We start from the raw sequence: 60,221 nt of genomic DNA on the forward strand, positions 1-60,221 counted from the left end.
CCATATGTCTACTGCCATGGGTATTTTGGACATTGTCAGTCAATCATAGTGTGGAGACATTTGTTCATGTTCCAGCTGTTCACAAAGGATATCCTTGGCAGCAATGACTGGATAGAAGGAATTCTTGTTGCACCCAACACATCTATATAAATTCTTTCTGATTATAAAAGACTTAAGTTGCAAACAACGTATCTATGCAACCCTAACACACTATTTTCTGGGGTTCTGTGTTGAAATCTGGTGAGATCCACTTACCGTAAGAACTTGGTATTGATGTGGGTACAAAAATTCACTACTAGGTAGTAAATTAGCTTCCTATGTATTTGAGAAACTAATGAATGTCCGTCTGATGATTCAAGTTAAATTACATTTAATTGGAAGAAGACCAATGATTCCATGTTTTTTATTGTAAACAATCTATATATTCCCAATAAATTTATAGTAAAATAAGCTTTAAAAAAGCCAATGTCAAAAAAGGAAAAAAAAACAGTAACTACAGCAAAATATGTAATGAGGTTAATAACATATATGCTTGGCCTTAGAGAATTCTTACAAACTCAGTTGATTAAAACATTCTATATTAATGCTGTACATTTTTACAAAAAAAAAAAGTTTCCAAAAGAAAAGTAAGAATTAAACATTTATGGGACTTCCCTGGAGGTCCAGTGGTTAAGACTTCACCTTACAATGCAGGGGGCATGGGTTAGATCTCTGTTCAGGGAGCTAAGATCCCACATGCCTCAAGGCCAAAAAACCAAAACATGCAACAGAAGCAATGTTGTAACAAATTCAATAAAACACTTTAAAAATGGTCCACATTGAAAAAAAAAATCTTAAAGAATTAAACATTTATGACTGGAGTTAGTTGTAGTAAGGAATTGGACGTGGGTGTTTGACTGCTCTTTGTGCCTCCAAAATTCTGCAGAAAATTCTGTCTTCTTTTTAGTCCATCCAAAATGACTGAGTTATTAGATGCCAGACTCTGTGTCCTAAAGATATTAAAAATAACAGAATTATTGCCTTCAAAAGGGCCTGGATTTCTAACCAAGGCAAAATACCTTCATTTGTTACTTTGAAGGAGTACATTTACTAACAGGAACTAACTTATCAAATAAGTTAACCTTTAAAAATCTAAAGTGCTCTTTACATTTTAAAGGATTCCCAATAGCAACTCAATTATTTGACAGCTGCTTTCTAAGAAGTTCATATTCTCTGAACATCTGTTCTCGATCCAATATCAAGTATATTCTAGGCAGAAACAATAAGCTCCATGAAAAACTCTTCTATACAACTAAAATGACCAATATCTTCTTGTATAATTTGTTTCTTTTTTGAGTAAGCATATGGAAAGAAAAAGCCAACTGTAATATTTTTCATATTGACTAGCGTTCCTTTCTTAGGAGCTGTAAGCGATGTTAGTCCCTTATCCAACACATCTGCCTTGCTTCAGCCAACTCACATTACTGGTTGGGCATTTTGTTTTTGACATTCCCCTTCTCCCACCTTGCCTCCTCTCCCTCACCTGTCCATTACATCAAGAGATGTCTCAAAAATGTGTCCTCCATAAATCTTTCCCACACAGCCCATCACTCTTCATAACTGCCAAAGAGATGTGGAATTAAGAGTTTATGCTTTGTTGTTGAGTTCAATTTGTTTATTGTTTGTTGGTCTCCTCAACTAAACTAAGCTAAATTGTAAGCTTCCTATAGGTAGCAACAACACCTTGTTCATCTCTGTCTCCCTAATCCTAATCCAATTATGGCACATAGTTGATGTCCAAATGTTATCTCCCCTCCCTTTTCCTATAAATGTCTTTAATGATTATAGTTATAAATCTTTCAAGAAAACCATATTATAAGCAATTTTTAAAAATTAAATTTCTCAAGATTTCTCAAATTTAAATTCTCAATTCATGTCAATTTCTCTTATCTGTTTTGGGTTTGTTTTTGGTTTTATTTTTGTTTTTGCCAGAGAGGAAAAAAAGGGAACCCATGGCTTATTGGTTTACACTGTTGTTTACCTCAAAGACAACATGTTTTGATACTTCAATGACTTAATATGAATTAAACTATTGTTTCAGGCAAAAAAATCTTGTTCCCCAATAAAGTAGATGTGTTTAAAAAAATGCAAACTTCCAGGAATTTAGCCTAAGTTATAAATAATTAGGAATGTCCACAAACATTTAGTAATAACAATTCACTGCAGATTGATTTATTATAGCAAAAAAACTGGGAACAATCTAAATGTCAAAGCAAGGAAAATAATGGTTATGTAAATAACAGGGTCCACATAATGGAATACTAAGCAGCCATTTCAAAAAATAAGGGACTTCCCTGGCGGTCCAGTTGTTAAGACTCCATGCTTCCACTGCAGGGGGCACGGGTTCGATCCCTAGTCAGGGAACTAAGATCCCACATGCATGCTGCGTGGCACAGCAAAAAAAAAAAACAAAACAATGAGCTGGAGGGAATTCCCTGGTGGTCCAGTGGTTAGGACTCTTGAGCTTTCACTGCTGAGGACCCAGGTTCAATCCCCGGTCGGGGAACAAAGATCCTGCAAGCTGCACAGCACAGTGCCCCCCCAAAAAGCAGGATATATATGTATTGATTGCAGGATATCCATGATAAATTAGGTGAAAAAGAAAGCCACAGCTCTGTATGCTCTGTTGTTAGAAATTAATTATATTTATAAGTGCAAGGGAAAAAGTCTGAAAGAATATACGCCAAACTGTTAACAATATTTAGGTCACCTCTACGGAATAGGAATGGAAAAGGCTAGGGAATGGAGACTACCAGTTTTACTTTTTACATTTCTATATTACTGTTTAAAAAAGAGGTACACAATAATTTTATATAATAAAAAAACTAATGAAGATATATGCCAAATTTTAAGATGACTTTTTAGAAAACTATTTAATAACATGGGGGAATGTTCATTATATTCTACTGAAAAAAGCAACATGCAAAATAGTAACTACAGTATGAGCTCAACAGACAAAATATATAGATTCAATATGTTCAGACCAAACTATAAATACACCAAATATAAAAAGATTTTTAAAAATATCTAGATGGTAGGGTGATTATAGATGTTTTTAAAAAACTATTTTTCAGTACTTTAAATGTTCTATTATGACCAAATTACTTTTATATGCTGAACAATGTTATTTAAACAAACTGGCATGGAAAATATTAGTGGAAAGTAGCCACATCTCTATCTCAACCTGTGTAGAACCAGGAATATAAGTGAAAACTTTCCAACCTTCAGTTCAGGAAGTGCTTGGTTTATGGTAGTCCCTTCCTATTTTTAGAAATAATTCAAGATTTAGTAGTAGTGGAACAGTCAAATCTTGGTTCACATTAAAAATGAACTCTATCCTATTATATAAGAGGTTTCATTGTAACTTCATACAACTTATTCAGTAAAGGCTGGTAGACTTGTATCATTATAAAAAATTTATTCAGGAGTCTCCCACAAGGTAACTCAATATGCCCTTGATTTTAATAATTCCTGTGGGATAGTGGCCAATCACTTCTATGTGCACTTACCGTGGAGAATCTATTCCACTATCTCCTGCCATGCTCTGATTTTCGGTTCCTTCCAAGTGACTATGTTCAGGTTGGACGTCCTGAGCCAACACTGGCATATGCGAAGTGTTGAACAGTTCTAACTTGTGTGTGAACTGTTTTCTCATTTCCTGATTCTGAGCACTCTGACTCCAGGTGGCTGGTTTCTTTCCTGTGTCACCAACAGGGTCTTGTAGGGTTTCAGCCTCTGAAGCACTTTTCCTTGTGCCGTAGTAATCAAATATACTTCCATCAGCAGGTGCTGAGGCCTGTACACATTTAGCTACACTGGGTTCCTTTTCATAGTCAAAACCAGACTGGATCCCTAAATTGAGGACACAGTTTTCAGCAGAGAGATTAGGTTTTTGGCTTTCACCGGGATTAGTAAGCAACCCAGTGGGCTTGTAATGTTCATTTCCTTTGAGCACCAGAGGCTCAAACCTCTGTATGTTGCTATTGTACTCAGTCAGAGACCTTTCGGTCACCTTTCGTTTTCCTAAATGATTCCACTTGTTTCCCCCTGGAAAGGAAACTTGAATGTGGCCAGGCAGCATTTGAATTAAGTCGTCATTCTCAGAAAAGTCATCCTCATCTAGATACAATGAACTGCAGGCCCCATCCTCATCATCTGCTTCATTCTGATACAAGGCCTGGTCGTCATCAGAAAGTCCTTCATTTTCTAGACTCACAGTCTCTGCTTCCTGGATAAATGCCTTTCTCATCAGAGTTTCCTCTGAGTCTCTGTCTTGTCTCTCAGGTTGTCTCAAATGGTTTGCACCAACTGGGTAATCCAAAAGACCAAGATTTTGGAACTGGTGTATTGTTTCATCAACTGATCTACGAGCAGAGGATGCTTGGTCTAAAGAAGAGGAACCTTGCGATGGCAGGACATGCTGTGTTTCTTTTGTCTCTTCTAATGTGTCAAAATGAGAGTAGCTTTTCCTCGAGACTTCAGGGATTGCCTCATTTTCTCCACCATACACATCACGTCTCAACGTGCTTTTCCTGAAGGAACAGCATTTACTATCATTTTGCAAAACACCACACTGAGAGTAATTGAAGAGGTAATCTCTAAAGTCATCACTGATAGGTTTGACAGTAGAGTGATTCACATAAATGGATTCTGCTCTCAGTTTATCATTACATTGTTCACTGTATGACTGTTTGGCTTCACTCTCAAAGATTCTTGAGGAATCCAAAGACCTCGCCCTTTGGAAAGGCTTTCCCTTTGGTCCAATCTGACTGGGTTTCAGATCACCGATCTTCTGGATGTTGTGCTCTTTGGTTATTGGGCTCCTTCGGTGAGAGAAACCCTGGAAAGGATTACTGATCCGCTTTTTGTAAATCAAATGGGAACCTAGCACTGATGGATTCTCACCAAGTGGTTTCTGAAGCTCTACTTCATTAGGGCTTTCAATTTCGGGGGTGGGCTGTGTAGCAGGGAGCTTGGGGTGTTTCTCCAGCCTAATGCTTCCTGGCTGAGGCCCACTTCCCTGACTCCTGGCTTTGTCTCTATCTCTATGTGAATGGCCCCGCCTTCGAGGCTTTACAGACCGGCCCTGACTTTTCTTAACTCCCACTTTTGAAGGATACTTATGCCTGAGTGTCAGCATATAAGTGGAAGTGCCCTGGCTATTATATTTTTTCTGTTCTTCGTATTTTTGCATTATGACAGTATGTTTGATTAAGTTGTCAACAGTTAAAATGGGATTAATTCGTTTGATTATCTCATGTTCAATGTCTCGAGGGATATTGTCCAAGTTATCTTCATCTCGGACGGGCCATTCTTCTGGTGGGAACTGGGCAGAGAAACTGCTGTGCTCTGTTCTGGACTTCTCCTTTCTGGATATACTGCGCCAGAAGAGGCTAAAGCCAAATTTCTTGGCTTTTTCTCTGTCTTTTGTGAATGGTAAAGGTTTGGCGCTGTCACAGACGCGATTCTCCTCAGACACTGAAACTGTTCGATTCTGTACCAAAGGTTTGGATTCCCCAAGACCTTTCTGGCATTTTCTAGTCACTTCTGCAGCAGCTGGTGGTTCCTGTATATACTGAGTGCACACATCATGGAAACACTGGCAAGAATGACAATGGGATATGGGGGCCGCATTTTCTTTGGCTAGGTCTGCACAGCTTTCCACGTTCACCAGGTATGTAATGGAAGTTGGCATCCGGGGACTTTCATCTGATAGGACTCTCTTATTTTCTTGGGGGTTTGTATTTGTAATGAAGTAAGTCTGAGGAGTAACTATGAAGTATCCTTCTCCAGTGTGATAAATCTTCCTTTCTTTAATGAGAGTTCCCAGAGTGGTATAGAGAATATCTTGAGATGGAATTGCAATGCCTAAAACAAATAAGCACTTTACACTGATACGTTCTGAATAAGAAACATTTTAATGAGTGAAATCAGTAACTCAGAAATGACCACACATTTGCTTGATGAACCCAGAGCTAACTGTAACACAATTAATATATATAATTAAAATGTCAAAGAAGCATTAACAATAATCATAATTAAACTGAGTAACAGAAATATAATTTCATCTACACAAAGACATATGGCTAGGTTACCGGTTAAGCAAAGAAAAAAATCTGTTCACTCAAACACAAACACCAAGTTATACAACCTCATTATAAATTTAAATTGTGACTAAGGAAAGCCTTCTTGAGAGCAAACATGGAAGTTTTTGAAAACCAGTCTCATAGCTTAAACCTCAGTAAGAATCTAAAGAGAAAATGAAAATCAGTCTGTGCTTGGGTGAGGGCAAACTACCTAACATCTGGATTATGGTGGTTTTTCAAACTGAGAAGGTAACAATTTTAAAAGAAATTCCTTTTCTGAACAGCAGAGTTCAAAATTATATTCATATTATGAAAACAATGTTAAAAATGTGAAAAAAAGGGCTTCCCTGGTGGCGCAGTGGTTGAGAGTCCGCCTGCCGATGCAGGGGACATGGGTTCGTGCCCCGGTCCGGGAAGATCCCACGTGCCGCGGAGTGGCTGGGCTCGTGAGCTATGGCCGCTGAGCCTGCGCGTCCGGAGCCTGTGCTCCGCAACGGGAGAAGCCACAACAGTGAGAGGCCCGCGTACCGCGCAAAAAAAAAAAAAAAAAAAGTGACAAAAAATGTGTAACACAAAGAAAATATATCAATATGTTAATATTGGTTTCCTTTGAGTAGAGGTACTATAAGTGATTACTTTTCTATATTTTCTGGATTTCTCTACAATAAGCATATCTTATAATGGGAAAAATAAAAAAATACTCTTCTACATTCATGCACTGGGATATCATGCACCTATGAAAAGAATGAGATAGATCGATATATGCTTATACGGAAAGATCTCAAAAACATGTCTTTAAGTTAAAAAAGGAAAGGTCCAGAGAGAATGTATAGAATGATCCAACTTATTTAAAAAGGATACATATATTCAAATACAACTTATGAAAGTGTCCATGAGAAACTATAAACGGCAGAAGATGTCACCTCTGGGAAGTAGCAATTTAAGAATAGGAGGCACGGCAGGGAGATCAGCTCAGTGCTTTGTGACCACCTGGAGGGGTGGGATAGGGAGGGTGGGAGGGAGGGAGACGCAAGAGGGAAGAGACATGGGAACATATGTATATGTATAACTGATTCACTTTGTTATAAAGCAGAAACTAACACACCATTGTAAAGCAATTATACTCCAATAAAGATGAAAAAAAAAAAAAAGAATAGGAGGCACGGGCTTCCCTGGTGGCACAGTGGTTGAGAGTCTGCCTGCCGATGCAGAGGACACGGGTTCGTGTCCCGGTCCGGGAGGATCCCACATGCCGCGGAGCGTCTGGGCCCGTGAGCCATGGCCGCTGAGCCTGCGCGTCCGGAGCCTGTGTTCCGCAACGGGAGAGGCCACAACAGTGAGAGGCCCGCGTACCGCAAAAAACAACAAAAAAAAAGAATAGGAGGCAGGGACTTCCCTGGTGGTCCAGTGGTTAAGACTCGCGCGCACGTTTCCACTGCAGGGGGCACGGGTTTAATCCCTCGTTGGGGAGCTAAGATCCCACATGCCGAGGGGCACGGTCAAAAAAAAAGGAGGCGGGGGAGAAATTGAATCTTCATTTTTTCCTTTGCACTCCTTTCTACAGAGTCTGACTTAATTATTACCATAAACATAATTTTGAAAAAGTTCATCTGGAAAATAAAAGAAATACTCATAAACTTGCTGATGCAGACCTTTTTCCACCGGGGCTCTAATACAAGGTTCTATAATAGAAAAAAAATTAGATATTGCCCAGTTTATGTGTTTAAGATGATTTATAAATAGAAACCAAACACATACAATGAACTAATAGAGAAAAACTTGTTACTCTACCTGGGTAATGTTTCACCAAATGTTCCAATAGTGATTCCTGTGTTACTACAATCTGAGCGGCATTCATATCAGATACAGCACAGCAAAGAACTTCAGCCAAAGGTATAAACTGAGATTGAGCTATTGGATTCATTTGCACTGGAAAGACATCACCTAAATTGGAGATTTAAAAAAAAAAAAAGGGTGATAAATTTGATATAGTATAAAATATCTGGAATTAGTGAATCAAGAATAAAGACTATCAGGTGGAATTGCTTTTCTTTCATCAGGTCTTTACTCAATCCGTTAACATTATATGCACAATGATAGAAACTACAGAAGAAAAAGGCTTAGTTTATGATCTCTACTTTTAAGAAGTCTAATTGTCACTACTTTATAAGCAAGAGATAATAAGTTTCTATATGAAAGGCTCAAAGTGCTATTGGAGTTCAAGTCAGACAATGCTTATATGGCAATTCACATCTTTCAAAGCATTTTTTCATATTAGCTACCTGAGATAGGCACAGATAGGATTATTATTTCTTCATTTAAAATATATATAGCCATAGAAAGTTCAAGTAATTGTCCCAATCCTAAAAGAAAGTAAAGTGACAGAAATAGATCTTCTGACTCCTAATCCAGTATTTTTGTCATTCCACACTTTCCTGATTGAAATGATTAGGAAGATCTGAAGAAGGAAAAGGCAGAAGTGATTTACAGTTTTCAAGAATAGATGGAACAGGGGCTTCCCTGGTGGCGCAGTGGTTGGGAGTCCGCCTGCCGATGCAGGGGACGCGGGTTCGTGCCCCGGTTCGGGAAGATCCCACATGCCACGGAGTGGCTGGGCCCGTGAGCCATGGCCGCTGAGCCTGCGCGTCCGGAGCCTGTGCTCCGCAGCGGGAGAGGCCGCAGCGGTGAGAGGCCCGCGTACCACAAAACAAAACAAAAAAACAAACAAAAAATACTACATTTAAGAATACATGGAACAAAATCATGGAAGGAGGGAATCACAAGTTATATAAGAGCATGGAGAGAGTTATCCTGGTTGGGTAGAGTTTAAGGGTTATATCAGACCAAAATAGAAGATAAGACTGGAAATAGAAGGTAGACTGTATTATCTTTCCTCTTTGCCAACATATAAAATTGTTCTTCTTAACCTGCCATTAATCAGGTTGAGTTTTAGATTCTGCTGGGTATCCAAGGGAACCCCTCAATTAATTGGAAATGAAGGACTAGGACTCAGGAAAGTGATTTGGGAATCAACCAATAAAGATGAGAGCTGAAGATAAGGAGTGAAATTAGGTAATTCCATGGTAGTCCAGTGGTTACGACTCCGTGCTCTCACTGCCGAGGGTCCAGGTTCAATCCCTGGTCGGAGAACTAAGATCACAAGCTGCATAGCACAGGCAAAAAATAAAAAAAGGAGTGAAATTCTTTTATTAGAAGAGTAAAGAAGAGAGCCAAGGAACACTTAACTGAGAGACTACCTACGTTTAAGATGTAGTAGAAATAGGAACCCACAAAAGAGAGAAGGCACAATGATGAGGGTAGGAGGGAGAGAAGCAAGATTATGAGGAAAAGACTTCAAAATGAATAGCAGGGATTTCCCTGGTGGTCCAGTGGTTAAGACTCTGTGGTCCCAATGCAGGGGGCCCGGGTTTGATCCTTGGTCAGGGAACTAGATCCCACATGCATGTCTCAGCAAAGAGTTTGCATGCTACAACTAAAGACCCCACATGCTGCAGCGAAGATCCCACGTGCCACAACTAGGAGCCAGTGCAGCCAAATAAATAATAAAAAATATTTTTAAAAATGAAGAGCAAATTAACAGTGTCAAATGCTTGAAAGAGATCAAAAAGGTTGAGGGGAGGAGAAGAGGCAATTGGATTACTTGATTGGAACAAGGTGACCATTGGTGACTTTCAAGAGAACTGTTTTCATGGGAAGGAACAGAAATTAAACATCAGATTGGGGAATTCCCTGGCAGTCCAGTGGTTAGGACTCTGTGCTTTCACTGCCGAGGGTGCGGGTTCAATCCCTGGTTGGGGAACAAGCCACGTGGTGTGCAGTCAAAAAAAAAAAAAAAAAACCAGACTGAAGGGAAGGGAGTTGGTGAGAAGAAAGTGAAGTTAATGGGTCTTCCTTCTAGAGCAGGGTTTGTCATCTTTGGCACTTTGGACGTTTGGGGCCAGATACAGGGTGACCAACCATCCCAGTATGCCCAGGAATGAGGGGTTTCCTGGGACACAGGATTTTCAGTGCTATAACCAGAAAGCTGAAGGCAAACCAGGATGGTTGGTCACCATAGCCAGAGAATTATTTGTTGTGAGGGCTGTCTTGTGCACTGCACGATGTTCAGTAGCATCCTTGGCCTCCAGATGCCAGGAACATCTCCCACAGCTGCAGCAACCAAAAATGTCTCCAGATACTGCCAAATGTCCCTGAAAGGAAGGGGTTGGGGGTCAAAATTGCCCCAACTGTAAACCATGGCTCTAGACCATTTGTTGGAAAAATCTGATTGTGAAAGAGGAGAAACAGAACACAAACCAGAAAAAAAGTAGGATCAAGTGAATGTAAAATGTGTATGCTGTGATTTTCTTAAAAGAACATGTTTGCACATTTGGATACAAAAAGGAAGGGTTTAGTGGAGACGATGAAAATAATTCTGTGAGAAAGAAGACCAGTAAGACAGCAAGATCCTAAAGGAAGGGAAAAGGAAAGTGTATAAAAGGAACAGGTAGGGACTTTCCTGGTGGCGCAGTGGTTAAGGATCTGCCTGCCAATGCAGGGGACACGGGTTCGAGCCCTGGGCCAGGAAGATCCTACATGCTGCGGAGGAACTAAGCCCGTGCGCCACAACTACTGAGCCCGCGTGCCTAGAGCCCGTGCTCCGCAACAAGAGAAGCCACCGCAATGAGAAGCCCGTGCACTGCAACAAAGAGTAGCCCCTGCTCCGCTCGCCGCAACTAGAGAAAGCCCGAGTGCAGCAACGAAGACCCAACTCAGCCAAAAATTAATTAATTAAAAAATAAATAAAAGGCACTGGTAAAAGAACTATTGTTAGAAATGAGAAGGATATTACTTCATCTGAAACTTGAGAAAATAGAGGGTGGCAGAAGACCAGAAATATATTGAGGCATAGAAGGAAAAAAATATTAGCACAGCAAAGTCATCTGATCTCTGTAAAGTTAGGGAGAAACAAAATAGCAATGGGAGGAGAAAAAATGGGAATGAGGAGGTGAAGAGGAGAAAGGGAATTTGAGGGGTCATTCTCAGAGTACCCTAGGAAATTTTAAAATGAACACAAAGATTATGAAGGAGCCCTGAGTCTCAAGGTCACTTAAGTGTGGTTTCTGGCAGATGAAGCAATCTGGAATCGAGAAGATGGGAGTCAGGGAGGCCAAAAGGGCTAAAACTTTAATGTGCATGTGAGAATCATCCGGCAATTGTGGTAGTGTGTAGAATCTGACTCAGAAGATCTGAAAATAAGCCTATGATCCTGCATTTCTAACAACCTCCCAGTTGATGTTCATGCTGCAGGTCTGAGGACCGCTCTTTGGAGACGTTAGGGTGTTAATGACAGCAGTGTCAAAGTAGCTAACCACTGAACAATAAATATGGTCCTGGGGCTGCATGGGAGTCAACTGTGGCCAGAGGCAAGCCAAAGAATTTAGAAAACTTGGCTATACCCTGCATTTGACTCTCCAGTGACAGTGAGGAAACCAATACATTGCACTGGTTGTTAAGGAGGAAGGAAAGTGACAGGACTGGCCAGGGGTAAAGGGTTGTAGCCAAAGCTGGTAAGTGGCTCACAGTACTTCGTGTATCTTCATGAAAGATAAAGGACTGCCATCAGGGAAGTGATAAGCAGTTTGCTGTTAAAGATCACATTGGTCTGTTCCCTTGTTTACCTAAGCTTCTCTATTTGGCAGGCTGGGGCATTTTTGACCTTGGACAGTCACAACACAGGGCAGAATTGCTGCCTGCTTTGTCAGCCAAGGGAAGGATCTCCTCTTGGCCTGCTTGCTGCTGTCCCATTGGGTGATGCTAAGATACCTACGGCATTCTGAGAAACTAGCATGAATGACTAATCAATCAGCATTTCAAAGGGCGGTGATAAGAGATGATGCTATGAAACTTAATGTCCAAGAGGAACGTTAACTGACCTAAAACTCAAAATCCTCCTAGAAACTCCACCTCTGAACTAAGGGTAATAAGCCTTTCTCCCTATCTTCATTCCCTTTGCTTTTCTTTTTACCCTCCGCATCTGAGATTTATTTTCTTCTCTTTCATCTCCCTCCTCAACCTGACAAAATATAGAATTAAAGTACAATCTCACATATTTTTATGCTTCTTAAACATAACTCTATGTGCTTAATTTATAACAAACTTATATAACTCTCTTCCCCATCTTCCAAGACAGTCTAAGTGACTTTTTTCTTGTATGTGATCTTAAATTGATTACCTGCCCCATTTCATATGGACTTAGAAGTCCTTAATTCAAAAAGGAGGGAAAAGTTCTTCTCTCCTAGAAAGATAAAGGCTAGAGTACTGGAGAAGTAGAGAGCAAAACCTAAAAAGGATTTGCTCAACCACACAATACACACTCAAGCCTCACTGCATCCCTGGCCTAAACCCAGTCACTTTGATCTTTGAACTTTGAGATTGGCGTGTAGTGCAGGGGGGAGGACCAGAGACATTAAAATAAAGAGATGAGTGGCTAGAAAGTCAGTACATGTCTGATGTCCCTGCTGTGCCCCCTGCCAGTGGCTGCCCATTTCTGTGCAAATGAAACAAGGAAGCTGTACTAAGGTCCAGTAAGGGGTCTCCACTATGCCTTTGGGTCAGACCTAAAACAGCCCATTTTCTAGTTCAATCCTTAAGCTTAGCAGCAGGCTCAGTAGCTGTGGCGCACGGGCTTAGCTGCTCCGCGGCATGTGGGATCTTCTTAGACCAGGGCTCAAACCCGTGTCCCCTGCACTGGCAGGTGGATTCTTAACCACTGCGCCACCAGGGAAGTCCCTGCCTTTTTCTTTTTAAAACTAATACAATTATATGTCAACTGCCTTGTAGAGAACATGTTAAATAGCATGTAACCTCTGCTTTGGAGCTCCCTCTAGACAAAGGCTAGAGAAAGTTTCTCAGTACATTTCCCCTTCACAGCCGTTGCTAAGATACGTCTTCAGGTGCATAAATCATCAAGAGTTTTTTGTGCAGGAAAGCAGAGTGAACCCTGACACAGGAACATTGGTGACAGATGCAGGAATCATTTTCCAGCTGCAGCCATAGTTTGCTTCACTTACTCTTGCACTTGGGTTTCTGGAATGCAATGACTCTTACAGAGTTTTCCACCAAAAATTAACTTCCTGTGCAGAAGACCCCTCTTATAAATGTAATTAGATTTCACAATAAGAGAAGGCCAGACCTTTGGCTTTATCCTCAACTACCTCAGAGGAACTGAAGGCACCCTTAAGTCCAGGCCTGCTGTGGACCTCTGACCCTTGAGCTGGAGCAGGGTGGGCCAGAGTAAACAGTTCACAAAAATGTTCTCTCAGTTCACACAGTCTTGTACTCTTGGGTGCTACGGAAATGGGAGAAGTGTTTAGCCAAAAGGCTGGTTTCACAAAAAATAACCAACAAAGTAGAATCATACAGATTAGCACCTGCTACATTTAATGCTACCTTTTCTGCAAAGGACATTTTTATTGCTACCTTGTTGTATTCCCAAAGGATTTAGTTGGTATATAAATTTTTTTAAAAATTCCAAGTTATAATAATGAGGCAAATTATATGAGTTTGAAAACAATTATTCTTTAAGAGTCCACTTTTTTAGGGAAGAAAAAAATGCAAGGCAAATTAAATGTATGTAGCATGTAGATAAAATGAAAATATGGAGCTCTCCACTATCAAAAGCAGATGACATCCAGTAAAGTCTGGAGCAGGCTCCTCATGGCTTGGGATTCTAAAACTGTGACTAGAATCACCTTCCTGTGTGATGGACATAAATTCATATAGCCCCAGGCAATCAATTCCTGCTCCCTGGTGCCTAATGACAGTGGTCTAGAAAGCCCCTGGCCATTAGGAGCAGAACCCTGGGAGTGTGGCTTGTTCCCGGAGCTGGTGACAATAGCTCAGCAATAATCCGCTGCAATGAAAAACCTCATCAAAATTCTGAGGAAAAGGAGGTGGTTTCTTTATGTCAGGACACAAAGGCCTCCACCATATGCCTCAGGTTGAAGGCCTCTAGAATACCCTAACCTGGCTGTTTTCTAACAGCAAAGAGAAGTGGCTGAAAGAGCTATTTCCTGGACAATTCATGAGGCATGAATACTCATGCCCCAGTGTAAAAACAGCAAGAGGTACACTCATGACAAATATGGACACAGCAAGATTGCCTTTCACCAGACCCAGATAAGGCAGCTGGAGTAGAACAAGCAAACCCTCCCCAGGAGCTATGGTACTGGAGAACTCTTCAACCAGGAACCCAGGACTCCTAAATCTGCCAGTTACAGATAATCAGTTGGAAGTTTTACTAAAGTTAAAACAAGCCTAAACATTGCACTTTCCAAGTGAGAAAGGCAGAACCAAAATCAAGATACAAGCTGCTGGTCCCAAACCTGCATTTGCTTTGTTCACTGAAAAAAATCTCTGAAGTAAAAGCATCTTTATCAAAATTGAATGTTTATTTTGATATCTGAATGCTCTAGTTAAAGTTTAGGGACAAAATTAGTTTTCCATAAACACTTTATCTTTAGGGGAAAAAAATTAACTACCATGCAGTATTTACATTTATCTTATGCTTTGAATTAAGGCACCTAAACAAATTCCAAGAGGGCCTCCTCATGGAATCTAAACTCTGACATTTTAATTTGGGGTGCTTGAATTTGATTTTAAGGTCCATAAGAAACCGTGCTACCAAATATGCAAAAGAGAGGAAATACTTCTTTGGAAATCTGGAAAGGATTCACGTCAGAACTCTTCTGTGTCACACTAAAACATGAATCTGCCATAAAATTAAATTCTAGGCAAAACTAATCCTAACGTTATTTCATATTTAAAACACAAAATAAACATGTTTAGTCCTTATACAAGTGTGTTTATGGGCTCTTCTAGGCAGTCTGCCAGAAATTCATGCATTATTGACCTTCAAACGGTTTAACTGAGCCGCTCAAACTCAGCTAATTACCCAGACACATGAAATCTGAGAGCATCTTTTTGGGCGCCTGTATTGAATCACACTGTGGGAAAAGCATCTTCTACGTGCTTTAGAGATGACAATAGAGCGTGAATAAAACAGCCTGCAGATACAGTCAAGTTTAATAAAAAAGGATGTTTTGTCCTAAGTAATCCAAGAAGCTTCCCTGATTTTAAACTGCACTTTTATCCAGTACAGAATTTCCAAATTTCTTTAACATTAAAATTAATCCTGAGCTTTTAAAAAATGAAAAGTACTCTGTAACAATGTGTCTCATCCGAGATTAGACGCTGTGCAAAAATTTCCATGACTTTAAATAATTAGATCTGTTGTGTTAAAACCTTAAATAGGTTCAGAAAATCAAACAAGATGGGAACAAAAAGAAGAAAGGTTTCAGGCCAGCAAAGCCGAGCCCCTCTCCATGTCTCCCTTTTATTTTAGTAAAATAAAAGAATGCAAACACTTTCCTCCACATTTAGAAACAAAAGAGTACCAAGACTCAGAAACTGGCTGTAGATCTAAGGGTAGTCGGGTTATCTACCATGGAAGCTGAAATTCCTTCTCCGGCATGGTGATGTTTATTTTGGAGCCCCAGACAAACGGCTCCCCTTCTGGGAAATGCCCTCTGTTGAAAAGCTACAGGCTTCCCAGAGAAGCCTGGGCTGCTCACCAGCAGGAGCCCTTAGTGCTATCTTTAATAACAGCACTTCAACCTGTCAGGATTAGTAAATGAGAGGCCCCTTTATTTCAAGTGATATATCCACTAACATTGGCCAGCAGTTGAGTTGCAAAGGTCTTGGGCCATTTATGAAGGAGACCTCAGAATCTGGTTGTCACAGCGCACAGATATGCTTGAAAAGACACGTACTTGGCCCTGTCAGGGAGCCCTTTGAGCCTCCAGCAGCCTTTCCCCATAGAGATACAGGGATGCCTGGCTGGGAGGGAAGGATGTGAATGACTCAAATCAACTGATCTTTTTAAAAAATGCTAAAAACTAATTCACACACAGCCCCAAAGCCCTCAGCCCAGTGGTGCCCCTTCCTAACCTCTATTCCCTTCACAGCTTCCACTTTGGATATGTTAATGACTTAGGTGTGTTAGTTTCCTAAGGCTGTCAAAATAAACAAGCGGCTTAAAACAACACAAATTTATTATCTCACAGCCTAGAAGTCAGAAGTCTGATGGGCTCCACTGGTTCCTCTGCTCCGGGACTCAGGGTCTAGGCTCTGATTGGAGGGGAGACTCTGCTTCCATGCTTATTCATGTTTTTGGCAGAATTCAGTTCCTTGTGGTTGTAGGACTGAGGACTGGGGTCCCTGTTCCTTTGATGGCGCCTCTCTCAGCAACTTAAAGCCACCGGCATTTCTTGTCATGTTGCCCCCTTCATCTTCAAGACAGCATGGAGTCTTTTTCATACTTCATCTCTCTCTGGCTTGCCCTTCTGTTGTTTTGCTTCTGCTTCCAGCCAGAGAAAGTTCTCTGCTTTTAAGGGCTCATGTGATTAGATTGGGCCTACCCACATAATCCAGGATAATCTCCCTAAAGTCCATAACCTAATTACATCTGCAAAGTCCCTTTTGCCATATTAGGTAACATATTCATATGTTCCAGGGATTAGGATGTGGACATCTTTGGGGGCCCATTCTGCCTACCACAGCAGGCTGGGGACAAGAAAAGGCTGAGGAGAGAAGCACAAGTTGTAAACTTCTGCAGTCCCTGTATCCCCTTAAAAATGGCTGTACAGAAAAAGCATCTTTTCTTTGCCCTCCAGGCAAACATGGGGCTGATTTAAGACAAACCTTCCCAAGATTCTGGAGGCTGCACAGGCAATGACAGCAGCTCTCATCTCTGCTCAGCATCATGGTGATGAATATAAAATACCACTGTACAAAACTGGGGGAAATTTTAGCACCAAGGTTGTTGTCTGAATAACAGATAAATAAAAGTTCCCTGTAAGGAAGAAGCTGTCCTTTATAAACACATAGTCTTCACATTACAAACGAGCACTATACTGGAGGTCAAGTGATCTGATCTGGGTTCTAATCCAAGTTCTGCTATGTGGCTCTGAATAAGCCACCTCTCTTCTCCGGGTCTCAGTTTCCTTGTCTATAAATGTGGAGCTGAACTAGATCAACATTTCGCAAAATGCATTCTGTGGAAAATTCATTCCATGAAATGCTCTGCAAGAAAAGGGCCCCAAAGGCCAAATGTTTGAGAAATGAGGCTTGGAGTCACAGGAGCATTGTTAAAGGCTCTGAGAATTGTAACAGAAAACCTAGCTTATTTAACCCAATGTTTCCCAATCATATTTGGCAACAATCCCTTTTCTCCCATACCTACTATTACCCTTCAGCTGTGACTTCTCTCCATTCAGGTTGGCCTCTCCCTGAATAGTCTGTACTTTCCCATCTCTACGACCTTGTCCCCACTTCCTCCACCTAAAGCACTCTTCCCCAAGCCTCAGTGTTTCAAACTCCTGTCACAAAGACAGGCTCAACGCTGACTGACTCTCCCATGAATTGTTCTCTAAACCTGTCAGTTGGAGATACAGTCTCCTTCCTACATGGACCACTTAAGAAAAATTTAACGAGTGGCTACCACAGTGTAGCATCAGGCACTCATAATACAGATATTGTAATAGCACAGTCCTTCAATCATTGCTTATCCAGCAAATATTTATTGAGCACCTACTCTATGCCAGTTAGGTTGGGATACGACAGTGAACATGACACAGTCCTCGCCCTCAGGGGGGCTCCTGTTCTAGAGGAAGAGCAGTGGTTGGAGGCAATCATAACCCACTATGAGGGTTATAACTGGTAGGACTGGGACTCAGTATTCCTGGTCCCACTCAGAAGTTCGTGGATGCCTGGGCACCACCATCATAAGGAAGATGAACCAGAGTTGTCCCTGTGGGGCCTCAGGGTACCTAAGGCCGCATGGGATAAGAAAGAGAGTCCTGGAATTGGTCGGGCAGGCCTGGGCTCAAATCCTCCACTTCCACTTACTGTGTGCCCTCTTCGAGTATTCATTAGTGACTGTTCAACATGAACAACAGTATTTGGTTCAAACGTTACTGTGGGAAAACATCCATAAGTACCTGGAATAATATTTGACACACATCAGTCCTACCGATATTAGCACTCTTTAACATCTCTTCCCAAATTAGGGATATTAAACTTGACTGTCCCTCGTTCCATCATTATTAGTACTTGGAGGGCTTCTTGTAGGGCGCTAGTTCTGCACATGGATGGATTTCTTAGCCAATCCTGACTCTTCTTTTCCCAACTTCCATAGCCTATTTGGTCAGACACCAGTCCTGACCATGACCTTCTCCCCACCTGGGAGAAAACAATTTATGTAGGTAAGGCCTACTGCTAGCCCTGTTTTCTTCCATTCAGTAGTACTTTACTGTGACCCCTTGTGGCAGAAATTGTAGGTTGGCACATTCAACCCACCTTCCCAGTCATCTTTTTCTTTGCCTTCCTCTAGTGCGGAGGCAGGAAAGCATATTACTTAATTTCCCAGCCTCACTTAAAACTAGTGGGCATGTGACATCACCATGGTGGTCAACGAGATACAGGCAGCCAGCTACCAGTGCCAGAAGAAGAGGCCTCACGAAGAAAAGGCCCTTCCCTCATATTTTCCCTTTTCATTCTTGACTCTTTCTTCCAGCCTGGATCCCGAAGAGATTGCAGCCACCTTGTGACCATGAGGTGACAAAGCATGATGTCAAAAGACCACCCACTAAGGAAGTCAAAGCAGAAAGAAAGAAAGAGCCCTGGTGTCTGACAGCCTTGCTGAGCGACTGTGCTGGCCCCCGGGGGCTGCCTACCTCCAAACTTCTTGTGATGATGCAAATCTACCCCTTATTTGTTCATGCCATTTCTAGAGGGTTTTCTATAATCTGCAACACATGTCTAACCAATATACTTAGTCAAGTATTGAGAGAGACATTCATCTCCTCCTCCTATTTTCTGCTGTGTGCAAAATGTTTGTCTTGCCGAGGGCCTGATTAAGCTTCTGGATTTTATACCAGCCGGATGCTTTTATGTCAACAGCTTAACTGCTGTGAAGCTAGAATATCACACTGATGGATATTTACAGAAAAGGTGTCAGGGCCCCTGCTGCTTTTCCCTTATCACGTCAAGTCGGGGACATGCCATGAGAAGAAAGAGATGCAGAAGCTTTAGCTAGTTTTGCTAATTTTTAACTGGGGAAATCTGTACTAAAAAGGTTACAGTGGCACTCTCCTCTAGATGAGAAAAGATATCCTTATTGCATGTAGAAATCACAGAGAGGAAGATAAGAACTGTCACAGCTCGATCTCAAAATGGGTATCTACAGTCATAGCCCTAGGAACGGGATGCCTTTCAATCTCTCCTGAAAGGAAGTCTTGTGAAATAGAGCCAGTAAGTCAATATCACCGTTAACATCAATGTAAGATTAACTCAAGATTTAAAGAGGCAAATAATGAATAACCCCCACTTATATTTGAGGGGTGAGTAATCCCTGTCATTTGTTGAAGAAAGTTGTCTTCGGTCCTGAAAGTGCCTGGACCCACCCAGGTCCCAGGTCTCTGCGGCTGGGTCTGCGTGGTGGTGGGTTAAGCCCAGCAGAGGCCTCCCGCTCCAAAGAGGACTGGGTTCTGTGGTGTGAAGGGAGCTGGGACAGGGCTCTACTTTGCAACATGAGATAAACACACACAATGCTACCTCTTACCCCCCACACACACTTTACAAAAAAGCATCACAAACATCACAGCCTTACCTGCTCCTCTCCTACTGAAGGAGGTGAGGGTTGGGTGACTCAGAAAAATGAACAGGATCTGCCCAGAATCCAGGGAGGCTTATCAGTGTCCACAGGTGCTTCGCCAGGCCCCCCAGCAGGCTGCTCTGCCTGGGTCAGCCACCCTCTCTCCCACCAAATCTGGAAAGCATCATTGAGTTTCTGCATCAACACTCTCTTTCACTTCTCCCAGACTGTCTGCTATGCTCCGCCTGCTTTCAAGTTGACTACAGACTATCTTTTGGACCCCTGAAATATTAACTTTTAAAAGATAAAAGCCACTCCGGGGATACAACTCACATAAATGTATTTTACTAAGAAGCACTTCTAGGCTGTTAGAAACTTTAAAAGACATAAACTTTTTGATTTTAAGATTGTGAATTTCCTTTTCTTCAGCACAGGAAGCTTCATCTTACATCGGGGCAGATGTGACTACTTCAGCGGGACTTTAACATATTTCTACAAGGTCACGGCCTTAGGAATGAAATGTGAAGGTCACCACCCTGAGAAATCTTAAAAGAGGCCGTAGGTCCTGATCACTATGATCTTTACATGTGAGGGTCATCTGGTCACTGCTTCTAGGAGCTGACCACCTACTTCTCACTAAGCCATCCATTACTGCACCTTTGACCCAAGGCAGCCAGACGGTTTCTCAGATTATGTTCTGGGAGAAAAAGTGTGGCCTCGTGCACATCGTGTGGTGAGGCTGTCCAGGCAGAAGCCGCTAGGGTCCATCTGCATAGGTTACCTGACCCCCGCTTTGCCTTCCATACAGACATGGCCCCCTAACCCCAAGCAGAACAAATGCACATGCTCCTTCTTCAGCGCTCTCTTGGGTTTCAGCCCAAAAAAGGGGCTCCACCATCTTTTTTTAAATTTTTTTATTTATTTATTTTTGTGTGTGTGTGCCCGGCCCCCAGCCCTGGAAGCCCCACCCCTCCGCAAACCATTGGCCAGGGATCCAGGACCTCACTCCAGCAAAGACCGCAGTCAGGAGGCTCCTGGCAACTTTCAGGACCTCTGGACCCTTTGGTCTTTCTGATCAGAGGGGGAGGAGACTGAGGGTGGGAGGGGGACAGGAGGCAGCCAGAGCTCAGCCCGTTACCAGCAGTAGCACATGCCACCTCGAGCCCGGGTCCCCCTGGGTTCCCCTGGGCCCCTGGGAGAGGCAGGGGTCCTGGGGGATGGTATTTGTAGCTCCTGGCATCAGGCCGGCCCCTCCCTCCCCAGCCTCGGGAAGGAACAGACTCTTCCTCCCTCCTCTCTCCAGAGGAAGTGGCTTTTATCAATATACCTTTTAAATACAATTGCTTCCTAGCTTATTGCTTCCCCAGCCCCCTCATCTTCCTTTTTAGGAATCTAACACTGATGTTCTCTGTTTACTCAAGAAATATCCTCTCCTCCGAGCACTGCACACAAAGTACTCCCACTACCCACAGGCGGAAGGTTTCCTCAACGCCTATTCACTCACCGACCCTCTTGCCCAAGCTGCCTCCTCCCTTTCTCGCTGCTGCCTCACGCTTTAGCCTGGCAGCCCAAGGCGTGGTGCTGAAGCTCACATGGCAGGAGAGCAAAGCCAGTTCTCGTGGAATTACCTGGGGCAGCACAAACTGCTGGGTCTTGGGAGTGGTGCCTCCGTCCTGCTCCCAACGTGGCCCAGTGGAGCAAACTGTTAGCAAGAGAAGCTAAATCTCTGACTTTGAAGAGTTGAGGTTTTCTGGATAAAGGATGCTGAAAACTTGGGATCCTCAGCAAGGTTAACTTACAACTGTATAGTGAGATGACTCTAGAGAGATTTACCTAACTCAGGATGGTGTGTTTACATTTCAAGCGAAAATGAGGCCCAAGACCTTGGAGTCAGCTCTAAGTCATAAAAACTGGAGCCACCAGGGTTGTTCTGGCTCCTGCAGAGATGTATTTATGTTCCAGAAGGTCAGAGGAAGAACCCGGGATCCTTCCATCCTGTCTCCATGCAACAAAGGTTTTTCTCCCTCTTTCTGGGAGAGAAGGAAGCAGGTGCCTCTTTCTCCTACACATAAGCAAAGAAAATTCACTTTTCTCCACCCCTCACCTATGGAGTGCCTGACACCCCTGCTGGAGATTTTCCCATCTGGCTTTCATCGCATCGCCCAGGTAAGCACTGGGGCAAGGGGTACTGATGCAGTTATAATTACTTACGTAATATTATTATTTTTAAATTATTGCATAAATAATAACTAACCTGTCTGATCTAGAATATCTATGTGCATTGAGAATGAAATTAATAAAGATGAATAGTAAAGGCCCAACAATTCTGGTAGCAAGGATGACGGGATTCTGTGTGTCTCATGGTTTACTGGGAGAGACAGATGAGAGCCCTGAGGCTGGTTAGCAGGATGTGAAGAAGATCCATGGGAACCAGAAGCAGGTCTGTTGAAAGGATTAGGAAGTTTGTTAGCTGGGTGTTAGGAGATAGGCTTGAAACACAGCAGCCTAATGGCACTTTGGGATTTTGCTCTCTCCTCTGACTGGACCCTGAAATTCTTAAAGGTGGACTCTAGGTGGGACAAGAGAAGCTTAGGCTGCTCTCTCCCACAGGGGAGAGGAGGGAGGTAATTAGCTCCACAGCCAGAGCAAGTCTAGGAGGACCACACAGCTAAGCTGCCCAGTACCGCAGGGACAGAATCTGGATTGCTATCCTGAAGACACTTCTCTGCTCCCCACTGATCCTTAGCTCCTTTTCTACCCCAGCTGATCTTCCTGTTTCAGAAGGCACTACATGAGTCCCTTTACACAGGGGGAAATGGGAGTGGATGGGGGACTGGAATATTGAGAGCTCCATTGGATACCAGCACCATGTAGCCACGTGGGGAGGGGACACGGGATGAATGGAGATACTGAGGAATACAGAGCGAAACCTCAGTGAGTGAGCAGAAAAGTCCTGGAGCCTTCTCACATAGGTCAAGGGGGCAAAAGGAGAGCGCTGCTCTAAAATGCCACCCTGGGACTTCCCTGGTGGTCCAGTGGTTAAGAATCTGCCTTCCAATGCAGGGGACACGGGTTCGAGCCCTGGTCGGGGAACTAAGATCCCACATGCCACAGAGCAACTAAGCCCGTGCGCCACAACTAGAGAGCGCACGCGCTAGAGAGAAGCCCGCACACCGCAACGAAGAGCCTGCGTGCCGTAACTAAGACCCCATGCAGCCAAATAAATAAATAAATAAAATGCCACCCTGCAGCCTGCAGTTTGCCTCCCTTCCACATTCCCCACTAGCTGTGAGGAAACAGCTTCTCCCTGCAGCTGTGACTTTTATCCCTGTAAATGCTGACTTTAACGGCTAGGAGTTTGTGCAAAACTTTGCAGTGGGGAAAAAAGAGTTTCAACATGGCTTTGCATTGGTTTCTGTGCTGCTGCATCTGAATGTATGGCAGAAATTGATCTGGATGTTATATGCTTGTCGTAAGTGCGAGAGGGATCACCTCCTCTCAATCAGAGAAAGATGCAAAAAGAAGTGGTAATGGAATTCCCTTGTTTTTTTGCCATCTGTAGCTGAAACAGATGCCTCTTAACCCAGAGGTTCTGGCAGTGAGGAGAAAGCTGCTGGCTTCTTACCATCAAATTGGAGGTCTGAAATCTTAATGGACTCTAGGTATGGCAGACAGAACAAGTCCCTGTACTGGATTTTGGCTACGACGTTTGCTTTAGGAAAGGTAGTATGCCAAGAGAGTAGGAGAAGGGAGACAGTTTCCAGATTAAGGTACACTTAATGGTTCCTAGATACATGCCTTTTTGAAAAGTGGCTTTTAAGCTTGCCCATGAGCTCTTGAGGAAATCAGATCACCCATTTGTGTATCATGAAGCTGTGGGTCAACTCTGTGACTGACAGGTGAAAGGAGCTTTAAAAAAAAGTCCTTGCAAGAAAAGCCCTGCTAGCCAAGCAGCGTTTTAGCTTTGTACAAGAAAGGGGCAGCTATCCCCTCTGCCGCCCCAAGCAAGGAAAAGCTGCTGGTTTGGGGAGGGGTCGGGAGAATCATGGATTCACAAGGTTTCCCTCAATTGCCTGGGCCAGGCTCACTGAATGAAGCCTGTTGTGGTTTCAAGCTCTGCTAAGCTGAAAACAAGTGTGGTCTCCCTGCTCCGTGAGCACAACTCGGACTCTGAAACTGTTGGAAGACACCCTCTTGTGGGGCTGTGAGCTGTGGAAATGGACCATGAATGCTGGTGGACCTGTCTGCACAGCAGAAGCCTATGGAAAGGCCTGTCCTCTGAAGAGGTCGCTGCCGATCAGGAAAGCCTGACTCTCCTGGTGGGACTCCTAGGGAAGCTGCAAGACAAGGAAGGTCAAATCACAAGAAGCGGGGCCCATCCACCCCCTTGGGAAGATCTCACTGCTGTTGGCTTTTTGGGTTCGGTCTTTCTGATTTTTGCTGTCAGGGTGATTTGTGCCTTTTCTGGTTCGGGCAGAGGTCACTACCAATCAGCTGCTGGTCTGACTCACCTTTCACCTTACACCTCAGTAAGGCAGCTTGACTCTTCACTTCAGCGTTCACCAGGGAAGGCTGACCCTCTCTCTAAGGGCAGGGGCCGTATAGATCGGTTTCAAAAAATGTTTTTAATTCAAAACTCTGCCCCGACCATTCTTCTGGACATAATGTATCTTCCTCTCTGTTCCCTAACAATAACCCCAGATCAGCTTGCCTGAAAAGGCTCTTAGGAGATTTCGATTTAATAATTAAGTCTGTTTGAATTGTGTGAAAACGTTCTGTGAGAAGGCTTTCTGCCTCTCTTGCACCCACCCTCCTGGAGGAAAGATCTGGGTGAGAGAGGAGGAGGATGGAAGAAACCTGTGAAATTACAGTAATGAGACACACTGATTTTGTAACAATGGAAGGGGAAAAAAAAAAGCAAGGGAAGGGAAAACTTTAGACCCGGGGGGATGCGGGGTGGGGGCAGGGATTACCAACCTCTGTTTTTCAGAATCTGCTCCTGGAGCCCTCCTCCCAGAAGGAGGCCACCCCTCGCTGCTCTCACGACCAGCTGCCCTGCGCCCCCTTTCCTACCCACCCTCCTTGCTGCTATGAACACTCCCAAATTCCAGCTGACTGCTGCCTGACACTGACCAGACAGGAGGGGACGGGCCCGGCTCCTGTGCTTACATGAAGAACACCTCCAGATGTCACCTGCACTGCAGGGACAGATGAACTGGTGGCAGGAGCAAGCAGGACTGCTTGAAACTGCACTGAAAACTGAACTGACCTGAATTATTTGGGCTGAAGTGCAGAGTGCCCAAACTTATCCACTGGTGGGAGGTCGGAGGCCCCAGTAGGCATCCTGCCCACTTGTGCGGCCTAACTGATGTATAGTCTCACTTGGGGGCCCTAATAATTGTAAACTCTTTGTTTCCAGGGGTGCCATGTGTGCCCTCTGGGGCTGTATGCGTGAAATGCAGGCATTAACTTACCTCTGGTAAAAACACTGACTTACATTTGGAGACGGTTATCAGAAACTTTCAAGGGTTTAAGGAAATACCCCAGGGACTTCCCTGGAGGTCCAGTGGTTAAGACTCCTCGTTTCCATTGCAGCGGGGCGTGGGTTTGATCCCTGTTGGCGGAACTAAGATCCCACATGCCACGTGGCCAAAAAAAAAAAAAAAAAGATGCTCTTTAAGGAAATACCCCAGGTAGACCAAGTAGCCCTCAGACATGTACTCTGCGGGAAGCTTACCTACAATGTGAGCTGTTCCATTAGAAAACTGGTATGAAATTTATCCTCACTTTAGCTGATGTGATTCATGACCCTGCCTCAGCCTCAAAGGCATTCAGGGCAGCTGCAACTCACTGGGGCCAGTTATATGGATGATAGAATTCTTGCAGGTCATGGCAAAGTCTGTGCAAAGCATTAATAAATACAGCTCTACCTGGGTGTCTGCCTCGGGCCCGGTAGGGAACGTTAGTACAGAAACCTGAGGAAGCCACCACACATTCTAAGGTAGACCTTTATGGTAAATGAGATGCATTCAACTGACTAAAACCAGGAGGAGCCTTGGAGGCTGAGACTAAGACCAATACAATGGGACTGACCGCATTCTGCCCTTGGGAGTCCTGCTGGGTAAGTGCTGTTTAAGACGAACCCAGGGACTTCCCCGGTGGTGCAGTGGTTAAGAATCCGCCTGCCAATGCAAGGGACACGGGTTCGAGCCCTGGTCTGGGAAGATCTCAGGTGCCGCGGAGCAACTAAGCCCGTGCACCACAACTACTGAGCCTGTGCTCTAGAGCCCACGAGCCACAACTACTGAAGCCTGTGCACCTAGAGCCTGTGCTCTGCAACAAGAGAAGCCACCGCGATGAGAAGCCCGCGCACTGCAACGAAGAGTAGCCCCCGCTCACTGCAACTAGAGAAAGCCTGCGTGCAGCAACGAAGACCAAACACAGCCAAAAATAAAGTTATATGAGACAAACCCAATGGATTTAGTCCTAGCTCCCACTGGTCAGATTAAAACAAAATGACCAATGGAGTGGCATGTTATGGGACAATTTACCAGTAGCCAACTATGGAGAAACACAAGAGGTGGAAACGTGGGGTAGAGAGAAAATAGTTTTGTGTTTCTGCAGACCTGGGGTTTTTTAAATAAATTTTCTGAAAACTTGGGATGCTGGGCTAAGAGCAAGTCTTACAAAATTAATTTGCAACTATACAGACAGTGAACTCCATAGAGTCACCCAACTCTGGAGGTATGTGTTTATATTTCAAGGGAAAATGAGGCCCAGGACCTTAGAGACATCTCCAGTCAAAAAACTGGAGCTTATCTGACTGCTGGAAAGATGTGTTTACATTGCAAAAAGTTAGAGAACCCAGAGTGCTTTCCATCCTGTCTCCAAAGAGCAAAGGTTTTTCTCCTTTCAGGAAGGAAAGGAGGGGCAATTAACTTCTTTGTATAAGCAGGGAAAATCAATTTTTCTCACTCCCACACCTATGGAATGTGCAGCCACTTGTGTGGGAGGTTTTTCCAACTGCTTCTCATGGAGCTGCCCCAGGACTGATGTAGTTGTTATATAAGTAATAATTAACCTGGTTCCACTTGGGGATGTCAGTGTGAAGAACTCCATGGACCACTGCCTAGCAAAACAAAGCTGGTGGAAACCATAAAACACTACTCAAAGTCTCTGGAAATTCTTCTAAGGGCATGCACCAAACAAGGAAACATTCATTCAAGAAAACCTAGTAAAACCTGGTAAGAGAATTGAGAGTCTGTGGCAATTGGACCACCACCTTCTCCCTCCCCCACTCCAGCTCAGTTTGATGAAAGTCCCACTTCACGCAAATACAGCCAAGAAGTCAGGGCTCCCTCTCCTCAGCTCCCAGCCAAGGTTTACTACAACTCGCCGAAAGGGGTAAGCTGCCAGCATTTTCCATCCCCTCCAACTCCAAGCCAAAGAGGCTTAATTTAAATTCCTGGTGAGTGTGGCTGAGAGATTTCGGGTTCCCTTCCTCTACCCAGTCTGTACCCACCCAGTCCTGACTCTATCCCAGGAACAGCAGCCCAAGAATTCTGGGACTCCAATCACCTTCACGCCAGCTCACTCACAGGGCATAGGTTCCACCCTGGGAAAGCAAGCTGCTCTTCTCCTTGTGCCCAGCGCCCAGAGCAGTGGGTCATTTTGTCCAGGGGGGAGAGGCAGTCCATAAGAAAGTTTCAAAGCACTTCCCAAAGGAATGGACCTTATTTGAAAAGTGTGTAGGAAAGTTCAGGCCTAAAGGCACTCCTAAAGACAGCTCCTCTTAAGAATAATGAGCTAGGGGACTTCCCTGGTGGTGCAGTGATTAAGAATTCACCTGCCAATTCAGGGGACACGGGTTCGAGCCCTGGGCCGGGAAGATACCACATGCCGCGAAGCAACTAACCTCGTGCACCACGACTACTGAGCCTGCGCTCTAGAGCCCGCGAGCCACAACTACTGAGCCCTCGTGCCGCAACTACCAAAGCCTACGCGCCTAGAGCCCATGCTCCGCAGCAAGAGAAGCCACCGCAATAAGCCCGCGCACCGCAACGAAGAGTAGCCCCCGCTTGCTACAACTAGAGAAAGCCCACACGCAGCAACAAAGACCCAACGCAGCCAAAAATTAATTAATTTTAAAAGTACAATAATCAAAATTTTAAATTCATTAGAGGAGCTCAATAGTAGATTTGAACTGGCAGAAGAATCAGTGAACCTGAGGTTAGATCAATAGAGATTACATAAACATTCCTAAAACAGAAAACAAAATGAAGAAAAATGAACAGAGCCTCAGAGAAATGTAAGACCCCTTTAAAGGCATCAGTCTATGTGTAAGGAGGAATGCTAGAAGGACAGGAGAAAAAGAAAGGGGCAAAAAATATATATTTGAATAGTAGTAAAATCTTCCCAAATTTGCTGAGAAATAATCGATACATCCAAGAAGCTCAAAGAACTTCAAGTAGGATAATCCTACACATAGACACATCAGAAAGAAAACACTGAAAGCCAAAGACAAAAAATCATGAAAGCAACGAGAAAAAAAAATCCATCACATACAAGGGAGCCCCAAATAGATTAACAGTTGACTTCTCACCAGAAACAATATAGGCCAGAAAGCAGTGTGATAACATATTTAAAGTGATGAAAGAATAATCTGTCTTTGACCCAGAATACCACATGTGTGCATTCTAGATAAAATTATTAAAGATGGATATTAAAAAACCAACAATGCTCTAATCAAAAGATTTTAAAATTTAATGACTTTTTACTGCCACAGTTGGAGGACAATTACATTAGAAAGTGAGTTAAGACCCACATGATTAAGTTTACTAATGGCGCAGTCAAAGGTCCTAGAATGTTGAGGCTCCCTCTTCCATCCTTTTTGCAAGGACGGAGTTGCGTCTGACTTCGTGTGGAAACCTGTTCCCCCTTATCGTATCACAGAAAGATATTTGGTCTTTGTCCCCAGTTCCTGGCACAGAGCTCCTAAAACCTGTGGAACTTCCTGAGTGATAAAGGTAATTGGCAGGCCACTAGAGAGCCTCAGGATGGAGGTCGGCTGCCAGAAAGACCATGCCCTGATTAGAAGCCTGGAACTTTCAGCCCCCCTCCCCAACCTCTGGGGGTGGGTAAAGAGCTGGAGACTGCATTGATCACCAATGGCCAATAATTTCACAAATCATGTCTATGTAATGAAACCTCCATAAAAACTCCTACACAACAGAGTTAAGAGAGCTTCTGGGTGGGTGCTCTAGAGGTCATGAAGCTCTGAACCCCTCTCCTATACCTCTTATGCAACTCTTCCATTTGGCTGTTCCTGAGTTGTGTCCTTTATAATAAACTGGTAACAGTAAGTAAAGCACTTTCCTGAGTTCTAAGTTGTTCTAGCAAATTACTGAACCTGGGGAGGGTGCTGGTAGGAACTCTTGACTTTGTAGCCAAGTTGGACAGAAGTGCTGGTAACCTGGGGACCTAATACTTTCAACTGGCGTCTGAAGTGGGGACAGTCTTGTGGGACTGAACACTGAAACCTGTGGAATCTGACAGTAACTACCCAGAGCTAATTGCACAACACCCAGTTGGCATCTGCAAAGAATCCGAGAATTAGTAGGTGTCAGAAGGAAAAAACACCTCTCACCCTTCCTGCTTTCCCCTCATTCTCTATGCCTCCAACCTGTGTAACTGGAAAAACAACATAAAAGTCTAAGTATAAATAAACCAGATGTCATGGAATCTCAGCTACTGATAAAGTGTCAACTTTAAAATGAGTGTGTAACACAGAATTGAACTCCAAGGGAACTTTTGCAACACAAAACCCACGAGGGGTTTCCCTACAGTTTAGTGAAGTTGAAAAGTTAGTGTTGGGACCTCCCTGGTGGTGCAGTGGTTAAGAATCCGCCTGCCAATGCAGGGGACGCAGGGTCGATCCCTGGTCCGGGAGGATTCCACATGCCACGGAGCAACTAAGCCCGTGTGCCACAACTACTGAGCCCGTGTGCCACAACTACTGAAGCCCGCATGCCTAGAGCCCATGCTCTGCAACAACAGAAGCCACCACAAGGCAATGAAGAGTGGCCCCCACTCGCCACAGCTAGAGAAAGCCCACGCGCAGCAACGAAGACCCAACACAGCTAAAAATTAATTAATTTTAAAAAAGAAAAGTTAAGTGTCTTAGAAACCCTAGTGTCCATTGTTTCCTAAAGATAAATCATTTGGGTCCCCTTTGAGATTTGGGACCTATCCATATATATAATATTTATCTCCAAATCAACTGTATTACTATAATTACTGGGGAAACTTTATGTTCCTACTTTAAGTAGAAAATCGGTGTCATTTGTTAAGCAGAAGGTATGCCTTAGTTCATTAAAAAAATTGTTTAATGTTTAAATGTCTAAATCAAATTCTGTTACCACCACCAGTGCTATACATGCCACACTTGGAAAACAATGCCCTAAAATAATGCCCTAATCCACTGTGTGGTATGAAAGGGTAAGACCACAAACAGAAGGCACCATCTGTGAAGTGCCCTGGGTTCGAGAACCAGGCTTCCTTCTAAAAAGACTGTTTTCAACTTTCTTTATAAAGGCACAAGTAACCACTAATCTCTACAGCGCTTTGATTCAGTTATAACAGAATACTAAAAAAAAAGTTCTTTTTATTACCAGGGCTTTCAACCAGTTAATGTAACTATGGGCAACTGCAGGGCTAGACAATTAAGCTCAGTTTTAAGGACAAAACACAGCCCTGGGATTTCTGAAAAGCACCATCACCAAATGCTATTGCTCTCCAGAGATGGACCATTTTATGTGACACACAATTACCATTGAAAGGGCACACCATTTCTTTATTCTCTTTTCTTAGCATTGTGGAGAGTCAGATGACGGAAAGTTTAAGAGAAACAGATTCTGGCGAAGGCTGTGACAAATAAAAAAACAAACATACAAAATAAAGCAAACGGGCTTCCCTGGTGGCGCGGTGGTTAAGAGTCTGCCTGCCGATGCAGGGGACACGGGTTCGTGCCCCGGTCTGGGAAGATCCCACATGCCGCGGAGCGGCTGGGCCCGTGATCTATGGCCACTGAGCCTGTGCGTCCGGAGCCTGTGCTCCGCAACGGGAGAGGCCACAACAGTGAGAGGCCCGCGTACCGCAAAAAAAAACCAAAAACCAAACATCAAAACTTCTCCTTGCTGGTAATTTTTTTTCAACCTGTATTCCAGTAGGAATCAAAATCTGGAGAACAGGAATGAAAAAACAATCATGAAACAAATTCTAGGGACAAACATACCTACCTCATCCTGCTAAGCTTCCACCCTAATTAGCTTTCTGTTTCTGTGTACAGCCCAATCAGATGGGACAGGCCTCACACACCCAAAAACAAGGTGGGGACATGCCTTGAGTGCCCTGGTTCTCTTCAGTCTGATCCTTTTACTTGGTCTTAGGTGAAAGTGGCAGTAAAGCTGGGTTGTGCCTGACCTGGCTTAAGTCTGGCTGGAATTAGCACCTTTCAGTTATGCTCGATTAGTAGGGACTAGGGGCCGGCTCCTTGCCTCTGCCCTGCAGGAGATATGAGTAGAAAAATGACAGACGGGACTTCCCTGGTGGTCCAGTGGTTAAGACTCTGCGCTTCAAATGCAGGGGGTGCAGGTTTCACCGCTGGTCAGTGAACTCAGATCCTGCATGCTGCGTGGCCAAAAATTTTGTTTTCAAACTTTTTTTTTTTTTAATTTGGTTGCACTGGGTCTTTAGTTGCAGCAGACAGGCTGCTTAGTTGCGGCTCACAGCCTCCTTAGTTGTGGCATGCAAACTCTTGGTTGCGGCATGCATGTGGGATCTATTTCCCTGACCAGGGATCGAACCCGGGCCCCCTGCATTGGGAGCATGAAGTCTTAACCACTGCGCCACCAGGGAACAGATAAAACAAAATAAAATTCTCAAAAAAAAAAAGAAAAATGACAGATATCTTTTCCAGTACAGGAAATGCTGCTCAGCCTATGCTCCTGGGGCAAGGAGACTCATCACCCTTCACTGTGCCCTGCCTGGCACCCAGGTCAGAGCTGGCCTAGCATGGTCCTTGATTAACAACTAAAGGAAAGGTCTTGATCAATTCCAGGGAGGATACAGGCAGAGGAAAAGAAGACTTGAGAATATGTCTACCCTCCAATCCCCAAACCCACTCCAGACCTGACACAACAAACTCCCCAACAACCCAAGCCACCCAACAAACATGTATCTGCTTATGCTCTTAAATGTTAAACTGGGGTCATCTTTTTTTTTTTTTTTTTTTTTCCGGTACGCAGGCCTCTCACTGTTGCTCCTGTGGCCGGAGCAACAGGCTCCGGACGCGCAGGCTCAGCGGCCATGGCTCACGGGCGCAGCCGCTCCGCAGCATGTGGGATCTTCCCGGACCGGGGCACGAACCCGCGACCCCTGCATCGGCAGGCGGACTCTCAACCACTGCGCCACCAGGGAAGCCCTGGGGTCATCTTTTGTTGCCTTTCAAAATATTTTTCCTCTCAGTTGATATGAATTTTCTAATTCTTCCCAAGGGATTTGTCCCTTTTTGATCCTCAGTGCCTCTGTGCCTCTCGAGAATTTAAATGGGTCTTCTGGGGTTTCCAGAACCTCATGCACCTGCACTGCTTACTCCTTGGTATCTATAAGCCATTTGGTTTCACAGAAGGCTTTCAAAGACTCCACAAGTCAAAGGTCAAAATTGACATTTGTAACAGTCAGGCACAAAGAAGATTTAATAAAGAGATATACTGTGTCCATACAGCAGAAGACCCAGTATTGTTAAGATGTGAATTCTCCTCAAATTGATCCATAGATTTAACACAATCCTAATAAAAATCTTAGCAGGATTTATTTTTTCTGTAGAACTTGACAAGATGAATCTAAAATTTATATGGAAAAGGGGAAGGACCTAAAATAGCCAAAACAAAAAGAAACAAAGTTGGAAGTCTGACAATACCTGATTTCAAGTTTACTACATAGCTACAGTAATCAAGACAGTGTAGGATTAGTGAAAGGATAAGCATACAGATCAAAAGAACAGAATACAGACCAGAAATAGACCAACACACGTGGTCAACTGATATGTGACAAAGGGCCAAGGTTATTCAATGGAGAAAGGACAGCCTTTTCAATAAATGATTCTTGAAAAACTGGACATACATATGCAAAAAAAAGATAAGGTCTGACCCATAACTCACACTGTAAACAAAAATTTACATGAAATGCAACCATAGATCTAAATATAAACCTAAAAGTATAAAATTTCTAAAAGAAAACATAGGACAAAAATGTTTGTGATTTCAGTTAGGCGAAGATTTCTTAGATAGGTCACAACAAACACACAATTTTTAAAAATTGATAAATAGGATTTTATTAAAAATTTCTGTTCGTCCCAAGACTCTGGTAAAAAGAAATAATAAGACAAGCCACAGACTGGGAGAAAACATTTGCGAAACACATATCTGATAAAAGGCATAACCAAAATGTATGAAGAACTCCTACAATTCAATAAGGGAAAAAAACAAACTTTTTTTTGTTAAGTGGGCAAAAGATTTTAACACACACTTCATCAAAGATACAAATGGCAAATAAGCACATGAAAAGATGCATTAGGGAAATACAAGGTAAAAACACAATGAAATACCACTATCCACCTATTAGAATAGCCAAAAATAATCAAACCAAATCAAATACAATATCAACGCTGAAACGGAACACTCATATGTTGCTGCTGAGAATAAAAAATGGTACAGTCACTTTGGAAAATAGCCCTCTAATCCCATGCCTAGGTACTTACCCAAGAAAAATGAAAACGTACAGCCACACCAAGACCTGTTAGCAAATGTTTATTGCAGCTTTATTCATAATCACTAAAATCTGTAAGCAAACCTAAATATCCATCATCTAGGTGAATGGATGAACATGTGGAACATCTATGTGATGGAATACTACTCAGCAACAAAAAGGGACGAACTAACGATACACACACTGATGAATCTCAAAAGCATTATCCAAAGTGCAAGAAGCCAGACACAAAGGCTACACACTGTATGATTCATTTATAACATTCCAGAAAAGGCAAAACTATAGAGACAGAAATCAGATCAGCAGTTGCCAACGGTCAGGGGTAGAAGGATGGGATTGATTCCAAAGGGTCATTAGGGAATTTGGGTGGTGATGGAAATATTCTATATCTTAATTGTGGTGGCGATTACAAACTGTTTATATTTGTCAAAACTCAGACCTGTATACCTAAAAACGTTCATTTTTCTGTATGTAAATTATACCTCACTAAATCCCGGGAAAAGGCGGCAAATATTTCATTTTTTAAATATAATTTATAGGGCTTCCCTGGTGGTGCAATGGTTAAGAATCTGCCTGCCAAAGTAGGGGACACGGGTTCGAGCCCTGTACCTGGAAGATCCCACATGCCGCAGAGCAACTAAGCCCCTGTGCCACAACTACTGAGCCTGCGCTCTAGAGCCTGCGAGCCACAACTACTGAGCGCATGTGCTGCAACTACTGAAGCCCAAGTACCTGGAGCCCGTGCTCCGCAGCAAGAGAAGCCACTGCAATGAGAAGCCTGCGCACCACAACTAAGAGTAGCCCCAACTCGCCACAACTAGAGAAAGCCCGCACACAGCAACGAAGACCCAACACAGCCAATAAATAAATAAATCATTTTAAATAAATAAATATAATTTATAAGTAACTGCACTTATGCAAGACTAATCAGCCATGGAAAATTCTGTATAGCTAGACCCTTCCATCAAATGAATAGTTAAAACTGATGGTCTTAGACTTGGGGGGGACAAGAGCTGTTGTGATTTTTAAAGAATCTCACAAGGGAATTCCTATCCTTAATTAACTGTTAAAGAAATGGTGCAGAGCCTTAGAAAGGTAGGTACCTTATATCAACAAGAAGGGGATCATTTTGCACATTTTTTCCCCAACAGATAAATTTTTCAAGTCAATTATCATGTAACAAGCTTAATATTGCAAATGATCTTGGGCAAGCAGTTTCTGTTTCCTCATCTGTAAAAACTTAGCTGATCTAAAGAGTTCTCTGCATTGTAAAAGCTTAAAGTCTGACTTTCCTACTAGCATAATTTAGCTGAACCTCCAGGGGGGCACTGAATGCCCTCTGATCCAGGAAACCTGTGAACTCAAGAAAGGCAAACTCAGGCTTCCCTGGTGGCACAGTGGTTGCGAGTCCACCTGCCGATGCAGGAGACACGGGTTCGTGCCCCGGTCTGGGAAGATCCCACATGCCGCAGAGTGGCTGGGCCCTGTGAGCCATGGCTGCTGAGCCTGCGCATCCGGAACCTGCGCTCCAAAACGGGAGAGGCCACAACAGTGAGAGGCCCGCGTACCGCAAAAAAAAAAAAAAAAAACCAACAACAAAAAAATGCTGTTGAGATTCTTTTAAGTTTTTAGATTTTATTTATTTATTAAAAAAAAATTTTAATTTTTTGGCCGTGCTACATGGCATGTGGGATCTTAGTTCCCCAACCAGGGATCAAATCTGCACCACGTGCCGTGGAAGCCCCAGGGAAATCCCAATTTATTTATATTTTTATTGAAGTATAATTGACCTACAACACTGTGTTAGTTCCAGGTGCACACCATAGTGATTCAATATTTCTGTACATTACAGAATGATCAGCACCAAAGTCTAGTTACCATCTGTCACCAAAGTTATTACAATATTAGGGCTTCCCCAGTGGCACAGTGGTTAAGAATCTGTCTGCCAATGCAGGGGACACGGGTTCGAGCCCTCGTCCAGGAAGATCCCACATGCCACAGAGCAACTAAGCCCATGTGCCACAACTACTGTGCCTGCGCTCTAGAGCCCACGAGCCACAACTACTGAGCCCTCGTGCCATAACTACTGAAGCCCGTGTGCCTAGAGCCTGTGCTCTGCAACAAGAGAATCCACGGCAATTAGAATCCCACTCACCGCAATGAAGAGTAGCCCCTGCTCGCTGCAGCTAAAAAAAGCCCGTGTAGCAACGAAGACCCAACGCAGCCATAAATAAATAAATAATAAAGTTCCCTTTAAAAAAAAAGTTATTACAATATTATTGACTATGTTCCTTATGCTGTACATTTCATCCCTGTGACTCATTTATTTTGTAACTGGAAATTTGTACCTCAATCTCCCTCACTTATTTCATTCATTCCCCCAAACCCCCTGCCCTCTAGCAACAATCTGTTTGTTTTCTGTATCTATGAGTCTACTTCTATTTTGTGACACTTGTTAAGTTTTTGTTTTGTTTTGTTTTGTTTTGCCATGCAGCACGGTTTGTGGGATGTTAGTTCCCCGACCAGGGATTGAACTCGTGCCCTCGGCAGTGAAAGCACAGAGTACTAACCACTGGACCGCCAGGGAATTCCCAATTTTTTTGTTTTTTAGATTCCACATGTAAGTGAAATCATACAGTATTTGTCTTTCTCTGTCTGACTTATTTCACTTAGCATAATATCTCCTAGGTCCATCCATATTGTCACAAGTGGCAAGATTTCATTCTTTTTTATGGCTGAGTAAAATTCCATTGTGTATATGTGTGTGTGTGTGTGTGTGTGTGTGTATACACACACACACAATCTTCTTTATTCATTCATTTATTCATTTATTGATGGACACTTGGTTTGCTTCCATATCTTGGCTATTGTAAATGCTGCTGCAATGAACATTAGTGTTTTTTTAATTAGTGCTTTGTTTTCTTCGAATAAATACCCAGAAGTGGAACTGCTGGAGGGTACGATTGTTCTACTTTTAATTTTTTGAGGAACCTCCCTATTGTTTTTCATAGTAGCTGTATCAATTTACGTTCTCACCAACAGCGCGCAAGGTTCCCTTTTCTTCATATCCTCGTCAGCACTTGCTTTTTGTTGTCTTTTTTTTATTTGGCCGCACCGCGTGGCATGTGGGATCTTAGTTCCCCAACCAGAGATCGAACCCGGGCCCCAGCAGTGAAAGCACTGAGTCCCAACCACCAGACCACCAGGGAATTCCCATTGTTGTCTTTTTGATAATAGCCATTCTGACAGGTGTGAGGTGATACCTCACTGTGGTTTTGGTTGCATTTCCCTGATGATTAGTGATGTTGAACATCTTTGAATGTGTCTGTTGGCCACCTGTATGTCTTCTTTGGAAAAATGTCTATTCAGGTCCTCTGTCCATTTTTTTATTGAGTTGGTTTTTTTTTGATGTTGAGTTGTATGAGTTCTTTGTATATTCTGGATATTACCCCTCATCAGATATATCATTTGCAAGTATATTCTCCCATTCAGTAGGCTGCCTCTTTATTTTGCTGATAGTTTCCTTTGCTGTGTAAAAGCTTAGTAGTTTGATGTAGTTTGTTTCCCTTGCCTAAGGAGACATATTCAAAAAAATAATGCTCTTTGACTGATATCAGAGTGTACTGCCTATGTTTTCTTCTAGCAGTTTTATGGTTTCAGGTCTTACATTTAAGTCTTTAACCCATTTTGAGTTTATTTTTGTCATTTCTTTTTCTTTCTTTCTTTCTTTCTTTTTTTTTTTTTTAGCTGTACCACACGTCATGTGGGAGCTTAGCTCCTAGACCAGGGATCGAACCCGTGCCCCCTGCAGTGAAAGCACAGAGTCTTAACCACTGGACCACCAGAGAAATCCCTCGAGTTTATTTTTGTAAATGGTGTGAGAAAGTAGTCTAGTTTGATTCTCATGCCTGTAGCTGTCCAGTTTTCTCAACACCATTTATTGAAGAGACTGTCTTTTCCCCATTGTATATTCTTGCCTCCTCTGTCACAGATTAATTGATCATATAAGCGTATTTCTGGGCTCTCTATTCTGCTCCATTGATCTATGTGTCTGTTTTTGTGCCAGTACTATACCATTTTGATTACTGTAACTTTGTAATATAGTTTGAAATTGGGGAGCATGATACCTCCAGTTTGTTCTTCTTTCTCAAGATTGTCTTGGCTATTCAGGGTTGTCATTGAGACCTTGATAGGGAACACACTGAATCTGTAGATCACTTTGGGTGGCATGGACATTTAAAAAATATTAAGTCCTCCATTCCATGAACATTATCTTAGTCTTAATTAACATAATAAAGGCCATATAAGAGAAGCCCACAGCTCATATCATAATCAATAGGAAAAAACTGAAAGCTTTTCCTCTAAGATCAGAAACAAGAAAAGGATGCCCACTCTCACCACTTCTATTCAACATAGTCCTGGAACTCCTTGCCAGAGCAATTAGGCAAGAAAAAGAAATAAAAGTCAGCCAAATTGGAAAGGAAGAAGTAAAATTATCTATTTGCAGATGACATGATCAAATATGAAGAAAACTCTAAAAACCCCACAAAAAAACTGTTAAAATGAAATGAAAACTGTTAAAATGAATCAACAAAGTGCAGGATATAAAATCGACATACAAAAATTAGTTGCCTTTCTATTTACTAACAAAGAACTATCTGAGAAGGAAATTAAGAAAATAATTCCATTTGCAATAGTACCAAAAGAATAAAATCCTTAGGAAAAAATTTAACTAAGGATGTGAGAGACTTGTACACTGAAAACATTGATGAAAGATAAGAAATAAATGGAAACATAGCTTGGTGCTTGTACTTTGTACTTTATAAAGTGTTTTCACGATAGTATCTCATTTGAGCCTGATGCCAATGCTGTGAAGTAGAAGGGCAGGTAGAAGTCTTGCCAACAGACAAGGCAACTGAGGCCCCAAGAGGACTGGATGAGAAGCTGGTTATTCATCAGGTTAGTGACAGAGGGTTAGATCTTGGGTGTCCTGCATGGCCTTTGGGCTCTTTCTACGGCCTTATTCAGATGACAGAGTAACCACTTAATGAGCACCAGCAGCATAAACTGCAGTGGACCACAAGGGTTATGTAACCCCGTCAAAGGCACCGCCAGTGCAGGCAACAATCTCTACGGAAGATGATACACACATAAGGCTGGGAAACATCTACGTTGTATCACGTTAAATAGGATTATGAACGTAATCACACACACATACATGTACTCTACTGCTTGATACTCTTCAGCGGCCTCAGGCTTAAATCCACATTCCTATTCCTCAGTATAGCAGTCAAGGCCAGTCACAGGCCAGCCCCTCTCCAGGCCCTTCATGCCACTGCCCACCTCCCATTCCATGCTCTGGCTGTGCTCGGCTGCTTGTGGTTCCTCATGTGGGCCATGCCCAGGGACACATGCCCTCTCCCCACCTCTTCTTAAAATGTGCTTCTTGGGCTTCCCTGGTGGCGCAGTGGTTGAGAGTACGCCTGCCGATGCAGGGGACACGGGTTCGTGCCCTGGTCCGGGAAGATCCCACATGCCGTGGAGCAGCTGGGCCCGTGAGCCATGGCCGCTGAGCCTGCGCGTCCAGAGCCTGTGCTCCGCAACGGGAGAGGCCACAACAGTGAGAGGCCTGCATACCGGAAAAAAAAAAAAAAAATGTGCTTCTCATCAAGCTAACATCTACTTATTCTTTCCATCTTAGTTCAGGCATCACCTTCTCCTGGACACATATGCACACGTGCACACATGCATGGGACTCTTGGTCAGCTGTCCTTCTATCGCTCCATATGATTCTGTATCACTTACTTGTCCATCTGACCCCTAGTCTATGAGCTCCTTGAGGTCAGGGCATGAGCCTTTTGTCCCTCTGAATCGTGTGTGCACAGGGCCAGGCACACAGTAAAGGCTCAACACATACCTAACAAATGACTGTGCGAGCACGGAGGCCCAGCATGGAGCGCTCCAACAGCCTCGCGACTTCAGACGCTTCGCAAAGCGGGATGCTATTAAAGCATCAAGATGTCTGGGAAGGGATAAGGGGAAGGCGCAACTTCCCTGATTGTGGAAAATATCTTAAGCAACTTCAATGTGAGCCTTTGCCTGTTCTTCCCTGGGCCTCCTGACACAGGTTAGTGCCCAGCCAGGGGTTGGGAAACCTGAGCCAGTCAACAAAGCCAAAGTGAGCAGTGGACTGTTCACAGCTGAAGACCCAGCGGCCCAGAAAAATGAGGTGACTGACCTGAAGCCTCCCTGAAACTTAGCAGCAGGGTTAGTTCCAAACTCAGGCATCGGAATCCCAGTTCAGGGCTCTCTCTACAGCACCAGGCACCCTTTGGATCTGAGGTCAGGCTCAAAGGGCTGTGGACCTGACTGGCACCAAGGGTCTTACATAGGACAGGAAGCACACAACAAAACGACAGACAGAGATCTTGAACATAAACATGTGCCAGACCAGCAATAATCAGCACAGGTCCCGGCGGAGATAGGCTATCGAGAGAATGAGAATCCAGAGACACATTTTCTTCTCCCTCCGTGCTAAAGATTCCCGTGTGTTTGTTGCTTTCCTGACTTTGACTCTGGACAAGGCTGCAGGCTGAATGCCTCAGGTACCTTATCTTCAAAATAACCTGCAAAGCAGCTATTAGATCCTCATTGGTACCTATGAAGACAATAGAGCTGAGAAGGGTAAGTATTTAGCTCAAGGTCCCAGAGCTAGTAAGTGGCAGGGCAGGAATGTGAACCTGGGTTTTCTCTACTAACCAAAGTGGCTTTGCGTGATCAGGAAACTTTAAACCACAGCTTGCAGTGACTCTTCAAGTCTCAGTTTTGCTGTCTGCAGCTGAAGATGATTCTGTGCTGGTGTCCTTCAGTAGTGATCCATGTGAGATCCACAGGGGCATTTAAGAGGCTCCATGCATGGTACAATGAAAGAAGGAAGATGACCGTGTTTTAGAACAAACAGTCTGGAGCTGACCACCAAACTTTCTGGGACGTTCATCCCTCAGCCAGCAGCAGAGGTAAGAACGGAAGTGTCTGAAACTCAAGGATGACTCAACAGTTTGCTTTTCCTTGGAGAGCAACAGACACGTAAACATACCCAGTGCTGGAGACTCTACTCATGGCAGACATGGGAGAAACCGAAGAGCACCCATCTCAGGCACCCAGGAGAGGGAACAGCATGCAAAGACAGCCTATGTGAGAGCCCAGTTTGTTCAGAACACAGCACCCAGGTCTGGCTGAAGGGAAGTGTGATGGTCAGTCTTATATGTCAGCCTGGCTAAGCTACGGCTCCCGTTATTCAATCAAATGCTAACCCAGGCTTTGCTGTGAAGCTACTTTACAGATGTGATTAAAGGTTATAATCCATTTACCTAAATAAGAGAGATTATTCTACATAATCTAGGCTTCCATCAGTTGAAAGGGCTTAAGAGCAGAACTGAGGCTCCCCGAAAGAAGAAACTCCACATACGCCCAGCGGCCTTGGCTTGTGCCTGTGAGTTCCAGCCTGCCCCTCCTGATGGCCAGACCTACAGATTTGGGACTTGCCTTGCCAGACCTCACAATCATGCAAAGCCAATTCCTTGTAATAAATCTCTCAATATATATCTCACACTGGATCTGTTTCTCTGATTGATCCCTAACTGATATAGGAAGACAGGCACGTCTCAGAAGGTGGGGATAAAGGGGAAGCTCAAGCTGGACCTGGATTAGAGAGCCCTGCAGTGCATGTTAAAGGCTCTGGACTTTTCCTGAAAAGATAAGGGGAGAAGCAGAAGGGATTCCAGCAGATGAAGAGCAGGATCAGATCTGCATTTTAGATGCTGTGAGCCTGTCTCCCTGTAGGATGGTGAATGAACTGGAGCATACAGGGCAAGACAGGAAGTGGCACCACAAAAAGGGAGGAAGCTGGCGCCATAATTCAGGTAGGAAATGGTGAGATCTTGGTTGGACAAAGGCCTAGCAGTGGAAATGGAGAGAAAGGGGTGGGTTTGAGAGAAACCGAGGAGTTCAGCCTCGTAGAACTTAGTGACCTACTGGCTGGGGATGAGGGAGAGGGAAGAGGATTCCAAGCTGATTTTCAGGTTGATGGCGCCTTTCATCCCGCTGGACCTCAACGCTACATGGCAGCAACTAGAGGTGCCATCTCTCGTGCACCAGCTGCCAAATCAAAACATGAAGCCAAGGACACTCACTAACTACCCAGATGCTACATACAGATCATCCAGCTTGATAACAAGGATACGCCTACAAGACACCCTGTTGTGAGCCCTTTGGCTCTTTTAGACTGAATCCTTCAGCTGCCCCTGTGCAGAGTAAGGTAAAAGGCAACATCTGGCAGAACAAAGCCAGAAAAACCTGGCTGGAAAGATCCTGGGTAGGAAGGAGGGAGGTGAGAGCAGGGGCATGGTCAGAGCAGCTGTTTCTGCCATTTCCCAGACCTTGGAGTAGACCAAAGGCCTGGTGGGAATCTGATAGCCTCAGGGGGAGAGGGAGTGCTGGGGCTCTGGCTGGTGAAAAATACCAGAGCTTCCACAGGAACCCTGGGAGAACTGGTGGTGAACAGAGAGGAAGACAAGAAACCCAAGCAACACCACCCACATCACAGCTTTGACTCCATTTCCTGTCTGCAAAATGGGCAGAGTTATTCCACTTACCACCAAACAGGAGAAAAGGGATAATTAAGCCAGAAAAGACTTGGAAAAATACCAAGGTCTCTCTGGGAGAAGGAAGAGATGGAACAGAGGCATTTGTTTTAGTGACTGGCTAAACGATCTTGTCATCACCATTAGTTTCTTTATGGTCATGACATTTTTTTTTTAACTTTTTATTATTTATTTTTGGCCGCATTGGGTCTTCACTGCTGTGCACAGGTTTTCTTTAGTTGCGGCGAGCAGGGGCTACTCTTCGTTATGGTGCACGGGCTTCTCACTGTGGTGGCTTCTTTTGTTGCGGAGCACAGGCTCTAGGCATGCGGGCTTCAGTAGTTGTGGCACATGGGCTCAGTAGTTGTGGCTCGCGGGCTCTAGAGCGCAGGCTCAGTAGTGGTGGCGCATGGGCTTAGTTGCTCCGAAGCATGTGGGATCTTCCCGGACCAGGGATTGAACCCGTGTCCCCTGCACTGGCTGGCAGATTCTTAACCACTGCACCACCAGGCAAGTCCCAGGGTCATGACATTTTAAAAGGAAAAGACAGGACCTAAAAACATTCGTTAATGAGGTTTTGTTTCTAATAACGGTGGACAAGATGCTACTAGACTAACCCTCTTGAAAATAACCATAACCTTTGGACAAAATAGAAAAGCTTTTCCCTGAAGGTACTGAAAAGCAAACAAAATCAGGCATAAACCGGAGGGTTGATCCTCTTGGAAGGAAATGGCAATGGATAAGTTTTCCATTTCTTTTTATAGCTCTTCACCTAAAGGCAGGCTCCATTAGGAGCCAGGCCGGGAGGCTAAAACTTTGGTAGAAACCCAAAAACCAGTCTTACTGGCTTAAAGAATCTAAGGCCACTTTGGAGCAGCTACAACAGCAAGAAAGTGATGCTGGAAAGGACCGAGCCAAGGAGGTGGAACCGCAAAGTCTGCGTATAAACTCAGTCTGACTCTATGGCTGAACTATGAACTATGCATGCAGAGGGCATAACCAGCCTACTCTAAGAGATTTTAGCTGCCATTTACTACAGGGGAAACAGAGTTCAGAGATTTGAGCCCAGCCACATTAAGTGCCTGATAAACAGAAAAATCAAACTCTACAGAGGAACATAACAATCCAGAGTCTCTAAAACATATCACTCATAATGTCAGAGATATAATCCACAGTACTAAACAACACAGAAACAGGAAAATGCGAACCATTCAAAAGAAAAGGCAACCAATGAGACTGACCCTGAGATGACTGAGATATTAGAATGACATGGATTTTTACAGAAGCTGGTATAACTATGCTGAAAGATTTTAAAAAGAAAACATACTTGTAATGAACAAATTGGAAATCTCATCAGAGAAAAAGTTATTAAAAAATAACCAAATGGGATCTACCCAAGAATAAAAATATATGTCCACACACAGACTTGCAGCATATGTTCATAGCAGCATTATTTATAGTGGCCAAAAAGTGAAACCAACCCAAATAACCATCCACTGATGAACAGATAAGCAAAACATGCTATATTCATACAATTAATATTATTCAGCCATAAAAATGAATGAAGTACATATGATACAACACAAATGAACCTTGAAAACATTATGCTAAGTGAAATATACCAGATACAAAAGACCACATTTACGTGTGATTCCATTTACATGAATTGTCCAGAATAGGCAAACTCATAAAGACAGAAGGTAGGGCTTCGCTGGTGGCGCAGTGGTTGGGAGTCCATCTGCCGATGCAGGGGACATGGGTTCGTGCCCCGGTCCGGGAGGATCCCACGTGCCGCGGAGTGGCTGGGCCCGTGAGCCATGGCCGCTGAGCCTGCGCGTCCGGAGCCTGTGCTCCGCAGCGGGGGAGGCCACAGCGGTGGGAGGCCCGCATACCGCAAAAAAAAAAAAAAAAAAAAAAAAGACAGAAGGTAGATTCGTGGCTGGCAGGGGCTCAGGCGAGGGGAGAATGGGGAGAAATTGCTAGTGGGTACAGTGTTTCTTTTGGGGGTAATGAAAACGTTCTGGAATTAGATAATGGGGACGATTGCACAACATTCTGAATATACTAAAACCCAATGAATTGTACACCTTAAAATGGTTAATTTTATATGTGAATTAAAAGGTAAGGTAAAAAACATTATGGGAAAACTGGGTGATGAATATAAAACTCTGTACTATCTTTGCAATTTTTCTGTAAATATAAAATTACTCCAGGGACTTCCCTTGCAGTCCAGTGGTTAAGACTCTGTGCTCCCAATGCAGGGAGCACAGGTTGGATCCCTGGTCAGGAAACTAAGATCTCACATGCCTTGTGGCATAGAATAGAATAATTCCAAAATAAAAAGTTTATTTTAAAGTAATTCTATATATAATAGCATCCAAAAACATTCTTAGGAACATAAATTTAAAAATATATTCAAGACCTGTACACTTAGAAGTACAAACCATTGCCAAGAGAAATTAAGAACACTCAAGCAGAGTTATACCATGTTCATGAATTGTTAAGATGTCAATTCTCCCTAAATAAGGGTGACCAATCATCCCAGTCTGCCTGGGATGGAGGGGGTTCTCAAGATGCAAGAGTATCATTTCTAAAACCAGGGCAGTTTGGGGAAAACCAGGATGAATTTCTCATCTAACTTCAAATTGATCTATTGTTTCAATACAATCCCAATTAAAATCTCAGCTGTTTTTTTTTTTAGAAATTGACAAGCTGATTCCAAAATTTATGTGGAAAAACAAAGAACCTAGAGTAGCCAAAACAATTTGGAGGAAGAACAAAGTTGGAGGACTCACAATATCTGATTTCAAGTCTTACTAAAAACTACAGTAAGTACGGTATTGGGTGAAAGGACAGACTCAAGATGAATGGAAACAGACCCTCACATATATTGTAAACTGATTTTCAACAAAATTACAAAGGGAATTCAATGAGAAAGACTAGTCTTTTCAACAAATTGTCATGAACAATTGGACACCCATATGACAGAAAAAAAAACAACCCAAAAACTTCAAACTACAATTCATACCATTCACACAAATAACTCGAATGGATCATAGACGTAAATATAGAACCATAAAACTATAAAACTTCTAGAAGAAAACACAGGAGAAAATCTTTGGGGCGTGCAAATTAAAACTACAAGATACCACTATATACCCCCGGAATAGCCAAAATTAGAAAGACTGACAACATCAAGTGTTGACAAAGATGTGGTGCAACCAAAATGTCTCATTTCATGGGTAGGAGTGTAAAATGGTACAACCACTTTGGAAAAAGGTGTCCTAAAACTAAACATAACCTACTCAATGAGTCAGCAATTCCTCTCCTAAGTAAGGACCCAAAAGAAATAAAAGCTTAAAAAATGTGTACACAAATATTCATAAAAGCTTTTTCATAACAGCCATACTGGAAACATCCCAGGAGTTCATCTAGGGGTAAATGAATAAACGGTGGTATATTAATAAAATGGAATTCTACTCAGCAATAAAAAGGAACAAATTAGTAATGCAACGGAGATGAATCTCAGAAACATGACGCTGAGTGAAAGAATCCTCACACAAAAGAGTACATAGTATATGATTCCATTTACTTGAAGCTCTTGAACAAGCAAAATTCATTTACGGTTTAAAAAATCAGAATAGTGGTTACTTCTGAGGGTGGGGGAAGAGCTGACTGGGAAGGGGCAAGAGGGAACTTTCTAGGGTAATGGTAATGTGCTAAATCCTGCTGGAAACTTGGGTTACACTCATGTATATTACTTGAAAATGCATAAAATGCTACACTTATGATTTGTGCATTTCACTAAATGCAAATTTCACTTTAAAAATTCCATTAGCTACTAAATCCAACAGAATGCCCACTGCCAATTCATGATAGGACTTCAGAAACAAGAATAGGAATTGGACCGTTCCCTCTTCTCAGCATCTCTACACACTCCCCTTGGACACTCCCCAAATCAGATAAGGATAAGTCGTTTGCCCAACTCTTGTACCATCAGGCACCAGGTACCCTTGAGCTGTTCTTCTCCCAAACAAGATCCCAAAATCGATTCTGAAATTTATACCTAGTATAAAAGAGTGATTGGCCTCTACTCTTCCTGAGCACTTGTTTTTTGGGGTTTTTTTTTGCAGCACCATGTGGCATGTGGGATCTTAGTTCCCTGACCAGGGATCAAACCCGTGCCCCATGCAGTGAGAGTGTGGACTCTTAACCACTGGACGGCCAGGGAAGCCCCTCAACTATCCCCTCTTGAACTGCATATGAAATAAACAGGCCGACTCCGTTTTCTCCGAGAACACGTGCAACTCTAATTGAAAGATACATTAAAACATAGAAAAAAAACTAGAACAGTACCTAGCATATGAATACATTAATGAAGCAAGTATTTTGAAGAAGCCACAGGCTTTTTCCTTTTTTTTTTTTTTTTGGCCCCGCTATACGGCTTGCAGGATCTCCGTTCCTCGACCCGGGACTGAACCCAGGCCACGGCAGTGAAAGCCCAGAATCCTAACCACTAGGCCACCAGGGAACTCCCCATAGGCATTTTTATTTTTATCTTATTTCAATGAAAAAGGATGAAAGGCCACACTGAGCCTTTCATCTAAAAGAGTGGGGATACCTCAGCTATAAATTTCGAGGAACAAACTACTTTGGCCAAGTAGCCATCCCTCCCTTACCCCAGGAGGCCATCATTAACCTTTCAACTCCCCAGTGGGTGTGGTCCTCTAGCAAGAACTGATTCACCCAAACAAACACAGGTGTCCCCCACCTGTACCACCTGCAGTGGCTCAGCCTGGGAAGCAGAGGACTCCCTCCAGCTTCCAGAGCTCAACCCTTTCATTTGTTAAGGTCATTTGCTAATTAAAAAAAAAAAAGAAACAGAAAACACTTGAGGACTAGAGCACAAAAGAAGAGTTAGCTCCTGGTTATCCTGCTAAAGATCCTTTGTCCCCTTTTTAGGGAAATGCTGTCAGCCTGGAAACTATTTTTCTCATCAGAGTAAAGCTGAGGTAGAGAAAGTGAAGAGGGAAAGAAGAGACACAAAACATAGAGAAAACATGAAGTCCTGCAGACCTTAAATTCAGGTCTGTCCCTGGGGCTCAGGATGCTCCTGTCTGCTTGGCCACAGCGCTCCTTCCTCATATCTTATGAGGCCTCCATAAGCCCCAGGTCCAGAAGCCCAGGAAAAGGACCCGTGGAGCACAGTGGGTTTATAAAGCTGATGACCACCCCACCTCCCCTCCCTGCATTTTCTCTGAGCTGATAAGCAACACTCCCCACGCCCAAATGCTCTTATGTAGGAGTATGTGAGCCTTAAAAAACAAAACAACAACAAAATCTATAGCAAAGAGACCAAATTGATCTGACCAAATTGATGCTTTTGTCTTTTTCTAGAATTTTGCTCTTTCCCACAAAGTAACAGCAAGAGTGGAATGAGAACCTGCAATAGTTCTCAGCTGCTCTTCCTTGCCTTCCTGGAAGCCCATTTTAGCCTCTGGAAGCCAATGATGCCAGATTTGGGAAAGCAAGCAGACTGAAACTTCCAGTTTCTTTGGGAGAAGTCAGCTCCTCCTGCCAACTTCTGGGACTCTTAAGATGGCCCAAGAGCTGCATTGATGCCTCCTCTCCTTTGATCTGACCCAAGGACCCCCAAGTGAGAGTAGTAATTAGCAACTCTATTCAAAACAAACCTCCCTCCCCATGTGCATCCACCGACTAGCATCAAATCTTTCCCCGTTTTGCTCCTCAAAATGTCCTAAGAGCTGGTTTTGTACAAATTACAGCTAAATGTACAAATTCTTATCACGACTCTGTTAAAAACCTCAAAATCATTCCTGCCAAGAGCCCCACATCAGGGGAGATGACCCAGTGTAAAGACCACTGTATTGCACACTCCACAGACTACAGTGTCCATCACATCCTGAATTGTGCAATAGGTAGGCAGCACTACCTAGTGGGTGGAGAATCAGAGTACTTGATAATACATTCACTTTGTCCACTGCATCTTTCAGATGGCAGAACACAGGGCCAACCCAGGAACCAGCATTCACCACTGCTGGCTGGACCCCAGGTGGCGGCATCACGGCTGCCTCTGGCTTAGCACAGGCCCTCTCTACTTCACCCTCAGGTCCAGACCCCAACCCCATCCACTCCCTCTCTGCAATGTACTCTATGCTCACCCTTTGAAAGGGGGTGGGGGAACCAGAGAATGCAACCACTAATTCAAACCAGAAAAACCCGAGGACACAGAAGTGAAAAGAGTTTTTCATCCAGTCTGTCTGAAAGACCCCTTCCCCTTTAAGAATTCTGGCTTGGCTACTTGGCTCACCGCTGTCAGCCAGAAACCTATTTTCTTCACTCACTCCTGCAAATAAAAGGAAGTGAAATGTGTGTATGTGGCTTTGCAACTGAGCTCTTTTTTGCGCTTAAGGGAAGAAAGGTGGGGGTCGGGGATAGAGGTACCACACAGAACTGGATGCATGGAGGTGAGAGGCCAAGGTGTAACCTCACTGGCCTGGGATGTGGAGACGTCATCTCTGACTAGATGATACACAACATCAAGTGCCTCATGATACCCTGCTGCTTTACACCTGGGGACTAAAACAAATGTTTTTTATTTGCTGCTTCTTCTCCTCCCCCTTCTCCTAGGATGATTTATGGGCTGAGAGAGAGGGGAGTTGCTTGGTAGGAGTCAAAATTTTGGGCTGGAACAACTGGTGACTTGTCAACAGCACACCATCAAATGGTCCTCACAACCCCACTAAATACAGACAGAACCAGCCTGTGACAAGGAGCTGACACCCACCTGAGTTTCGTTAGGTAACAGAGACCACTCGGCGGTGCAGCGGTTTAAGTTCTCAAATGAGAAGCTATTTTATCCAAGCAAAGAGCTGCTGTTTCCTAACAAACGGGCTCTCTGAAAAGACTGGAAAAGAGGAACTCTCTCTATTTAGGTAATGGGATGGGATGTGTCCACAGTGCCATTTGTTATTTCTTTTTCCCCAGCAGTTAACAACCCCAAACCTTCCCCTAGGCCCTGATCCAAGACCACCGCAGCATCCAGTACAGCAGGGCATGAAAACCACAGCCTGTAGTCCGCTCCCAGTCTGTCATTTGAAACAAACAAACAAATGGACTTCCCTGGTGGTGCAGTGGTTGAGAATCTGCCTGCCAATGCCGGGGACATGGGTTCGGGCTGGAAGATCCCACATGCTGCTGAGGAACTAAGCCCGTGAGCCATAACTACTGAAGCCCGCGAACCTAGAGCCTGTGCTCTGCAACAAGAGAAGCCACCGCAACGAGAAGCCCGCGCACCGCAACGAAGCGTAGCCACCACTCGCCACAACTAGAGAAAGCCTGCACGCAGCAATGAAGACCCAACGCAGTCAATAATTAATTAATTAATTATTTTAAAAAGCCAGCTCACAATCGGTAAAATCTGGCCAGCCCCTGGTGCACCCTTCCTAAGCACCCCCATGGAGCCGAGACTGAGGCCCCTGTCTCCTGACCGCAACTCTGGCTCCCCGGGCCCAAAACCTCTCTGCCTAGAGCATCACTTTTGCAAGTAGAAAGTTCCTTCGACCAGGACCCTGTGCACTCCACTGGCTGAAAGAGTTGAGGAATGGAGTCACACTGGAGTCGGCTCAGGGCAGCGCCCAGGCATATCTTAGAGGCCGAAGCTTCTGTGTGCCACAAGAGGGAATGTCTTAGGAGGACGGCCCTCCTCCAGCCACTCAGTCTGTCCTCCCAACCCCTCGGCCCCCACCGCCACCTCCCGCTCCTCAGCGTTCAGCCTCGGGCGCACGCAACCCGGTGGCTGGGGCTCGGTCCCGCAGCTAGCGCGGGGCGCCCTCCCCTCTGGGCCCCACACTCACCCACCGCCCGGATGCGGAAGCCGCGCGGAGGGCGCAGCGCCCGACGGCACCAGGCGTCGCGCAGCACCTGCAGGCTGGCCGGAGGCGCGTGCACCAGCAGCACCCCGCGCCGCAACCAGCCCTGGAAGGCCAGCCGCGAGGCGGCGCGCGCCAGCCGCGAGTTCCAGAAGCAGCGTGTGTTGGCGCGGCAGAAGGCGCGAAACACCGCACGCCCGCCCGGCTCCTCCGCGCCCCCCGCCGCCTCCTGCGCCTCCAGCCTGCAGAGCACGAGCGCCAAGGAGCCCGGCGCCAGTTGCACGGGCCGAGCCATGCTGCCTCGGCGGCCAGGCCCCGTAGCCTAACGCATCGCCGGGCTCGGCAACCGCGCTGCACCGGTGGCTGCGGCCGGCGGGAGGGTTCAGCTTACTGCGCTCAGCGCCGGCTGCCGGGAGAACGGGACTCCAGGGGGCGGGGCCGATGTACGCGCCAGGCCGGGGGTGGGGCGGGACTCGCAGGCTGGGACGCCCACCGCTCTCCCCCCCGCAGGAGCCCAATAGTGGTTTCCAGGCGCTAAGTTTCCAGGTCCTTCTCCACACCCCAGCCAGGTCTCTGCCCACCCAGTCCCCGAACTCCCACCCCGGGCGACTCCCTTCACTTCTCTGCTCCCCGGCAGTCCGGAGCTCCTCTTCCCGCGATGGGCGCTCACTGGGGCTTTTCCAAGCCTTAGGGCAGCCCCGCAGTCACCGGGGAGCCGAGCCGCCTCCAACTGCGGCGCGAACGGTACGGCCAGGGTTCCTCAGAGCCGGGAGGACCAGGATGGCCGCCGTCGCCCTGGCTTTGGGATCGCCCCCAGGGAGAGAGGCCACGAGGGGCAGACTCGCTCGGGTCGGGAGCAGGAGACCCAGATTTGAGTCTCCGTCTGCTAATCAGTTTGCATACGTTTCTTTCCCTCTCTGGCCTCAGTTTACTGTCTTGTAAAATGAGGAGTTGGGACTCAATTCTAAGGACCTTTTTCATGACCTTCTGAGGTTCTGGGATCTGGTCTCGCTCCTGGGTTATCCAACAGAGTTAAAGTGTAAGGGACGGAAAGTGATCCGGAGGTGCCAGCCCCAGTGGCTGGCGAGGCGCAGGGGTGAGATCCCTGGGATTCAGGCCTGGGTTGGGATGGGGATTCCGAAAAGAATCCCGAGGAGTGAAGGGAGAGGCACTTGTGATCTGTCACAGCAGACTCTAGCGACCACCTCGGAGCATGAGGTACAATTCAGAAGCTGAGGGACAGAAAGGCTGGAACCCTTATTGTTGCACTGGGTGAGGGCTTCTCTGGAAAAGAAGAGGAAGGACATTCTTAGTACAATCAGTACTATAAGAGGGACTTGATGAGACTTGGGAGTCGTTCCAGATTCCCACTCCCTCAGCTTATCAATCATCAATAATAACTACAATAATTCGAGATAATCTGCTCTCTGCCTCTAGTGAGTCACTTATCACGGTAAATGATAGGTGATGTTAATAACCATTGCTAACATTTATTGAACACTGTATGCTGGGGGCCTTCATTTCACAACTCTGTGTTAGCTTCTATTAGTATCTCTATCTTTTTTTAACGGATGAGGTAACCGAAGATAGGTTGGATTAAGAAGTATTTCCCAGTCACACAGTAAGAAATGGAGTCAGACAACCACCAAGTCAGGGTTCCCTATGACAAATAAGTCTGACACAATTTTCAGTTCAAATAAGCATGCGAACCTGAGACAACCATCTCACATCGGAAATCTGACTCTGGATGGATGGATGGGTGAATGGATGGATGGATGGGTGGATGGATGGATGGGTGGATGGATGGATGGATGGGTGGATGGATGGATGGGTGGATGGATGGATGGATGGGTGGGTGGATGGATGGATGGGTGGGTGAATACAGCAGAGAGCCCAAATGAACTAAATGTCTATGTCTGTATAGCCTACAGGGAGGGCCAAGCTTCCCCTCTCCGTCATGATAAAGATGACTTTCCTGTGTTCCCCAGCCTGGGGAATTATGACTTTTACCTCTGTATCTCTAGCATCTACGACAGTGTCTTTTCCATAATAATGATAGTGATAAATTCCCATTTACTCTCAGCTTGCTCTGTGCCTAGAACTGTACTAAGTTTTACATGTGTGATCTAATTTTATCCTCAAAATTAACCCTCTGAAAGGGGCAATATTGAGGCCCATCTTCCACAAAAAAACAGACAGTTTAGGCAGCTTGCCCATGAGGACAAAGCTGCTGGTGGTGAAGCAGAGATCCCAGTGTCTCCTTCCCCACACAGCTGGCTAGAGGGGGAAGCAGGAGACCATCGCCCTGACTCATTGGACCTGTGGTCTGCTGTGAAAAGTTGTCCTGAGCTTGAGTCTCTGTCCCAAGAATTTGAACTGGAAATAAATAGAGACAATCAGGCCCTTACTAGCAAGGCCTGTAGCTGCAAGGCTACTGGCAGGTAGACCCAGCTATGAGGTTTCATGGCCTGAAATTATGAGGTAGAGCTGCCTTAAACTGTGGAAACTTTTGTTCAGATGTGTGAAATTTGTCCTATCATTTTATTTAAGCTAGTCCAATTAACAAAAGAAGGGAGAAAGAATGTGAGGGGGAAACTTTTAAACTACAGTCAACTACATAGTCACTTGTTTTCCCAAAGGATCAGCTACCATCCAAATATTTCCAAACTCCTACAAAATGGAACATGTCTTTAAAAGTTAAGAGGAAAACTGTAGGCCTCCAACCTGAATGGCCTGTATTACATGGCAAAACTGGAGAAACTGGAACTTCTCAAGGGCCTTCCATCTTTGGAGTCTCTGCAGACCAGACACAAACATTTTAGAAGATGGATTTGTTATCATTCTCCACTTAAAGAGGCACAGAATAGTCAAACTAAAAACTAGAAAGTCTCAAGATGGAAGGATTTTTGCCCCCCAGTGGACTCTATGCCTGAGAAAGGACAAAGTAATTCTAACATTATATACAAATCCAAATGGCATTCTATGCAGTCATTAAGGATAAGACAAAACTTAACATGCTGATACAAGACAATATCCCATATATATATTTTAAGTAAAAAAGAAAACTAAATAGGTCTAGTATGATTTTTAAAAAAAGAAAAGAAAGAAATTAAGAAACTAAGAAAGGAAGAAAGAAAGAAAATGAAAGAAAGAAAGAAAAAGAAAGAGAAGAAAGAAAAAGGAAAAAGGGCACATATATTCATGTGTGGCTGGAAGATCTCTGGAAGCGTACATAAGAAGCTGGTGATAACAGTGGTTACCTCCAGAGAAAGAAACAGGGGACAGGGTAAAAGGGAGGCTTATCTTCCACTATGTTTACCATGTGCAAATACGTGTTCAAAAAATGCTCTCAAAAACGTATATCAGAACATTAAGAGATTAGCTCTGGTCATTTTGAGAAATACAATAACAACTGTCCAATTTATTCCTTCCAGAGTAAATAACTGCCAACAATTGACTTCACTTTTCCCCTCTCCTATTTCCAGATGATGTCTCTCTTGGCCACCTTATCAGACCTGAAATTCCTGCTCAGACAATCCCACCTTAGAGAAGACTATGTCTCCAAAGTCACCATTAAGGGCACATGCATTGCTTCTCCCATTATCACTTTTTGTGAAGATTTATTTAGCTCATCCAATTTGCTGTTGACTTCAAAAATACAGTGGCCTTTCATGGGAAAGGACACAGGATTGGTAAAGAGCTTTGGGCTTCAAGACCACTGAGGAAGATTAAGATGGCTTGTCCTAGAGAGAAGGGAAAGGGAAGCTACTGCCTTTGACTGAATTGAGAGAGTGACACTACTGGGAGATGCCTTTCCCAAGAGCACCCCGAATGGAGGGACACTTGATACTTGTGGAGAGTAAACTCCAAGGCATCAGCCTTGAGAACCACAGTGAAAGGGTGTCTGAGGCAAGGCAGTCAGGACCATTGCAGGAGCCTCTCGGAGCCAACACAGCTTTGGAACTCGGTGGTCAGTGGAAGTGGGGGAGCAGCCCTTGACATCGGTACCGTGTGGCGGCAGGTACCAAGGTAACTATAATGAGCACCCCAGGAAAAAGATCAGTCCCCCATTTTCCCCATTTTCTGGGTATCATGTAAACCCCCAAGTTTTTTTGACAATTCCAAGGAGTGGACTTCTCAAAACATGCCAAGACATGGCCAACTCTGGCAAATGGAACTTGGAGTTTGATTTTATTTGGTTTAGAAAACTGGACCTGAAGGGGAACAAATTCACTCTGGCTACACTATAATTGTTAGAGAAGATGAACTGGATCATTTGATGCTCACACCTGCCTGGTGTCTGTCCTAAGGAGAGCGAGCATTCTATGCTGTTCACACACTTACTCCAGCCTGTCTTTACAGCCTCATCTCCATTTCCATGCTTTCCCTCCTCCTCCAATCCACACCAAGGATCTTATGCTCCAGCTACTCAAAATTACACACCTTCCCAAACATGCTCCCACATCTTTGCTTACACTATTCCCTCTGCCTGGAAGGCCTTTCTCCTTTCCATCAGGTGGTATACTACAAAGGCCAGCTTGTAAAACCTGTGCCACATCCAGGAAGATTAAATCTGTTCTTGGAGCACCTCATTAACCCTCTTATAACACATGTGTGTTAAAGGCTGTAATATTTAGTTACCTGTCTCATCAGGCAACCTGAGATTCCTTAAGGGCCAGGCTTCTGATTCATCTCTGCGGCCCAGCATGTAGCCCAGTACCTGTGCCATAGATTTGTTCCACCTGAATCAAATCTAATTTAACTAGTGCTTGATCCACGATAATCTTGTTTTTCTTACTTTCTTGCTAGCCTGGTGTCACCATTCACAAAAGCATTTTTGGTTTGAGGGTGAATCACAGGAAGACCCTGGTGTCCAACAGTCAATGCCCAGGGCAAAACCTCAAGGAACAGGCACACCCAGGCCTCAGCTACCCAGGTATCTGAAGTTCAGTGGTTTCTCTGGAGTCTGTTTACAGACTCATGTTATACTCAGAATTAACCACCTCCAAATTTTTTCCACACCAAAATTCATCAGGTTGAAGTTCTTTCCCCTTAACTCAGAAAATCAAGCCTTGACACTTAAGGCTGATTTAGAAAGCGTTTTATATCTGGGTTCTCTTTATTATGACCATTTCTGCTTCTACAGCACATTTCTTCCCTTTATTGGGGGGAAAAAAAAAAGCTGTAGAGACTTTTGTTTCTATTTATCAAAGAGAAATGTGAGGCTTTGCTAAGCAACTGTGTTGACTCAAAGGACAGAGAAAAGGAGGTTGGGAGCATTTAATGCCGCTTCTTAAACGTGAAGGACATTTAATGCCACTTCTTTTTTCTTTCTTTCCTTTTTTCTTTCAAATAAGTAGCAGCATACTTTATTTTTATTTTTCTTTTGGCCGTGCCACATGACATGCGGGATCTTAGTTCCCTGACCAGGGATCAAACCCGTGCCACCTGCAATGGGAGCACGGAATCTTAACCACTGGACCACCAAGGAAGTCACAATGCCATTTCTTTTTAAAGAAAAAACATTACCTTCTTTATTCTAGCTGCTTAACTTAGACAAGACTCTGGACCACAGTAGCTTAATCTGTAAAATGGGAGTAAAAATACTTGGCTGACCTGAAGGATTTCTTAGGGTCCCTTCCAGCTTCATGATTCTACAGCTCCACCTTCACTCCCAACAGTAGGAACCCTAATGCAGTTTCAGTAATCATTGAGCCCAGTGAGGTCCTAAGAGATGCAAAATCAGAGGCGGAGAGCCAGATATCCCCAAAGCTAATTCTGATTTGCCTTTTAAACATTTCACTTCTTTATCTTCTCAATGGTAAGGGGCCAAAAAAGAAAATAAGCATTGAAGAAAAAAAGTCCTTAGCTTGGAACACTAAGAGGCTAAGAATACCAGAAACGGTTCTGATGAACCTAGGGGCAGGACAGGAATAAATACGCAGATGTAGAGAATGGACTTGAGGACACGGGGAGGGGGCAGGGTAAGCTGGGACAAAGTGAGAGAGTGGCATGAACATATATACACTACCAGATATAAAATAGATAGCTAGTGGGAAGCAGCTGCATAGCACAGGGAGATCAGCTCGGTGCTTTGTGACCACCTAGAGGGGTGGGATAGGGAGGGTGGGAAGGAGACGCAAGTGGAAGGAGATATGGGGATATATGTATATGTATAGCTGATTCACTTTGTTATACAGCAGAAACTAGCACAACATTTTAAAGCAATTATACTCCAATAAAGATGTAAAAAAAAAAAAAGAAACCCCATGATTCTGATGTGAGAAGTGATAAAAAAAATTATTCTGTACAGCAGAAACACAACATTGCAAACCAGCTGTACTCCAATAAAAATTTTTTAAAAATAATTCTGACACTTGTTAAAATGGTAAGGATGATTTTGTTCAAGACTATTGCAAAGTCTAGGCAGCAAAGATAGCTGTAAAGCAAAGACAGCAAAGAAGCCGGGGATTTTTGCCAAGGAACAGAGTGAGGAAGTCAGTGGATAGAAAATTACTGATAGGAGACATCAAGGATAGGGGGATTCTTGCTAAACTGACCGAAGGGGGTCCTTGCTAAAGTCACTTCAAGGATTTATACATCAAAGGTGGGGGGATACAGAAGTTGATCAGTTATCAAGGGTTAAGGATATGCACTAAACTGATTTAGCAATATTCTTGGGCAGGGCAGGCAGAAGATAGTATGAGGCCCAATGTGGAGGCCTAGTCAAAAAGAGGGTTCAGAAAATAAACAACAAAAACCTACTGTATAGGACAGGGAACTTATTCAATGTCTTGTAATAACATATAATGGAAAAGAATATATATATATATATAACTGAACCACTATGCTGTACACCTGAAACTAACACAATATCGTCAATCAACTATACCTCAATAAAAATAAATAAATAAATAAAAATAATACAAATAAATAAAATTTTAAAAAGAGGTCTCGGAGGAAGCTGACTATGTAGTTTGGTCAAGGAGCCAGTACAAACTTCCCATCACTCTGCCCCTCCCTACGTCGTTAAAGGAATTAATATCCATAAAGCATTTAAAACACCCCTTAGGGCTTCCCTGGTGGCGCAGTGGTTAAGTATCCACCTGCCGGTGTCGGGGACACGGGTTTGAGCCCTGGTCCGGGAAGATCCCACATGTCGTGGAACAACTAAGCCCGTGCGCCACAACTACTGAGCCCATGAGCCACAACTACTGAGCCCGTGTGCCACAACTACTGAAGACCGTGCGCCTAGAGCGCACAAGAGAAGCCACCGCAATGAGAAGCCCGTGCACCGCAACAAAGAGTAGCCCCCACTCAACGCAACTAGAGAAAATCCTTGCACAGCAACGAAGACCCAATGAGGCCAAATATAAAATAAATAAAAATTTTAAATAAATAAATAAATAATATAAAATAAAATACCCCATAATCCCATTTTTGTTTGGGGAGAAGAAAACTGGAATAATTATGATTATGTTAACTAAAGTTATTTCTAGATTACAAGCAATTTTTATTTTTCTTTGAGCTTTTCTATACTTTCCAAATATTCTACAATTAAAAAGTGGCCCCAATAATTTTTGAGTTAAAGGAAGTAAAGGCAGCTGGCTCTTCTGCACTGGGGCCATCAAAGCCAGTAAGTTTTCTAACCAAAATGAGCAGACTCCATCACTCCACCTCCCCATTAAACTCAGGGTCAGAGGGCAGGTCTCAGAGCTGGAAAATACTACTTCTGGAAAGAAAGCTGGAGCAGCAGCCTGTCAAGAAGGCGTGCAACTAAGCGCCCTGAGGCCAGAGCAAGTCAGCAAAATTCCTATTATTTGAAACATGGAAAGTGAGATTAAGTCTTTCCCTGACACCAACAAATAAAGTATGGGGGCCTGAGACAAGATGCCAAATCCAGTTTCAGGGTTTACCCGGTTTTGTTACAGCAGAGGGTATAAAGCTGGGCCTCATATCTCACTATTTACATGCAAATCTGATCAAAAATGAGTTGGCCCTACTCCAGGTACCCAGATCTCGAAGGAACTCTGTTTCCAGGGAGGCCCGTGCCTTCTAGGTACAAGTCTCTCTTCTCTGCTTTATTATGGGGGGAGGGGAAAAAAGATACTAAGGCATCTCCTTCACACACTGAAATCATCATGGATTGTGAAACAAACTGTTGCTTTCCCCCTTCCGACAGTCTACTTGTTACCAGTTGTTTAAGCTTCTCAAAGGCAGGGATCCAGGATTACCTTTTATTCATCTATGTGTCCTCTAGAATGCCACCACAGTGCTGCTCAAAAGCAAGGACATGCGGGGGCTTCCCTGGTGGCGCAGTGGTTGAGAGTCTGCCTGCCAATGCAGGGGACACGGGTTCGAGCCCTGGTCTGGGAAGATCCCACAGGCCGCGGAGCAACTAGGCCCGTGAGCCACAACTACTGAGCCTGCGTGTCTGGAGCCTGTGCTCCACAACAAGAGAGGCCGCGATAGTGAGAGGCCCGCGCACTGCGATGAAGAGTGGCCCCCGCTTGCCCCAACTAGAGAAAGCCCTTGAACAGAAACGAAGACCCAACACAGCCAAAAATAAATAAATAAATTAAAAGAAAAAGAATGCAACACAATTCAAAAAAAAAGCAAGGACGTGGTTCCCTGAATAAGATGATAAAGAACAAAAGTGTGGGACAGGAGGACTAGATGTTCAAGTCGGTACCAACCAACCCTGGTTTAGGCCTAAACAGATGCAGTTCCCTCGACATTCTACAGAGGATCTGAATAAAACATGAGGCTTTGTAGAAGTACCTATAGTACAAGAACAAATACCAAGCCTGCTGAATTCCAGGGGCTGCCCTGGGTAATAAAGAGGAAGATACAAGGAGAAAGGATACATTTCCATTATTTCAAGTAGTTTACCATCTAATGTTTTTCAAACCCTCAGAGCCTTCATGACAGGAAAAACAAAGCGGGGGAGGAGAGAATATAACTTAAGAGAGACTAAGAGACATGCCAACCGACGCAATGCAAAGTGTGGGCCTTCTTTGGGTCACTGAACGCTTTGAACAAACGGAACGTAAAACAACGTAGGAGAGGCACCCTCCGCCTTCTCCACCGCTGCCGCCTCCCTCTTCTGCTGCTCCGGGTGGTGCTTGCGTGCTCCTTCGGTGCGGATCTCCTTCCTCTGCTGTGAAGCGGCAGCTGAGGGGACTGCGGCGCTCGCCATGGCCGAGGAAAGCCCAAGGGAGGAGTCAAGACTGACAGCAACGATCATATTAATTTGAAGGTGGCGGGGCAGGACGGTTCTGTGGTGCAGTTTAAGATTAAGAGGCATACACCACTTAGTAAACTAAGAAAGCCTATTGTGAACGACAGGGTTTGTCAATGAGGCAGATCAGATTCCGATTTGACGGGCAGCCAATCAATGAAACAGACACACCTGCACAGTTGGAAATGGCGGATGAAGATAAAATTGACGTGTTCCAGCGGCAGACAGGGGGTGTCTACTAAAAAGGAAACCTGCTAGTTTACTCCAGAATTCTGCTCCTCCAGACCAAGAAGACATTTTCAATTAGAAAATCGCAATTTGGTTCCACCACACCCTGACTACTACAGTATAGTTTCTCTATTCTCTCGTATTACCGTTCCCCATTCCTTTATTGTACATAAAGTAACTGGTGTATGTGCACAAGCACACTGCATTTTTTTTTAACTAAATGGCCAATGGTATGTTTTGATCGACATCAAATGGAGATGGGCTGGGAAAAAATACTGGTTCTGTGAAAATACCCCCTTTTCTCCATTAGTGGCATCCTCATCAGCTCTTATCTTTATATTCCGGTAAGTTATTTTGCTCTCACTGTTTAACAAAAAAAGAACAACATAAAAATTCTTGCATACCTTGTTCGATTGGGGAATTTTAATGTTTTTCATTTATCATTGTAAAACAAAGGACAATTTTATAACTTCTTTGTACGTAGCTGTTACATGTAGGGCAATCCGTCTTTCAGTAGGGATAAATTACTCTAAAAGAAATGAATCTTAG

At 44.1% G+C, this 60,221-nt stretch overlaps 1 protein-coding gene across 4 annotated transcripts; it reads right to left on the bottom strand.

Moving 5' to 3' along the window:
• Positions 1–598: 598 nt before the first annotated feature.
• Positions 599–50,498, bottom strand: STOX1 (storkhead box 1). 4 transcript variants are annotated; one of them, XM_030862420.2, is made up of 4 exons: positions 50,189–50,498; positions 7,917–8,069; positions 3,549–5,907; positions 599–989 (listed from the first exon to the last, which is right to left on the bottom strand). In XM_030862420.2, the coding sequence occupies exons 1-4, from the start codon at positions 50,496–50,498 to the stop codon at positions 842–844; spliced, it is 2,970 nt and encodes a 989-aa protein (XP_030718280.1). In that variant the 3' UTR covers positions 599–841. The 4 variants fall into 4 exon arrangements, with proteins under 4 accessions (XP_030718280.1, XP_030718281.1, XP_060142348.1 ...); XM_030862421.2 differs by lacking the exon at positions 50,189–50,498 and adding an exon at positions 19,858–19,930; XM_060286364.1 differs by having other exon boundaries at positions 969–989; positions 5,711–5,907.
• Between the last annotated feature and the right edge of the window lie 9,723 nt (positions 50,499–60,221).

Source organism: Globicephala melas, chromosome 16, assembly GCF_963455315.2.
Source record: "Globicephala melas chromosome 16, mGloMel1.2, whole genome shotgun sequence".
In the NCBI taxonomy this organism is placed as follows: domain Eukaryota; kingdom Metazoa; phylum Chordata; class Mammalia; order Artiodactyla; family Delphinidae; genus Globicephala; species Globicephala melas.

Excerpts from the sequence above, each read along its gene's own strand:
- STOX1 (XM_030862420.2), bottom strand. The coding sequence starts at position 50,498 with ATGGCTCGGCCCGTGCAACTGGCGCCGGGCTCCTTGGCGCTCGTGCTC. Across the intron at positions 8,070-50,188 it reads CTTCCGCATCCGGGCGGTGG|GTGATGTCTTTCCAGTGCAA; the intron begins GTGAGTGTGGGG and ends TCTCCAATTTAG. Across the intron at positions 990-3,548 it reads AGTGGAATAGATTCTCCACG|GACACAGAGTCTGGCATCTA; the intron begins GTAAGTGCACAT and ends TAATATCTTTAG.